Source organism: Schistocerca americana, chromosome 3 (assembly GCF_021461395.2).
Source record: "Schistocerca americana isolate TAMUIC-IGC-003095 chromosome 3, iqSchAmer2.1, whole genome shotgun sequence".
Lineage (NCBI taxonomy): Eukaryota > Metazoa > Arthropoda > Insecta > Orthoptera > Acrididae > Schistocerca > Schistocerca americana.
The window spans coordinates 916600176-916670554 of record NC_060121.1 but is presented as its reverse complement, the minus strand read 5'-3'; the positions used below and the strand labels follow the sequence as shown (position 1 = coordinate 916670554).

Here is a 70379-nt window from a genome sequence, read left to right as displayed (position 1 = left end):
TAACCATAATTTTCATGACATTAACACAGAAGACAATTCTGACCAGAAGGTGCTGATGTATAGACAGCCTTACATTTCATGAATGACAATGAGTGGTTCAACAAAGAAAAAAAGAAGTGGTTCAACAAAGAAGTGCTTCAACAAAGACGTGCTTCAAAGTTGAAGTAATATGTATTATCATGAAAAGTTTCTAGATTGGAAAATGTATTTTAATATTATTATACCAAAAAGTACTGTACAAAGCAAATAAACAAAAAATTAATTATCTCTATTGTTCAATCCATCTAAAACTTTCACGCCTTTGTGTTTGTGGAGTATATGAAAAGTCAAGTAAGACTTTTGCCTGTATCTCTTATGACAAAATGGACATGGAAACTGCGCTTCCTTCCCACACTGTAGCCTAAGGTGTGATAGCATGTTTCTTCTGTATTGGTAAATCTTCCCACAGTTTGGACAGCCATTTGCTGTTCCATCAGATGATATCTGATATTCAGAACACGCATGTTCTTGTTGATTATCTGGTGAATTCTGTTCCGGTAGAAAACCTGGGCAAACAAGAATAAGGAATGAAACTACACATCCTCCACAAAATACATTAATGAAAGCTCAGAATCAGAATGAATGGTACAAAATTCTCTTAGAATTAGTAGTGTATAGAGAGGTTAAGAAAAGATACTGAACAGCACATAATAGAAAATCATACTATCAGCACATGTAACCCCAAGTTCATATAAGTACTTCTTAATCCTTATACTGTTTGTCACTTAAGAATATGTCACTGACCATAGTGAGCACACCTAACTATCTCAATGCAACTGACAATGAATTAAGCCCTTTTTTGTTACCACTTTTGTTTCTGCTCCAGTAAATTTTCACATTTATTTTGCTTTACAGTATAGGGAATCACTTTCAGTTCAGAAACTGTGTTCATGATTTGAAGTATGGTTTATAATGCCATCTCAATTCTTGATTACAATTCAACCTCAATTAGATGTACTTTCTGTTCCATAGATTCATAGTGAGGAAAACCTCACATTTGGAGAACATGTCCTAGTTTCCTCTTCAAAGTACACTATCTCTTATCTCAGCTTCAATGCTACAAAGTCAATCAACATTTTTTTTGTTACACACTGTTTGTTGAGTAGACTGATAACAGAAAAATAGGTTTTCAACATATTAAGATTTCGTGATATGCGCAATGAGATTGGCTGAGACTTCTCTGTGCGATCATCTGGAGAATGAGAACAACCTAGTTCATCCTTCGTTACACACACACACACACACACACACACACACACACACACAAAGGAAATATACTATTTCACTACAGTCTTAAGCAAAACTTATTTTTTATTTAATTTTCAGTTCTTTTAAATACACAAGCATGTAAATTTCAAAAATCTTCATATATATAGTTCTTGAAATGTGCATAACTGCAAAACAACAGATTTAAAAACATTAAAGTTCCTAGATAATTATTCTTAAACAATGCTAATGCATACACTGCCAGGGAAATCTTCTGTGATGTAAGATTAATACATATTCAGAACCGTATATTTAAAACAAATAAATAATAAAAAGAAGTAGTACAATTGAATCAAGACTTTAAAGATATCGCATACAAAGAAGATGAGAGAGAATTAGCACTTGGGGTGAAATAAGTATATAGGTCATTCTCACTGCAGCAACATATGTGAATGAATATACACATTTTTTTCCTAACTAGGAAGAAATTATCAAATGAGCCCCACAAGGTTCAGCCTTAGGTCTAATACTGACTTGTATATGTAAACACATTTCCATCTAACATGCCAATACCAGTATTAGTGGTTTCCATAGACAATACAATTACTATATTCACTCCTATTACAAACAAAGCAACAAAATACATTTAAATATTACATTTTAAAGAATTATCAACTGACTGTTTTGCAAATGACCTACAACTTCAGTAATAATAAATGTGAGGATATTCAGTTCAGCGTATTAATTAGAAATTTTGTGTGTGGATAAGAATTTTGGGGTGTACATATTGGAAGTAAATTAACTTGATGGTAAAAATATCATAGTGCTTTTTTGTGGTGAAATAATCAAAATTCTTCAAGCCAGAAGCATTTGAGGGAGTCTGTCAAATTATTTTTGTAATTCACAAGTAAATTTGCTCCATTTTTAACCATAATTTTCTACATATCCATATAGCAGGTAAATTCTCTCAGTGACTACACAAGAGTATTTATCACACTTGTTTATAAAAAAGGCAGCAGAGCAATCAAACAAGTATCCCACACCATTCAGCTGTATCCATAGCAGAATTTTATAACACATTGAGAGTTCAAAGATGATAACAAACCTAAAACAAATGATCTTGCCTATTTCCCCTAGAATGAATTCTACAACACACCAATCATGCAAATCCAACTTGTGCACTTCATAGGTGGTATTCCCAATGTAATGGATACAGATATTAAGTTGGAGTGTAAAAAAGGTCCTGAGTTTGAGTCTCAGTCTGGCACACAGTTTTAATCTGCCAGGAAGTTTCAGAAGTTTCATACCAGTGCACAGTGAAAATTTTATCCTGGAGTCAGTGTTTTTGACTGTGTATCTCTCCAACATCTACCACAATAAACATGTTAGTACAGATAGCTAGTCACATTTACTCCTGGATAGAGAACTTATAGATAGGTAGAGCACAGCACATTATTCTAATTCAGTGAGTCTTCTACACATACATATAACTGCAGGAGAGTCACAGAGACTTGTAATAGGAACAGCACCATACATGCTATATGTTAATAACTGAATGGATAATGTTAGGTTCAGTCTCAAACTTTTTTCTCCAGACATCATAGTTACCTGCAAAAAAATGTTATCAAATAAAAATTGTAACAACGCCATGCCAGAATCTGAGTACCAGGCAAACAGCTTATGATGTTGCAACTTCACTCGGGCTTGTACACAACCCTTTATCAAGACTCGTCTGCAAAAGGGATTTGGTTGTGCACAGTTTCATTCGCACCCTATATTGAGTAAATAGCCAGCCTAAGTACAGCAGTGAATGAATTCAAGTATTTGTCTAAATCACGATCGTTCACAAATGATTTACACTGACAACAGTTTAGAATGAAAACTTTTTATTTTACTAACTCACATCCACAAAACACACTGATGGCCACGTGATACTATGTTGGCAGCTCTTAGCTGCACCGACCTTACTGCACCGACGGACCACGATCAAAAGACCATGGCCTTTGCCCCTGTCCTCTGTCCTGTGTCCGGTCAGGTGAAACTAAATTAGTCAAATATATTATTCTAAACATGTCCATCATGCTTTTACAATGTTACAATATTAAAATACATAAAACTAAATACCTTATATTGTTTTGTAGACACTCATTAGATTATTTACATATTTAAGGGCACTCCACTTTTTGACAGTTTCACCCCTCTTCTTTTGTTTAATCATGTATTTGCCTGAAAGGTGTGGCATACGAAATACTCATTTTGCTCTACATAGATCGAAAAATGAACAGTACCTTCACAATAAAAGACCATAACTTATTATGCAGATGTTCTCAAACATTCTTACAACTTAATTTTTATATAAAGCATGTTCTTTAATATCCAAAATATTATCCCTGCTACTATGCTTTAAATTTGAGTTTTGAACTATTTTGAAGAGCTCTTATGTTTATGGAGTACTCCTATTTCAGTGATCAGATACCCAGCAAATCCAATGATTAGCAAGACAAGAACACCTTACATTATTAACATATGTACCAAGTTATGCACTGAGACATAGGCAATTATGTAACTAAGTAATTCAACGTGAAACTGTTATATGCTGCCTCCTCTCTTTATCAAGAAGGTGGCTCCATAAATATATTGACTTGTGATTGCTACACCCCAACTGTTCTTCCACTGTAAACATTACCACATCCAGCAAATTAATTATACTATGACAGTATCCCTTGTAACCTCACAATGTACACAAGTCTACATGTCGTACACTTAACAAAATATAAAAATGAGGCACAAAATGGAATTCACAAAATACAAGCACAAGGTATTCATATCTCATTTATGGAAAAAAGGCTTCCATTAAATCATAAAACACTTGGTAATTGAAGTAAACCTATGAAAGAGAAAGCTTACAGTACATACTGGATTACCGCTCAAATATGTGTGATACGTATCAGATTCAGTGACTGGTAACATGAAGCAGTACAAGGAACACAACACAGACTGTCACAATTCTGCTGGAGAGTGTAACAAATACGAGATGGAAACAATTCTCACTTGCCAGACACTTAAAGAGAAACTGCTAACGTCACATGCAAATTAACTGAGAAAATTACGAGAGACAATTCTCAGCATAGAATCTAGAAATATTCTTCAAATCCTTAATCATCACTCTTGTAGAGACCACAGCATAACTGAAGAGACAAATGATTGCCAAGAATTTTATAAGCAGTCACTTTCCTGTGCTTTACCCATGAATGAAACAGAGGCTACTTAGTTCATCATGAACTTAATGTACAATACAATGAAAAGTAACCTTTAACATACTGTTACCAGGGACTTGGGAACTAAAGACATGGACTGTTGACTATTTTTGCAATCCTTGGGCAGAAACAAATCAAAAAGTTTGAATATTTGCTTATTTTTATTCCTGTCCTTTAGAAATTGTATATACATGCTGCTCAGCACAATAGCATTTTAGACAACTGTATAGGGGGTTAAAAACCAAACTCCTCCTGAACAGGCGATGAAGGCCCAACATTAATGACCAGCCATCATGTCATCCTCAGCCCACAGGTGTCACTGGATGCGGATATGAGGAGGCATGTGGTCAGTACACCGCTCTCCCGACCGTATGTCAGTTCGCAAGACCGGAGGCACTATTTCTCAATCAAGTAGCTCCTCAGTTTACCTCACACGGGCTGAGTGCATCCTGCTTGCCAACAGCGCTTGACAGACCAGATGGTCACCCATCCAAGTGCTAGCCCAGCCCGACAGCACTTAACTTCAGTGATCTGACAGGAACCAGTGTTACCACTGCCGCAAAACTGTTGGCTGTTAGGGGGTTAGACCAGATTTATTGCCAAGCTGTAATTCATAGATCATTTCTTCTTCATTAAAATTTATTTTGACTAATATCTTTCATTGGAGGAGCTAGTACTGGCTTTGTACTCCTATACACCTTCTCCTTTTGTTCTTCCTTCTTCCCTTCAGTGTTTTACATTTTCACCTTCTGCTGCAGCTGGGACTACTAAAGGGTGGTGCACAAAAACATGACCCCAAATACAAAAAAATTACTAATGATGCATTAATTATTGTCTGCTGTGATCAGATATAACAACAAACAGATAAACATGTAATAATTAGATAATAAAGAAATAGATAAACTAAAATATCAGTGGGAGGAGGGAGAGGGAGAGGGAGAGAGAGAGAGAGAGAGAGAGAGAGAGAGAGAGAGAGAGAGAGAGAGAGAGCTCTTATGAAAAATACACATTCTGACAGGAAAAATGAGTTGGAAACCTTCTTTGGAATCTACGATTTGATATCAGTAATTAGATTTCCAACACATGGATAAAGACAACAGTGCTCCAACTGATAATGTTTTCTTTGATGAAGCTCAAAGCTAGAAAAAAACTGTACACTAAGTAAAAATTGCTCTCTCTGATTATGATGCATAATTAAGATAAATATGGTGGTGCAGTATAGCGCAGATACTCTTCAGTGGAAATCATAATACTTAACAACTCTAGGATAAAATTTCTAAGAATAATTTACAAGAGATTATCTGAACCAAAATTTTAAATGTAATTTAATCAGTTCCATGATAAATCCATGTCATTATTTGAAAATAGATCTCTATATAAGATTATTAGCAAGAAAAAGTAACGGGCCTGTAGTAATTGCTCACTACAAAAATTACTCAGAATTACTATAAAAAAAAAAAAGCTATTAAAAAACCTAGGACCATGCACTTTATACCAGAAATCAGTTAGCCTGAGAAAAAACTAAAGTCTATATGGAATGTAGTGAAATGAGGGACAGGACTACTGACATCAAAACAGCATACCACTACCACTGATTTGATATCAGTAATTAAATTTCCAACACATGGATAAAGACAATAGTGCTCTAACTGATAATGTGACTATACATGATCATTCACAAGTAGCAGGTATATTTATTAATCACTTCTTAAATGTAGTACAAAATATAGGGATGAAATGTTCAAGATAAAGGTCAAAGCAGTATGTTAAAAAGAAAACTCACATAAAATTCAATCATGAGTGTGTCTCACCCACTTCTCCTACTGAAATTAAGGAAACTATATATTCTCTCATGATAACACCTTATCTGGATCTGATGGTGTTTCAGACAGAATACTAAACACTTGTTGTCTTTTCTGCAACATGTAGCACAGTAGTAATTAAGAGCATTTTTACAGAGAGACTGTAATATACCACTGCCAAAACCCTCCATAAGAAAGGTGATAAGGCAAATGACAATAAGTACCAATCTGCGCCTACTCACATCACTTTCCAAATCGTTGGAGAAGGTGATGTATTCTAGTTTCCACCTGAGCAAAAATAATATTATAATAAAATCACTGTTCGGATTGTTGCTCAAATGAGAATACTATTTACATGTCCAATCATCAAATTTTACAAGTATTAAATGACAAAATAGCACCTGTTGGTATTTTCTGTGACTACCAAATGCATTTGACTGTGTGAATTACAATATTCTCCTTGATAAATTCAGGTTTTATGTAACTGATGATACAGTTAAACGAAGGGCAAAGTCATATCCAACCAAAAGAATGCAAAAATGTTGTATTTCATAATTCAATCAATGTAAGAAAAGTGGAAACATCAAAAATTTTAGGTTTCAGTATTGATGAGAATTTAACCTGGATAAATATTATGGAACACCTAAAGCAACTTATTTGAGTCATATTTGCCCTCTGAATAATTCCAAATCTTTGAGATAAGTAAATCTCTTAAGTTACCATATTTTGTTAATTTTCATACACTAATGTCATTTGGAATAATGTTCTGGGATAACTTACCTTTAAGAAAGAAAGTATTCTTAGCTCAAAAATATGCTGTAGGAATAATGTGGTGCTCATCCACTACCATCTAGAAGACATTGGTTTAAGGAGTTTTGCATATTTAGTATCACTTCACAGTATATTTATTTCCTCATGAAGTTTGTCATAAATAATCCAATGCAGTACAAAAGTAACAATCATGTACGAGGTATGATCAAGAAGAACGTGAATTTTTTAATTTTGTGTGGTTTATACACCCGATTTTCAAACTTTTTATCTTGTTGGTACACATGTTCCTGATGTATGTCTGCATTTTCAGCTATTTTCAGCAATTAGTTTATTGTTGACGGTCAAAAAAGGTTATATGTCTTTTTGACTGCACGGTGAATCTTTCCTTCTGAAAAAGATGGATGAAAAAATTTGCGTTAAATTTTGCTTGAAAACTGGAATAAATGCAGGACCACATTTTAAATGTTAACTATGGCTTTTGAGGAAGCAACTATGAGCAAGACACGAATTTATGAGTTGTATAAATATTTCAAATTGTGTAGAGAAGATGCTGAAAACAACTACCCCCATGGAAGCCCTTGTACGTCAATTACTGATGACAATGTGGAAGAAGTAAAGAAAATGGTTCAGGAAAATTGCCGAATCACTATCAGAGAGGTTGCTGATGATGTTGGCATATCCTTTGGATCATGCCACGTAATTTTTTCAGATTTTTTTGGGCTTGAAATGTGTAGCAGCAAATTTTGTTCTGAAATTGATTAATTTCATGTAGACATTTTTCAGAAACTGCTGAATGATGTCAACAGCAATCAAGAAGTTCTAAAGAAGGTTATAAAAGGTGATAGAACACAAGTACATGGGTATGACATCGAAACCAAGGCCCAATCATTCCTATGGAAACTGCCTGAAGAGCCAAGACCGAAAAAAATTCAGTAAGTTCGATCACATGTGAAGGTTCTTCTCATTGTTCTCTCTGATTACAATTGGATAGTGCATCATGAGTTCCTGCCCTATGGTTGTAGAGAGCTAATATGGAATGCTGCCTGGTAGTTTTGCACCATTTGCGTGAAGCAATCTGGAGAAAATGACCAAAATTGTGGCAAAATCACTCATGGAAATTGCATCACGATAATGCTCCCACTCACACCTCAATGCTTGTTCGAGATTTTTTTGTCAAAAAGCAAAACCATTATGTTGCCTCAACACCATATTTGCCAGATATGGCCATCTGAGACTTCTTTCTATTTCCGAGGCTGAAGAGGACCATGAAAGGATGTAATTTTGCCACCATTGATGAGATAAAAACAGAATCACTGAAGAAGCTGAACACCATAATGAACAGTTGAGTTCCAGAAGAGCTTCCAAGTTTGGAAAAGGCACTAGCACAAGTGTATTATATCTGAGTGGGATTATTTTGAAGGGTGCAAAGTTGATGTTAATACTTCTTTAATAAAAACAAAAATTCACATTATTTTTTTGATAAGGGGGGCGGGGGGTTGATTTGCGGGAAGAGACCAGACAGCAAGGTCATTGCTCTCATCAGATTAGGGAAGGATGGGGAAGGACATCGGCCAAGCCCTTTCAAAGGAACCATCCCAGCATTTGCCAGGAGATTTAGGGAAATCACAGAAAACCTAAATCACGATGGCTGGACATGAGATTGAACCGTCATTCTCCCAAATGCGAGTTCAGTGCATGTGCTAACCACTGCACCACCTCGTTCAGTACTTTTTGATAAAGCCTCGTATTAACTACCATACCCGAAGAAAAACTGACAGTCATTACCCTACATTAAGGTTGTCTTTAGTGCAAAAAGGGGTGCACAATGCTGCCACCAAGCTTTTTGGCCACCAACCCAATGCAATAAGATATTTGGCCAATACAGTAAAGTCAAAACTGCAAAGATTTATCCTTGACAACTCCTTCTACTCTGTTCTTTAAGGTGTGAAAGGTCATGGGTAATTTGAGGAAAAAACCCACCCTGAATGTGAACTGTGACCTCCACATCATTAGGATTAATTGTACAAACGATCAGTGGAACATGCAACTAACCAACTAATGTTGAATAGCTACTACAGCAATCACTACTTTTTTGTGCCTATCTCTTATTCACTTTGAGTTTTTGGGCCAAATTATCACCTGTCCTTATATCATCATTTATACGTTCCTATAAGATTTATCATAATCATAAAGTAATGTGCACAGTGACTGTGGTGCTAAGTGGATAGCACTTAGTGTGTGGACGTGCATCTGCCTGAAGAAATATCATGCAACAGACACACAGACACTACCCATAAGACCTTTAATGTTGTTGGCCTGTTTATTCTCAGCTGTTGCTAACACCCTCGTGTTCAGAAAAAACAGATCACCTTGAATGACTAGAGGTAGGACATTCATATTCAGAGGACACATACAGTACCATGTTCTGCTGAAATGATTAATATTTCAGTCACCTCAGTTCGGCATGTGTCCTGTTGCCTGCTACGCAAACGGTGCACCATGGGCCCTGATAACTTGTTCCATTTGCGATGGCATCAACACATATAAGTCGCAAATGGCATTCTGTAATGTAGCCAGTCATGATGCATTCACCTGGTTCCAAAATTCATCTGTGGTGGTTAGCATTGGGTCACAGAACTGCAACTGTCATTTCATCACATACCACACACTTTTGACTGGTGAAAAGACTGGTGCTCTGGTGAGTGAGGGCCAAAGGCTGACATCCTGTGAAACCAAGAAGCCACATGCTCATGCAGCAACATGTGGTCATGTATTGGCTTGCTGAAAAATGGCATCTGGGGTGTTGTTCAGAAATGTTATGACTATGAGTGGCAGGATATCACTCTCCTACGTCACACAGGTCGCAGTGTCCTGGACACATACCAACTGTGATTTTCGTTTGTATGCAATAGCACCCCTCACCATAAGGCCATGAACTGGTGTTGTATGTCTTATGCGAATGTAGTCACTGTGATGCAGCTCCCCGTCTGTGGTTAACCAAAATGTGGCCATCATTTTCAAACAAACAGAACCTAGATTCGTCCAGAGACACTATCTGATGTCATTACTGTCCCCAAGACATCATTCCAAACATCACTGCTGTCTAACATGTTTCTGCACATTCATCAGATAGCTGGAGAAGTGGACGGTATGCGTGTAACGGATGCCATAATAAACGGTGACTGTCTGTCAGCCCTGATGGTGCATGACATGTTACACTGTTCCACTGTTGCGTCAAAGCCAAGGAGGAGACAGATCTGTCCTGCAATGCCATTCGGATGAGCTGTCGATCTTCTAGTGGGGTGGTCTGGATGGTGGGACCTGACCCACCTCCTCATCTTCTACAGCCATCCAGGAATCATTCAGCATACACACATTGCACTGCCGAAACACTTCGTCCCACAAGAGCAGCAATTTCCTGGATGGATGCATTACGTTCTCTCATGCCAATAAAGTGCCCTCTTTTGAACTCACTGATCTGACAGTACGGTCCATGCTTTTGTCTGTGAGGCATCCTGCACGTCACACTGATCCATTACCTTTGGTTTATAGCAACAACAAGAGCTGAAGGTACATTTTATCAGCAGGTGGGTTTGAGCAGCGATATCGATGTTGACCTTGATCTGTGATCCAACATGGTTCAAATGCAGAAAGTAATAATGTACCTATCCTGTCAATATGAACACTGTGTTCAAGTGTCAAGTGTAGGACCAGCCCCCCCCCCCTCCCCTCCCCCCACAGAGGCTACCGTAATTGGGGTGCCTTATCTGGATATGTTGTAAGAATGGCCCTTTCCATGATTCAAGGGTGAAACTGAAGCCCTTATTTTGCAACAAGATGGAGGCTCTCCCACTGGCATCTATTTGTATGAAAGTGGCTGAACGTTGGAGTGCCTAATGATTAGATTGCTCATACTTGTCATTTCAACAGAGCTCTTTCCCTCTGGCCTCCATGTTCACCTGACTTCACACCACATGATCTTTTCCTTTGTGGCTTTAAAAACGTTCCTGTCTATGTTCTGCCACTATATAACGTTTTTCCAGAGTTGGGACACAAAACTGAAGAGGTTACTGCTTCCATTACTCCAGACATGTTAACCAAAGTGTGGGAAGAATTTGATTTTGGGTTGGATATGTGCCCCATAGCTGAAGGTGCACATACTGAACATTTGTAAGAAAAACTACATTATCTTACTTTCAATTTTATTTATGGTCTATTGTAAAGAATTTGAATTAAACTGTTATAATATACTATTGAAAATGGACCAGTCTTTTATGGACACCCTATATTATTATGGAAGCTGAAACAGTATGGCATTACTAACACTGCTTACTGAATTGCTCAAATGATAGCTTAATTATGAAACAGAGCATAAATTCATATATCTAAGTCTGCAATGAAATTGTGAAAACATTTTCTCTTTGAGGCTTTAATTAGGCCTCAGTTCTTTCTAAAGCAAGTTACTAGTGTAATGTGTTGTGATTCACAAGCTTTTTGACCACTAACTGAACATAAATCCTAGAGCCCTAGTGTCATAATTACTTCAGTAGACCAGTAGGTATAGAAGTTTTCGCAATCTATTGCTTTATCCAGTTGCAGGAAAAAAATGTATATTGGCTGATGTTTTTTCCTTGTTAGTATTTTAAAATGTAAATGAATTGTGATGGACAGTGACCAACATTCGATTCCACCCCTTTGCTTTGACCAATATACGTCACAAATATGGTGGAAACGACCATTCACAACAACTCCCATACCACTCCTATGATGTCATCATGTAAACATGACAACAAACATGAAAATAGATCGAAAAACCAACAAACAGATATTCCTCCAAAAATATAATGAAACTAACGGACAAGTGGGGAAATTGGGGATTTTTGGGTGGGGACAAACTAAATATAAACACATGCCACTACACCAAACGAGTCGTTCAAGTTGTTCTGTTTTTTCCAAACATGAGTTTAATATATAAATGATTTTAAATAATATCTAAGTCAAACTCAATAAGCCAATTCACATTTTTTCAAAATTTTTAGGAAAAATAACTGTGTTTATCAACGAACAACAGAAGGGTGAACATTTTATCACCTCACCACCTCTGTCTGCATTTTGAGCTGCCTGCAGTCAGTCTATAACCATTCACTACAATTTGTTTGGTAAATGGTGCCTAGAGACTATCTGACAGAGTTATAACGAATGAGGATAAATGAATAAATTACAAAGAATATTCTTAATTTTTAGGTGTTTAAACTGAGAAGAATCTTAATTGGAAATCATGTCGCATATCTTCTTGAATGTCTAAGCCCTGCAACTTTATAATTACAGATAATACCTGATTTTGGAGATTAAATGTTACAAAGTTGACTTACTTTTCCTTTTTTCATTCATTAATGTCTTATGGCATCATATTCTGAGATAACTTGTCACAGAGGGGAAAAAGTGTTTGTTGCACTGAAGCATGTAATAAGGACAATAGTGGTGTCCACTGAAGAATTTCTGGCACCCAGCTGTTTAAACAGTTGGGCACACTGAAAACAGTATCAGAGTACATTTACTCCCTTTTGAGGTTTTTTATCAACTACTAACTACTGTTTGAAAAGAACAGTAACATTCATATTTGTTACATTAGGAGGACAAATGATTTACACTATCTATGACTCAACCTTAGTTTAGCACAGAAAGAAGTGAGGTATTCAGGCATAACAATCTAAACTGAAATCACATTTGCTTGACAACTGCTTCTATTGAACAAATGCTTCATGGAGTGCTACAAAGCTATGAAACATTATCCTTCTTAATCGCCCTACAGAAAAATAGTGAAGTTGCTGAAGAATCTGGTCTACCAGATGACATGATAAAGAATCTGTCAACGCCATCCACTATGCTGCCAAGGCTGTATGGTTTGCCTAAAATTCACAGAGAAGATGTTCCATTGTAACCTATAATTAATGCTGTAGATTTCCCAATCTACAGGCAAGAAAAATCTCAAACGAAGTTATTTAAGTGAGTTGTTGGTTGTTGTGATCATCGTATTAATAAATCTAAAATGTTCAAGTAAACAACAATACAGGTGAAATTATGGTCAGTTTGGATGGGGTCTTTCTGTTCACGAAAAACCCATGGAAGACACATTAAAGATATTAGCAAACTATTTCCCTACTGAGACTATAAAACTGTTTTACCATAATTTAACAACCACCTACTTTTTGTGTAGTGGTAAAATTCATGAAATAAGTAACAGAGTAGCCTTGGATCTCCATTGCTTCCTGCAATGGCATATTGAAGAACACACATTAAATTCAACTACTTTCACTATGGTTATGACCTATTTATGGTCTGCCTAAATAGAGTCAAAGCTCTTCACCTGTTTGTTGAGCATATGAATATATGCACCATAATATCAAATTCACCATCGAGATGGAGGGAGAAGGAAAACTAGCATTTTTGTATTCTTACTTGACTGAAAATCAGATGGGCAGCTAGGACACACTGTTTACTGGAAGTCATCACATCCTGAACTACATCTCAGGGCAAAGCTTTCATCATCCAACTCAAAAGAAAGCAGTTTTAAATATACTGATACACAGAGCTAAAACTATCTGCGACAAAGAGCATCTAAATTCTGAGATCAGATATACAAGAAACGTATCTCAGTGGAATGTATAGTGATCAAGATATCATCCATCTCTAAGAAACAGAAACATAGAGATACTCAATCAGTAGAATGTGCTAATCCCTTCCTTTCTTCAGAGCTTTTTTTTTTTTAAAAAAAAAAAAAAAGGGTGTGTGTGTGTGTGTGTGTGTGTGTGTGTGTGTGTGTGTGAGAGAGAGAGAGAGAGAGAGAGAGAGAGAGAGAGAGAGAGAGAGAGGCACCCCTGGGTAATCAGAGTATTCAGTCCATTTTCCAACCATCCAAGAAAATTAGACATGCTGTGGCCAGTAAAAGATGGTCTTAGTGTTGGTGTTCCTTGAATTAATAAAGTTCCTTATGAATGTGGCAGCAGTTAAATTGGTCAGTCAATACAAATGATTTCAGGACACTGCACAAGACAAAGAAGCCATATTAAATATCATGATTTCAACAAATCTGCTGTTGCTGAACACAGCTTCATGAACTAATATATTTATTATGTTTGATAAAATGGAAATATTACCCCCACTCATCTACCTACCGGGATTCCATTATCAAAGAAACCACTGAGATCAGAATGTGTAACAAATACTTTAACTGGAAAGTGGCTACACATTTAGTGATACATGATGCTGAAAGGTAACATAGGAATGAGCCACCATCCAATGAAACCAGTGTTGCTATCAATGTTCTTCAGTCATAGAAATCGACATAGCATATGGAAGTTCCGTGACTTTGAGACATATCCATAATTTGGTCCACTAAATAAGGTATCCAACAATTACTGGTATCTCCTTATGATAATGACAGAGTCTGTTGCAGATGAATGGTTGAGACTGAATACAAATTTGATGCAGCATGAAGTCCATGAAGCATTTATTCAAGGATGTCACACTGAAAAACTACGTTGTTGACTCTTCTTACTCTGTAAAAGAATTTTTTGGTGTGTAGTAGTATGATTTGTGTGTGTGTGTGTGTGTGTGTGCGTGTAAGAGACGGAGGGGGGGAGGCATTGAATATAGCTAAGCGTAAATCACTGTATGCTTAATAGAAAAAATTCTTAAGGAATTGTATAAATGGTCAGCACGTTGCCATATTTTCTGCTGACAAGAGGAACTGCATATCACAGTATGATGTCGCAATTATGATCCAGGGAACTTGTAAACAACTAACCAACTAAGCATTAGTTTGCATGTAGTAGTTTTTTTTCCCCCCCAGCAGTATTGCATTAACATTGTACTCAACATTTCTGGCAATTGGATCTTATTTCTGCTAGTTACTGATGGTTTTGTGATTCTTCCTCATGTGTGGAAAGCAGTGCTTGATGCAGAATCCCAACAACACATTGTCACAACTCAATTGTCATAGAAACTAAAATATCTATACTGTATTTAAATAAAAGTAAATATCTATGTGGGGCAAATAGTCATAAATTGCCCACCTCCCCCAACCTTACCAACACATCACTCTGTATTTCACATGCTATACATGCTACATTTTGAAATATTAACAAATTATTGCTCAACTAACAAATAATATAAAAACTGCAAAGAACTTCAGTGAATTTTCATACTCACAAGTACCTAAAAATCATCATCTGTCTGAAGTCCACTGCTGGATAAATAGCAGTAGACAACCATCCAGCAGTAACAAATCAAGTGGAAAGCTGTTGATATTTGAACACATACTTTAATGTAAATTTTAAACATCAGAAGCTTATCTTCCATTTGAAGAAATACATATGTACAATATAGAAATATAATTTTACGCAGAATACAGGAATTTGTTCTCTCTCTTTGAAATTTTCTCTCTCTTTTTAATTCTCACTGTGTTTATGTTTACTAGCATATTTTCTTTAAGTGAAATCTTCTTATTGTAATTTCATGGAACAAGGATAAGTTAAAAAAAAAAAGAGCCCACAGATAAAAATTCATGAAGTGTAATAACAAAATACATGACTCATATTTCACTTTAGTGTCATTTAGTTTCTTTTCTCCTCTAATGTATATTTTTAGAAATATCATAACATAACAACTACAGCAAAACATTTGTGTTACAATATACATGAAGAAAATAATGATACTGTTTATGTCAATCCATCTCAAACCTTATGAGAGGAACGGAACTCATGTTTAACATTCACCACGCAAAAATGATGATACTGTTTATGTCAATCCATCTCAAACCTTATGAGAGGAACGGAAGTCATATTTAACATTCACCACGCAAAAATAGTATTTGAATCCTGACAGCATTTTGCATGCAAGTGAAGCTAACCACTATTTGAATTGTGCCTAATCACAATATTTTGCTTGTCATTATCAGTGTGAATACAAACATGTAAACCACCTAAACACCACTGATTCAGTAAGTATTACTTTGATTTGATGGTGTAGGAGGGTCTGTAGAGCCTTTGTGTTTGTGCAGTATATGAAAATTCAAGTAAGACTTTTGCCTGTATCTCTTATTGCAAACTGGACATGGAAACTGGGCTCCTTTACCACACTGTAGTCTAAGGTGTGCTAGCATGCTTCTTCTGTACTGGTATATCTTCCCACAATTTGGACAGCTGTTTGCCGTGCCATCTCTGAACATTGGATAGTCAGTAAAATATGCAAGTTCTTGCTGATTACCTGGCAGATCCTGTCCTGGCAGAACACCTGGACAAACAAGAATAAAGAATGAAAAACTGAATAAATAATCACTGCGAGCAAAACAGATACAGACTTCTTCATATATAACTGGAAAATTATCTAATAGAGGGGGGGGGGGGGAAGGGGGGAGGGAGGCAATTAACATCAGCACATTTAATCTCATCTTTCAACATTACTTTACAAGCAGAAGATCTTTACGTGAAGACCAAAATGGTTAGAATTTTTCTTCTTTGAACACGGAGTCAGTCATGTTGATTTTTATAACTGCTATCATAAATCTGAAACAAATTTTTTGACTATGCCTATGCAACACAAACTGCAATGTTTATATTATCAAAATTACTGCTGTGAAATAAAATATTCTGACTTTATTTACATAATATTAGAAATTTATGAAGAATAATGTTGACATAAATTAATACATTAGCAACACAAACAAGACTGAAATACAGTAATTTTCAGTCTTTCAGAACTAAACGTTTTCTTTCTTTCTTCCCTTAATTATAAAATTTGCAACAAATTGTAAAAATGTGTATAGAATTGTAAAGGTAACCACTCAACAGATAGTTCTGGCACTGAGTGGTTAAGAGGAACACAAACAAGATGAAAATGTCGCTAAGGCTTTGGAGAATGTCCTGCTTAAGAGCTGACTGACTAACAAAAAACACTCAATCTCTCCTCCATTACACACACACACACACACACACACACACACACGATCCCAACCTAGCTGTCCCTGTCTGCCAAGATAAATGGCCTGGCCAAACTTTGGCAAGTTTGGCCAGCAAGCTATTCAGCACAATGTGGTCAACTCCAACTGCTGTTACACATCCCACACCATTAGTACCCCATCACCCACATACCAAATCAAATCTTCTAAAGTCTCATCTAGACCCTGTTCTACACCAGCCTCCCCACCCCTCCCTCCCTCCCTCCCTCCCTCCCAATGATCTCACTCTTTTTTCTGACCTCTTCACAACTTCATACTTGTCTGTGTTTCTTTAATGAAGTTTTTGTTTCCTACCATCTTGCCTCCTCAATTCCTCCTTTGTCTGTATCATTGCAGAAAATGTGCATCTGCACTTGAGAGATAGTTCTCTTCCTTTACATATTACTGTCTTTTACACATTAGCCCAGCCCACTTTGTTCGAGATTCTCACACATTCCAGTCAGAACACAGTCCCATGTGTGTAGGCTGCTTTCATGAAGTATGCAGGTGTGAAAGAAGAGCTACAATGTTTAGTTTTACACTTCTTACAACTTCCACCTTTTACAGAATTTTATATTATCGGTACTTTATTTCAAGAATTTCTATCCTTTTAATGATTGATTTATCTTGGTTTGGTATCCAGTATGTTATTTCATTAACATTAATAAATCATTATATAATCTTGGATGGATTGGTTAAAATTTATTCGCAGAATCTTCACTTCAAGCTGTTAACTGGGATTTCTTGGATTCAGTGATTATCCTACAGATGTATTTAACTGTAGACAAATATGTACAACCAGGAGACATACAAATGAAACTAGTACATTAAGTATAGCATTAAAACCACCATTCTATATATTTTTATAGATAAACATTGCTGATTAATAGAAAATGGTGATATATTACCCAAAAAACAAAAATCTAATCTAATCAAATCTACTACTTGTTTTTTTAATGATTTCTGAAGCATAAGCAATATGATTACTGTGCAAAAGTTTCCTGTTAGTATTTGAGAGGTCATTTAAATCTTGCCAATAAAATACAATTAATTTAATTGTAACAGCATGGAAATGATTCAAATTAACCTATAATAATTTACCAAGAACAAATATAAATGTCTAATGGATGGATTATTTTGGTAATAACTATCCATACTGCACAACATGTGACAAGTTAAAACTGTTCTTCAGATGAGGATTCAAACCCGGATCACTACATTTTGCAGGTCACCTGCCACCAATTACACCATCCACACAAGACATACACACCGAGAAAATCACAACCTGTCATGGTCTGGCACCTCTGAGAGAAAGGCTAGAACAGAAAATGCTCACATTCTATACAGCAGCAACATGGTCAATTTGACCTGGTCATTCATATGCATAGATATCTGGTTCACACAGACTGCCAGTATACAAATAGCTGATTTTATGAACGGCCTCGTCTCTAAAGAGACAGATATATCAGTGGAAGAACTGGAAAACAGAGTATAGGCCGATGTACAATGTGAGGCAAAAATTTTGCCTGGTCTGAATAATTTAGAGTCAAAGGACAAAGCACTGTGCATGCCCAACTTTAGAAGTGCCAGTGTTCACAACTCTAGCAGTCTGTGGAGCTTCAGCCTTGTGTTTATATCATCAAATTGAAGCAATATAACAGTTAGGATACAGTATATGTTGAGATCCATCGCCATTTAACTCATTGTATCATTTCTTCTAAAAATCATTATTCAAGCATGTAGAAACATTTGAAATACAAGAACTCCACATCGGTAGAATTATTACGGTGATGAGCATTTCACCTCTGTTTCAATGGCTGAGTGGCTAGGCTGACAGTTTACAAATATTAATGATGAGCATTCAAATCTAGCTGGAGTCAAGTGTCTTTTTTTTAAGTAGACCTGTGCAGTTAATATTCTAAACCTCAGTTCGCTACAAATTTTGTAGCTGTAGGCTTTTCTAGGTTACAAATTATTTTAAAAGATCCTACTTTATAATAGGCTAACCTTTAAACAAACAGACAAATGGTTAAAGTAAAAATATTGAAAATAGATGTATTTGTTTGTCAAACAAAGGAAAAAGCTATAATTGTGTGAATCATTTTGTAGTGCCTATCACGACTCAGCATCTCTGCTATATGATGAGCAGCAATTTTCCTTCTCTGGTAATGTAGTTGTTTGTAACTGCTTTGACTGCCACCTGGGGTCTCTGTAGTTTTCAGCTAAGAGAAATGAATTAGGTAACTGGCATATTTTTCTGAGTCCTTACACGTGGTTTACAAAAGCACAAGGATGATCTTTCCTGTATCTGTTATTTCCAGTTAAATATTCATTCTTCAACTACAGTAGGCCTATTCAAACGTTACGCTAAAACCAGAGATTGGTAGCTTCTTGGTAGTGTGTCAGCTTACTGTACTGGTAACTGTAGTATATGTCAGATCGAATCTCACACACCACTTTTTTTTTTTTTTTTTTTTTTTTTTTATCGTGTCACAAATGTCTGGACTTTATTTACTTTTCGTCATTAAATTATATTCTCATTTTTTACTTTTTTAATATTCTCTTCAGTAAATAACTAATTATGTTTTATGAATTTGATGTCTACAAATAATCTTCCTTGGAAAGCAATATTTACAGCATTTGACCTTCCATAACAATAAAAATAACATTTCTTGAAGAGTGATACTCATCTGACTTCCCATAAAAAATACAAGTAATATAGTAGCAGGTAGATTCGTATTTTGAAATTAATATTGTTGGTCTAATATCTATACAAGCATTTTACAGAAAAATGAAATAAAATAAAATGAAGAGTATGTTACATATAGTTTCAGTACTTTGTCCACATGCCATTGACATCAAGAACAGCTTGGATCCTTCCAAGCACAGAATTTACAAGTCTATGGAAAAAGCCCTCATCCATGGCAATTCTCTCTCATGAAGAATGAACCAAATCCCATAGGGCATTCAGAGTCCCCAGAGGAAGCTCTGGCCAGTTTTCCCACAGAGTCTTCTTAAGTTGAGGCCATACGTGCTCTATGGGATTGAGATCAGGTTTCTTTGGAGGCCATGGAAGGCATTGAATAATATTCCTTCTCCTTTGAAACCAGCTCTGAATCGTAATTCTAACGTGTTATAGATGATTATCATGCTGGTAAGTCAGGTGTCGTTGAGGGTACCAAAGTGATGCTCCAGGGATAATTACATTTTCAACGAAATGTTCACACCATGCTGAACTGAACATGCCTTGGATACATTCTAATTTTCCTTTACCAATGTGACATATCCAGTCCAACATTTCACACTTATGTATCCACTTTTAGCATGTGTGGCTACAAAGTGCACATCATATCGTTGCCCATCTGTGCGATAAAAAGAGCCAGACCTATGCTCATGGACTCAATTGTGCACTCCTTAGAGAAAATGACATTCCTTCAATAGACATCTTCCCAGGAACTCACAACTGCTATTCTATCCATAGCTTATCAGACTATGGTTCTTTGATAAGAGGATGATGGGACCTGATTCCATGGTCCCTTAATCTTCACAGAGCAGTTCCCGATGAGCCTGGGAAATGTGAAGCTCTTGTTTGTGCCCAGATGATTGACAAAGAAACATTCAGGGTCAGCCTGATCAACTCCTCATCTTCTCTCCATATAGAGACCCGTGATCTTCCAGGTATGGGATGTTTTGTTACCTCACATTATCTCTAAACTGTCTAATCCATCTCCTTACTGTGAAGCATGAACACCATAACAAAGTCCTGCCTAAGATGCACTAAAACCATTTTCAAAGAGAGCAGTTACTCGCTTGTGAACATTCATGTCGGCCATTTTGACATTTGCCTGTTTGTTTAAAGATTAGACTATTATAAAATGGAATATTTTGAAAGAATATGGAACCCAGAAGATCCTACAAATGCTAAATTCACAGCGAATTAAGGTTTAAAATATTACCTGCACACAGCTAAATAACAGAAAAAAAGACAGACAATTGACTCCAGTTTGATTAAAATGCTCATCCTTAATGTTCATAAACCATCAGCCTATTCACTCAGCCATTGAAACAGATGTGAAACACTCATCATCAAAGTTATTCTACCAATGTGGAGTTCTTATATTTCAGTCATTTCTATGTGCTCGAATAATGATTTTCAAAAGAAATGATATGATGAGTCATGCTTCTATTTGATGATTAAACTCCAAGCTGAAGCTCCACAGACTGCCAGAGTTGTGAACACTGGCACTTGCAAGCTTGGGCATGGTTCTGTTCTTGGACTCTAAATTATTCAGGCTGGGCAATCTTTTTGCCTCTCTCTGTATATCATAAATATTCCACATGGAGCTTTCACAAGGATATTACTGAATGAACACAAAGTTAACAGCAGGAGAAAGCTGAGACTAAACATTTTGTAGCTGAATACCTCTTTTGGAGAGATGAGAAGGATTCAGAGATGCTATTTTTGATTTCCATGCCTAACAAAAAGAACTCAGGCATAGTTGTAGTTTTCTTGGGTCATGACAATGTAGATTAATTAAGGGAAAGGGACATTGTGTTTTGTGCCTGGTTAAGAAATATGGGTGGAGTAGTAGTTGCAATTAAAGATGGACCATGATGAACAGAGGAGGAGCTATTGCAGAGGATAACAGTTAGAAGGAGGTAACTGCCCCTCCAATACACACTTTGAAAAGGTGAAGAGAGAGTGGGAAAGGTGATCAAGGCTGTGAGGTTGGGAATGTAGCAGAGGCAGATGGAATGGGAGTAGTGTAGGTTTACAGTAGGATATATATGGAAACATACAATATGATGTAGTGGTGGACACTTCCCACTTGCATACTTCAAATATGATTGCTATGTATGAGGAAGGAGGGGGTGGAGAGAAGGGGGCTATGTGTAGATAAGCTGATGGTCCTGTCTTCCTCAGTATGGGATATGCTGGAGACAGAACTGCAATAAGAAGTAAAGAGACATAACTCATAAGACATACAGCTGGGAGTAGGTACAGACTGGAAATAGTGATACAAAGGTGAAATCCTTGTTTGGGAGATATATCCCTAAGGATTTACCAAATTCAGTATCAGAACCCATACAGAGCATTGTTGTGTGTTGCATATGGAATAAACTAGATTTCTGAAATATTGCATATCACTGTTCATATGGATCTGGGAGATGTCATGTACCTAAGGAATAAGAAACTCTGGTATGTTTGAGATCACCCATATTTAATATTTGACACGAAATTCAAAATTTAATAGGGTGCATGGAAAATTCATTTAAACAAATGCTCAGTATGAGTAATTGTTGACTTCTTAAGTATCACAGGAAGATGTTCAGCCAGAAATACACAAGGACTTGCATGTAATAAAGACACATGTTATGATCTTAAATATTGTAACAGCTTTCATAAAACAGGGAGACAGTAGTGAGTCTATCAAAATTACTATCTACACAATATAGTAATATGTTTCACACCCCATCCCTCCACCCATCTTCACAAGGCCAATGGATAGTAGCTTCACAATTATACCCATAAATGGAAATAAATAATCATTTAGTCACTCCTATTGTATTGGCATGACATCGATTTCAGTTATATCTAAAATGAGAAAAGTATGTAAATGAACACAATTAATCAATACTGGTGACAGGAATGAAGAGAGAGCTGCATCTACACTGACATTATTTCTATGAATATCATGATAATTAACCAGAATACAGTTTACAACACCACAACGTATTAATATATATCAAAAAACTATACACAATGCAAATAAACAAACTAACAGAAATATTAAAAAAATCACGTTGTTTCTTTGGTTCAGTACACCTCAAATCTTAGGATCATGCTGAGGTTAAAATAAGTCCAGTGTTCTCTAAGTGAAGTGAGCATTGAGGTCTTACTAGAACTAGACAGCAGACAGAATTCAAGTGAGTCCAAACTATAGGCTTACAAATCCACAGTAGTACAGACGTTTCCACACTCATTCATTTTCAGTTCAGATGATACACCTGATTTAAAATATACTACTCTGACTTAAAGAAGAAGTGCTGATAAACCTTTTGTGGACACGGGTTACATGAAAAATAACAGATGACTTTTTCCTGTATTTCTTGTGACAAAATGGGCATGGAAACTGTGCTTCCTTCCCACACTGTAGTTTAAGGTGTGATAGCATGGTTCTTCTGTGTTGGTAAATTTTCCCACAGTTTGGACAGCTATTTGCCATTCCATCTGATGACATCTGATATTCAGAATACGAAAGTTCTTGTTGACTATCTGGTTGGTTCTGTCGAGGTATAAACCCTGGGCAAACAAGAATAAGGGATGAAACTATACATCCTCCACAGAATATGTTCATTCATGCTCAGGATAATCAATAATTATAAAGAATACTCTCAGACTACAGCAGTGTAAGGAAAGGTCAAACTACTAGATAGTGGATAGCACACACCACATATTCATATTTTTTTTTTTTTTTTTCCCCCTTTGAAATAACATTCCAAGAATTGATTCAGCCCAACTGGTGTGAAATACTTAGCACATTCCCAAATCTTCATTTAAATAATAGTGATAAATCATTGTTTAAAATATGATTAATTGCACTTATAGTTTCCGAGCTTTCTTAGGAAATATTGGCATATCTGAAAAACCATCGAAAATAATAGCACACACTGCTTCTTGCCAAGGTTTATGTTACATTTGTAAATGAGATCTACTGCAGCACTCGAAAAGTTCATGGCTGTGTACACACTGCTCTTAAGCAAGGTTTCTACTTTATTGTGAATGGTGTTTATATTTTACAGTAAGGGTTACAGTGAGACTTCAAGAACTGATTACAGCTATGCCATCTAATTTTCACTGTTTCCTCTCATTAACATACTACGTCTGCCATAATCTGTACTCTGTATTACCATTCTATGTGGGGCAGTCAATAAGTAATGCAATACATTTTTTTTTCTTTGCCAGTTTGGGTTGAAAAAATGTGGAATTTGTTGTGGGCCAAGGTGAAATATTCTGACTTCAGCCCCTATAGTTTCATAAAGTTCTGATAGGTGGTGGCACTATACATAGCCTTCAAAATGGCACCTGTAACAGAGGTGAGTTTCAAGTAGAGAGCTGTCACTGAGTTTCTTTTGGCTGAAAACCAGAGAATCACAGATATTCACAGGCACTTGCTCTATGTCTACGGAGGCTTGGGAGTGAACAAACGCATGGTGAGTTATTGGGTGAAGCTTCTGTTATCATCGCAACAAGGCTGCGCAAACCTGTCCAATCACCTGCAATGCTGAAATGAGAACACCCACTCATTTACTGTGATCGATGCATTACAACAATCACCTCGCTGGTCAACTTGACATCTCTGTTGCTAGTGCTGACACACTTGTCTACCTGGTGGGGTACTCTAATGTTTGTGCCCTCTGGGTTCCCCACTGCCTCACTGAAGACCACGATGAGCAACAAATGACCATCTGGACAAAATTCCTAGCACGTTGTGAGGTTGAGTGACAATTTTTTGTAAAACATTGTCAGAGACAATGAAACATAGGTTCATCATTTTACACTGGAAACAAAATGATAACCCACAGAGTGGTGCCACACCATCTATCCTCCAAAGAAAATGTTCAAAGCTGGCCACACCTTCAGTCGGTAAAGTCATGGCAACAGACTTTTGGGACTCTGAAGAGGTTATTCTGTTTGATGTCTTGTCTCATGGTGCAATGATAACTCTGAAGTTTATTTTGCTACCCTAAGGAAATTGAAGAAATGACTTCAGCATTTTCCTCCTAACAAAAATGCACACGAACTTCTCCTTCTTCATGACAATGCAAAGCCTCATCCAAGAGGAATTCAGAAAACTTTATTGAATTTTCCTCCTCATCCACCCTACAGCCCGTATCTCAAATTTTCTTACTTTCATCTGTTTCCCTCATTGAAGGATGCACTCTGGGCGGAGCAGTGTGTGGATAGTGGGAACATTATTGATGCATCGAGACACTGATCTGACATCAACCAGTAGAGTGGCATCGTGCAGGCGTACAGGTCCTCCCAGTAAAGTGGCATAAGGCCACCACACTAAATGGAGATTATGTTGAAAAAGAGGGTTTTGTAGCCAAAAGAAGAGAGAATAATATGATGTATTGGAATTCTGAATTAAACCAACTTGCTTTTTGAAAAAAATGTTTTGTATTACTTACTGTATGCCCCTCGTACATTTTGTTATTTTCCTTCACTGTAGTTCTTTGGTTTATGCAGAAAGCTGATAAGTGAAACACACATGACCAGTATCACATTTAAGCAACATTATATTTGAATTTAGTGGAACTTCTGTTTCATCAGTACTCCAATGAGAAGAATGAGTAGTATTTTCAAGCACGAGATTAAACTTGTTGGCCTATCTTTTCATTTGTTGATTTTTGACTCTCTCATGTACTAACAATAGTTAACAGTTTCAATGGGTATGGGAGATCAGGTCACTTCTGTGATCTTTTAATGAGCATTTATTAATTTCTTTCAGTCTCAACACTTACATAACTGCATTTCTAATCAATCAAGTGCAATGGCAACAGAACTGCCCCAGAGGACTTAAAAATTGTATACACCTCCTCTCCTAATCTTTGAATACTGTTGCATTTTTTAGATTTACTTTTCAGTGAAAAATTGTAATTACTTTGGAACATGCAATGGAGTTGATTCAGTTCTTCAGAGCTGATACAACTTTTTCTTAATTGCAACAGGATACATAAACTACCTGCTATGCACACCTGCAACATTATCAAACATTTCACAGACAGTACACAATATTATGTGTTTGGAGCTTCACTATGCTTCAAGATTATCTAGGAAAACTCTAATAAATAAAATTATCAGCAATAAAAAATGTATACAATTCTGGACAGAATACGTAATATGCAGATAGCCTGTACCATTCACCCCATCCACCAACGTAGAATTTCCTCTTCTTGCTCTCATGCACACAACTGACAGTGTACTGCCAGCAAAAAACCTAACACAATGGTTTTTCAGACCTGATCAAGTACAAAATTTCAATATGTTAGTCATTTACTTCATTTTATTTTTATAACACCTTATAGTCTGATGAAATTAACTGAACTGCTTTGGTGCTCAGTCCATTGAATAATATGTGCCATTTCTTTTCGAGTGTTTAGAGTTCTTTCTGTTCTGCATTTTGAGTTTGTGTTATTGTTCTCTGTTGTTATAAAATTAGTAGCATGTGGCCATTACCATAGGCTACTCAGTCTGGGGGTAACATGAAGTTTTGCTTTGATCTTTCATTGGGATGGTTATAGTTAGGAGACCCTTCTTTGGATCTGCAGATTATATCAGTTAGTTAACAGCAAAACATATTTGTGGCCTTCAGGTAGAGTTAGAAAATGGTTCAAAAGGCTCTGAGCACTATGGGACTTAACATCTGAGGTCATCAGTCCCCTAGAACTTAGAACTACTTAAATACACACACATCCAGGCCCGAGGCAGGATTCGAACCTGCGGCCGCTGCAGTCGCGCGATTCCAGACTGAAGCGCCTCGAACTGCTTGGCCACACCGGCCAGCAGAGTTAGAAATAGCGCACTTTTAATGACATTGAAGTGCAAAATGGATAAAGATAACCAGGGGGGAAAAAGAGAGGACAAGAATTTAGAAAACAAACCTGAAAATAGGAATTAGCAATTGTTACCTGCAACATGAAAGGTGCTGCCTCAAGGAAACTTCAGAGAAAAGTGTGGTGGAGCTGACACACAATAATGACTTTCAGGCTAGGACATAAAGAAAATCAAGTAGATATCAAAAACTGTCTTGCTTCTAGGTAGCAGTCATGGGAGGGGTGTACATTAGATGACACAAATAAAGTTAGGTATTGGATGCCAGTTTAGAAAGAACCCAGAGGTCATGTGCTCATACACCAAGTGATTATAATTAAACTTTCCCTATCAAACTATGGAAAATCCAGGATGGAATGTAACAACATTATGAGAAGGAAAGTTGCTACTCACCATACAGCCGAGATGTCGAGTCGCAGACAGGAACAACACAAAGACTCTCACAATTAAAGCTTTCGGCCATTAAGGCCTTTGTCAGCAGCCTGAGTCTGCAGTCACCTGTGTGAGTTGCATTTGCACACCCGTGTGTGTGTGTGTCTATATATATATATATATATATATATATATATATATATACACACACACACACACACACACACACACACACACACACACACACACACGGGTGTGCAAATGCAACTCACACAGGTGACTGCAGACTCAGGCAGCATGCAACTCACACAAAACTGCAGTCTCAGGCCTGCCTGAGACTGCAACCGTGTGTGAGAGTTTCATCTGTGTGTGTGTGTGTGTGTGTGTGTGTGTGTGTGTGTGTTGTTGACAAAGGCCTTAATGGCTGAAAGCTTTAATTGTGAGAGCCTTTGTGTTGTGCCTGTCTGTGACTCATCACTTCCACTGTATGCTGAGTAGCAACTTTCCTTACCATAATATTGTAAACTTTCCCTATTTAAAATTTTATGACACAGAAACTAATTACTGTACATGTACCAAACGGGCGGGGACTACTCAAGAGGACGTCGTTATCAGGAGAAAGAAAACTGCCGTTCTACAGATCGGAGCATGGAATGTCAGATCCCTTAATCGGGCAGGTAGGTTAGAAAATTTAAAAAGGGAAATGGATAGGTTAAAGTTAGATATAGTGGGAATTAGTGAAGTTCGATGGCAGGAGGAACAAGACTTTTGGTCAGGTGAATACAGGGTTATAAATACAAAATCAAATAGGGGTAATGCAGGAGTACGTTTAATATTGAATACAAAAATAGGAGTACGGGTAAGCTACTATAAACAGCATAGTGAACACATTATTGTGGCCAAGATAGACACGAAGCCCACGCCTACTACAGTAATACAAGTTTATATGCCAACTAGCTCTGTAGATGACGAAGAAATTGATGAAATGTATCATGAGATAAAATAAATTATTCAGGTAGTCAAGGGAGACGAAAATTTAATAGTCATGGGTGACTGGAATTCGAGAGAAGGAAAAGGGAGAGAAGGAAACATAGTAGGTGAATATGGATTGGGGATAAGAAATGAAGGAGGAAGCTGCCTGGTAGAATTTTGCGCAGAGCATAACTTAATCATAGCTAACACTTGTTTCAAGAATCATGAAAGAAGGTTGTATACATGGAAGAACCCTGGAGATAGTAGAAGATATCAGATAGATTATATAATGGTAAGACAGAGATTTAGGAACCAGGTTTTAAATTGTAAGACATTTCCAGGGGCAGATGTGGACTCTGACCAAAATCTATTGGTTATGAACTGTAGATTAAAACTGGAGAAACTGCACAAAGGTAGGAATTTAAGGAGATGGGACCTGGATAAACTGAAATAACCAGAGGTTGTACAGGGTTTCAGGGAGAGCATAAGGGAGCAATTGACAGGAACGGGGAAAAGAAATACAGTAGAAGAAGAATGGGTAGCTTTGAGGGATGGAGTAGTGAAGGCAGCAGAGGATCTAGTAGCTAAAAAGATGAGGGCTAGCAGAAACCCTTGGGTAACAGAAGAAATATTGAATTTAATTGATGAAAGGAGGAAATATAAAAATGCAGTAAATGAAGCAGGCGAAAAGGAATACAAACGTCTCAAAAATGAGATCGACAGGAAGTGCAAAATGGATAAGCAGGAATGGCTAGAGGACAAATGTAACAATGTAGAGGCTTATCTCACTAGGCGTAAGATAGATACTGCCTACAGGAAAATTAAAGAGACCTTTGGAGAAAGGAGAACCACTTGCATGAATATCAAGAGCTTTGATGGAAACCCAGTTCTAAGCAAAGAAGGGAAAGCAGGAAGGTGGAAGGAGTATAGAGAGGGTCTATACAAGGGCGATGTACTTGAGGACAATATTATGGAAATGGAAGAGGATGTAGATGAAGATGAACTGGGAGATATGATACTGCGTGAAGAGTTTGACAGAGCACTGAAAGACCTGAGTTGAAACAAGGCCCCCGGAGTAGACAACATTCCATTAGAACTACTGACGGCCTTGGGAGAGCCAGTCCTGACAAAACTCTACCATCTGGTGAGCAAGATGTACGAGACAGGCGAAATACCCTCAGAATTCAAGAAGAATATAATAATTCCAATCCCAAAGAAAGCAGGTGTTGGCAGATGTGAAAATTACCGAACTATCCGGTTAATAAATCATGGCTGCAAAATATTAACGCGAATTCTTTACAGACAAATGGAAAAACTGATAGAAGCTGACCTCGGGGAAGATCAGTTTGGATTCCATAGAAATGTTGGAACATGTGAGGCAATACTGACCATACAACTAATCTTAGAAGAAAGATTAAGGAAAGGCAAACCTATGTTTCTAGCATTTGTAGACTTAGAGAAAGCTTTTGACAAATTTCAAATTCTAAAGGTGTCAGGGGTAAAATACAGGGAGCAAAAGGCTATTTACAATTCGTACAGAAAGCAGATGGCAGTTATAAGAGTCGAGGGACATGAAAGGAAAGCAGTGGTTGGGAAGGGAGTGAGACAGAGTTTGTAGCCTATCCCTGATGTTATTCAATCTGTATATTTAGCAAGCAGTAAAGGAAACAAAAGAAAAGTTCGGAGTAGGTATTAAAATCCATGGAGAAGAAATAAAAACTCAGAGGTTCGCTGATGACATTGTATTCTGTCAGAGACAGCAAAGGACTTGGAAGAGCAGTTGAATGGAATGGACAGTGTCTTGAAAGGCGGATATAAGATGAACATCAACAAAAGCAAAACAAGGATTATGAAATGTAGTTGAATTAAATCAGGTGATGCTGAGGGAATTAGATCAGGAAATGAGACACTTAAAGTAGTAAAGGAGTTTTGCTATTTGGGGAGCAAAATAACTGATGATGGTCGAAGTAGAGAGGATATAAAATGGCAATGGCAAGGAAAGCGTTTCTGAAGAAGAGAAATTTGTTAACATCGAGTATAGATTTAAGTGTCAGGAAGTCGTTTCTGAAAGTATTTGTATGGAGTGTAGCCATGTATGGAAGTGAAACATGGACGATAAATAGTTCGGACAAGAAGAGAATAGAAGCTTTCGCAATGTAGTGCTACAGAAGAATGCTGAAGATTAGATGGGTAGATCACATAACTAATGAGGTGGTATTGAATAGAATTGGGGAGAAGAGGAGCTTGTGGCACAACTTGACTAGAAGAAGGGATCGGTTGGTAGGACATGTTCTGAGACATCGAGGGATCACCAATTTAGTATTGGAGGGCAGCATGGAGGGTAAAAATCGAAGAGGGAGACCAAGAGGTGAATACACTAAGCAGATGCAGAAGGATGTAGGCTGCAGTAGGTACTGGGAGATGAAGAGGCTTGCACAGGATAGACTAGCATGGAGAGCTGCATCAAACCAGTCTCAGGACTGAAGACCACAACAACAACAACAACAACAACAACCAAACATGGTAGCATTAAAGTCTAGGGTATGGGGTGCATGATTTCCATGTGTCACAGCGCCACCGTCCAGTTCCAACTATGGCCACCAGATGCCATGATCAGTCATCATGATTCATAGTCTCACACACCTGACCAATCACAGTTCACTTGTTGATGTGCCAACATGAGCTTGGACAAATGGAGCATGGCATTATTGGTGAAGCTCTCTTATCAAAACAACGGTAATGCTGCAGCTGCACATCGAGAATATCACCAGCTGAAAGGATTACAGAAGGGTCCTCTTCCTCCACCTGTTGTGCAGAGCGTGATGAAAAAGTTTGAATCAATTGGAGAACTGGATGTCACTCTGGGAAGATGCCGATGACCAGTTGCACCACACATGGTTGATGAAATTGCTGGGCCGGCCGCGGTGGTCTCGCGGTTCTAGGCACGCAGTCCAGAACCGTGCGACTGCTACGGTTGCAGGTTCGAATCCTGCCTCGGGCATGGATGTGTGTGATGTCCTTAGGTTAGTTAGGTTTAAGTAGTTCTAAGTTCTAGGGGACTGATGACCACAGCAGTTGAGTCCCATAGTGCTCAGAGGCATAAAATTGCTGTTGTTATGGCAGACAACACGGCGTGCACTTCCCAATCATCAGGCAGTGCGCGCGCTGTGTCACAACAGTTGACCATCCCATGGTCCACTGTACACAAGGTGCTTTGAGCCATCCGCTTATGGTATCCATACAAGATTCATATCATACAGCAGCTTGCACTACAGCATGCACAATGACATGTCGACTTTGCTCTCCACTTTCTCACGAGGATTGAAGTTGATGACAGCTGGCTCTTGATCATCCTATGGACAGATGAAGCTCATTTTCCTCTTACAGGTGGATTGAACACATAGAATTGCCAAGTATGGGGATTTTCACCTCCAGTCACTGTGCATGAAGTTCCTCTGTATGATGAATGTGCCACCATATGGTGTGGCTTCACAGCTAAGTTCATCAATGGCCCATTCTTTTTCTGAACAGGTTGGTGCTCCAGGACCAAAGACGTGCAGTGTAACTGGCCAGCACTGCTGCCATATGCTTTGCCAGCATATCATACCTACAAGAGGGAGATGCGTTGAACTCAACAGTTTTCATGTAAGATGAGGTTCCACCACACATCTCTCATGAAGTTCACCTGCTTCTCCAAAGCAGACTTGGAAACAATATCAGCTGACTGTTTCCAAATGCTTGGCTAGCACGATCACCTAACCCGACTCCCTGTGATTTCTGGTTGTGGGGTTACCTGAATGATAGGGTTTACCAGGGGAACATTCACACATATGCTGATCTGAAGCACAGTACATCAAGAGAGGTAGCCAGCATATCTACAGACATGCTTTGTTCTGTTGTGTAGAATGCAATTCTGTGCTTTCAGACTTTTCTGGACACTGATGGGCACTACATAGAGCCCCTTTTGTAGAAGTAGTGGTACCAGTATGTAATGGTATGATGTACTGTAGCACTGTACTGTGTTTCAATTGTACTGATTCTGCTTTATTTCTCTTCTTCACATCCTTGACATTAATGCTACCAAATTTGCTCCTCATACTGTAATTAGTTTGTGTGTTATAATGCATTAAATAGGAAAAGTTTAATTATAACCACCCAGTATTTAAGAGAAAGGATTCTGCACTCATACTAAGTGGAACAGGAAAAAGCCCAACAAGATTATGTGGATTGAACAGGTGCAACAACTGCATACAGCAATGTGGATTTTTGTGAAGATATTACAGTGCTGCAGCGGTGAGACATGCCAATAAAGATTTGAGCAGGGTTGCTGTTGATCACAGAAAGATCTCCTACCTGTGTTGGACCTGTTGCTGCAATTTGGAGACCTTAAATACCGCAGGATCCTTAAGCATGTTTTAAGCTTGAATGCAATGAATTTCCGACGCAAAAAACAACTTCTGAGATTAGTTAGAAAAAACTGTCTTGCTGCCAGGAAGCAGTCATGGAAGCAGTCAAGGACAAAAACTGTCCTAATAGTTTTCTTAGTATTACCTTCACTAGTTGTGTAGGAATGACCTTGGAGGGGATGATGAACTGCCATATAGTATTTGAATCCACTTACTTGGTTCCAGAGATATGAACTCACCACTGATAATCTGATCCAGCTGGAAGCACACTATCCTACGTAGGCATTACGTAGTATGCATCTTCTCACAGAAAGGCTATGTTACTACATGGAGGCATAATACCATCAGATAGTTTCATGAATCTGGCCTTTGGGTACGACTCCAATCTTTATACACTCCTGGAAATGGAAAAAAGAACACATTGACACCGGTGTGTCAGACCCACCATACTTGCTCCGGACGCTGCGAGAGGGCTGTACAAGCAATGATCACACGCACGGCACAGCGGACACACCAGGAACCGCGGTGTTGGCCGTCGAACGGCGCCAGCTGCGCAGCATTTGTGCACCGCCGCCGTCAGTGTCAGCCAGTTTGCCGTGGCATACGGAGCTCCATCACAGTCTTTAACACTGGTAGCATGCCGCGACAGCGTGGACGTGAACCGTATGTGCAGTTGACGGACTTTGAGCGAGGGCGTATAGTGGGCATGCGGGAGGCCGGGTGGACGTACCGCCGAATTGCTCAACACGTGGGGCGTGAAGTCTCCACAGTACATCGATGTTGTCGCCAGTGGTCGGCGGAAGGTGCACGTGCCCGTCGACCTGGGACCGGACCGCAGCGACGCACGGATGCACGCCAAGACCGTAGGATCCTACGCAGTGCCGTAGGGGACCACAACGCCACTTCCCACAAATCAGGGACACTGTTGCTCCTGGGGTATCGGCGAGGACCATTCGCAACCGTCTCCATGAAGCTGGGCTACGGTCCCGCACACCGTTAGGCCGTCTTCTGCTCACGCCCCAACATCGTGCAGCCCGCCTCCAGTGGCGTCGCGACAGGCGTGAATGGAGGGACGAATGGAGACGTGTCGTCTTCAGCGATGAGAGTCGCTTCTGCCTTGGTGCCAATGATGGTCGTATGCGTGTTTGGCGCCGTGCAGGTGAGCGCCACAATTAGGACTGCATACGACCGAGGCACACAGGGCCAACACCCGGCATCATGGTGTGGGGAGCGATCTCCTACACTGGCCGTACACCACTGGTGATCGTCGAGGGGACACTGAATAGTGCACGGTACATCCAAACCGTCATCGAACCCATCGTTCTACCATTCCTAGACCGACAAGGGAACTTGCTGTTCCAACAGGACAATGCACGTCCGCATGTATCCCGTGCCACCCAACGTGCTCTAGAAGGTGTAAGTCAACTACCCTGGCCAGCAAGATCTCCGGATCTGTCCCCCATTGAGCATGTTTGGGACTGGATGAAGCGTCGTCTCACGCGGTCTGCACGTCCAGCACGAACGCTGGTCCAACTGAGGCGCCAGGTGGAAATGGCATGGCAAGCCGTTCCACAGGACTACATCCAGCATCTCTACGATCGTCTCCATGGGAGAATAGCAGCCTGCATTGCTACGAAAGGTGGATATACACTGTACCAGTGCCGACATTGTGCATGCTCTGTTGCCTGTGTCTATGTGCCTGTGGTTCTGTCAGTGTGATCATGTGATGTATCTGACCCCAGGAATGTGTCAATAAAGTTTCCCCTTCCTGGGACAATGAATTCACGGTGTTCTTATTTCAATTTCCAGGAGTGTATAATTCTTCACAAACAAAGTCCTGTCCAATAGATTTTAATAGGAGAACAGTGTCCATAGGGAGGGGGGTTTGGATGTACTGAGTATTACAACCTTCATTATCAATGTACATGATTACGAATCCAGAGAGGTGGACCTAATCACTTATTTAAGGCACATTTTGCTCCTACTCCAACCCTGCAACAGTGATATAGTGGCTATCACGGGGCTGACTGAGTAGACAGTGAGCAATGGTTGCATGTTTTCACTGGGGAAAACTGCTCACATCCATTTGCTACATTCATCATTCATTTACATTCCACAAACCATGATCACGAAGAACAATGTACTGAAGATCAATGATTCAATGAAGTTTCTCGGCCTCACATTTGACAAAAAGCTCTCTTGGTTATAAAACCTGAGCAACATAAAAACAACAGCTCTGAAATGCCTAAGTCATAGGTCCTGTGGAGGTGACACAACACAACACATCTCTCGCAATTTCATGGTCTTCATATAATCCTAGATAGACTGATGTTATTAGCATGGTGCATACATCTAAAACTCACCAAAACAGTCCAACATAAATGCATCAAGTTGGCCACAGGCTTCATTGCCAACCTCTGTGCTGAGACAACACACTGTCTAATCCAAATTCAAGTGAATTTCAGCTCGTTGATTGCCCACTCATGTGATCACTAACTGCCCACAAGTGTAAAACCCATTTGGTATACAAGCAAGACCTAACTATTCCTGTTTTAACCTTTACACTTCAGTGGACTTATTTGCCTCTTTGGATGCTGAAAAAATGATTCCTGGGGCTATCCACAGAGGAGTATGACAGCAGATGGCCCCCCTCATTCGTGAAAAAAAAAAGTTTTCTTCACAAAGTGTCTCTTCATGCACTGACTTCACTGGTGAGGCACAGGGACATGTACCACTAGGAGAGAGAGGCTAAAAGTGAGACAGGTAACACTGGTTGAAGGATCAGTAGATTGTTTTCAAGTTTCTTTCACCCCCATCCAACCATTCTCTTTTAAGGCTTAATACAAGACATATTTAACTGATCTTTCACCACCTTCTCTTCCCGACCCTTCAACAGAAACACCTACGTATCAGAGGGCAGGCCACTGTGAAAGCAATCACTTTGTATGTCAGTTTAGCTATAAGTACTGCAAGGAATTCGGGTGAGTATAATTACAAACCTCCTATGTACAGTAGAGAGAGGGGAAGAGACAGAGGGGACGAGTGACTGGAGTAGAGAAGGGACGAGTGACTGGAGTAGAGAAGGGACGAGTGACTGGAGTAGAGAAGGGACGAGTGAAGGGACTATAGAGGTGAATAGACAGGGGAAAGAATGAAGGACTAGAGAGGGGACGAGTGGAGGGACTAGAGAGGGGAAGAGTGGAGGGAGCAGAGATGGGAAGAGTGAAGGGAGATGGGGGGAAAGTGCAGGCAGATGGAGGGGAAAGTGAATGGAGAATTGGGGGAGAGTGAGGGGGGACACAAGGAGAGTGAGGGGAGACAGAGGGGGGAGACAAGAAGGAGAGTGAGGGGAGACAGAGGGGGGGCGACAAGAAGGAGAGTGAGGGGAGACAGAGGGGGGCGACAAGAAGGAGAGTGAGGGGAGACAGAGGGGGGCGACAAGAAGGAGAGTGAGGGGAGACAGAGGGGGGCGACAAGAAGGAGAGTGAGGGGAGACAGAGGGGGGCAGACAAGAAGGAGAGTGAGGGGAGACAGAGGGGGGGAGACAAGAAGGAGAGTGAGGGGAGACAGAGGGGGGGAGACAAGAAGGAGAGTGAGGGGAGACAGAGGGGGGGAGACAAGAAGGAGAGTGAGGGGAGACAGAGGGGGGGAGACAAGAAGGAGAGTGAGGGGAGACAGAGGGGGGGAGACAAGAAGGAGAGTGAGGGGAGACAGAGGGGGGGAGACAAGAAGGAGAGTGAGGGGAGACAGAGGGGGGGAGACAAGAAGGAGAGTGAGGGGAGACAGAGGGGGGGAGACAAGAAGGAGAGTGAGGGGAGACAGAGGGGGGGAGACAAGAAGGAGAGTGAGGGGAGACAGAGGGGGGGAGACAAGAAGGAGAGTGAGGGGAGACAGAGGGGGGGAGACAAGAAGGAGAGTGAGGGGAGACAGAGGGGGGAGAGGGAAGAGTGAGGGGAGACAGAGGGGGGAGAGGAAAGAGTGAGGGGAGACAGAGGGGGGAGAGGAAAGAGTGAGGGGAGACAGAGGGGGGAGAGGAAAGAGTGAGGGGAGACAGAGGGGGGAGAGGAAAGAGTGAGGGGAGACAGAGGGGGGAGAGGAAAGAGTGAGGGGAGACAGAGGGGGGAGAGGAAAGAGTGAGGGGAGACAGAGGGGGGAGAGGAAAGAGTGAGGGGAGACAGAGGGGGGAGAGGAAGGAGTGAGGGGAGACAGAGGGGGGAGAGGAAAGAGTGAGGGGAGACAGAGGGGGGAGAGGGAAGAGTGAGGGGAGACAGAGGGGGGAGAGGGAAGAGTGAGGGGAGACAGAGCGGGGAGAGGGAAGAGTGAGGGGAGACAGAGCGGGGAGAGGGAAGAGTGAGGGGAGACAGAGCGGGGAGAGGGAAGAGTGAGGGGAGACAGAGGGGGGAGAGGGAAGAGTGAGGGGAGACAGAGGGGGGAGAGGGAAGAGTGAGGGGAGACAGAGGGGGGAGAGGGAAGAGTGAGGGGAGACAGAGGGGGGAGAGGGAAGAGTGACGGGAGACAGAGGGGGGAGAGGGAAGAGTGACGGGAGACAGAGGGGGGAGAGGGAAGAGTGACGGGAGACAGAGGGGGGAGAGGGAAGAGTGAGGGGAGACAGAGGGGGGAGAGGGAAGAGTGAGGGGAGACAGAGGAGGGGAGACAAGAGGAGGGGGGAAGAGTGAAGGGAGACAGAGGAGGGGAGACAAGAGGAGGGGGGAAGAGTGAAGGGAGACAGAGGAGGGGGGAAGAGTGAAGGGAGACAGAGGAGGGGGGAAGAGTGAAGGGAGACAGAGGAGGGGGGGAAGAGTGAAGGGAGACAGAGGAGGGGGGGAAGAGTGAAGGGAGACAGAGGAGGGGGGGAAGAGTGAAGGGAGGCAGAGGAGGGGGGAAGAGTGAAGGGAGACAGAGGAGGGGGGAAGAGTGAAGGGAGGCAGAGGATGGGGGAAGAGTGAAGGGAGGCAGAGGATGGGGGAAGAGTGAAGGGAGGCAGAGGATGGGGGAAGAGTGAAGGGTGACAGAGGGGGGAAGAGTGAAGGGAGACAGAGGGGGGAAGAGTGAAGGGAGACAGAGGGGGAAGGGTGAAGGGAAACAGAGGTTGGTTGGTTGGTTGGTTGGTTTGGGGTGTAAAGGGACCAAATTACAGGGTTATTAGTCCCTTTATCGTCATGGAAACAATGTTACAGTTAAAACTATTCTCAAAAGGTGTTGGGGAAAGAAAAACGTGCAGAAAACTAATGGGGGACCACACGGAAAGTATTAAAATAATGTAGCTGGTTGATCACAAGAATAAAACAAAAAGGATGAGACCGCCACAACGAAAGACACTAAAATCTCCAGCCTAAAAGAGAAAGCGAAATGAACACACACATGTACATGACTAACACCAAGGCAAATAAACAGCAAACAAAGAGTGTGGAAAAGTTAAAATGGAGGGGTGGTGGAGGTCTGGGAGAGAAAACCAGAGGCTCACCCTTAGATTGTGTGATGAAACCCACCTTTCAAAGAAAATGTAAAACATAGGCATTGAGGCATTCTCATCCAAGACTGGAGGCAGGGTGCTGGGAAGGTTACAAGTCTGCCACAGAGTGATTAGTTTAAAATTGGGCAGTCCAACAAGAAGTAAGTGAAAGTGATCTGTGAGCTATGGTGACATCGAACTTGGTCCTCGGAATGGAGGAGGTGACCATGTGTTAGCCAAGTATAGCCAATGTGGAGCCAACAAGTACAGCATAGTCCCTGTGAGTGGTTTGCATGAATGACTGCCGCACATTCGCTGTCTCCTTGATAACATGTAGTTCATTTGGTGTACTCAGGGCACACCATGATGTATCCCGGATCGTGAAAACTTTATAGCAGAAAACCGATCCAGGATCAGTCAGCATCAAGCTGATCTCCAGAGCTGGTTTACTGGTAGTCTGTGGGGGGAAAGAGGGAGCAGGTGGGCGGGCAGGCAAGCAGCGGGGAACAGAGGAGTTGGGTGGGGGCGGGGCGAGCGAGGAGGCAACGGAAGAGAGGGCGGGCGGGCGGGCGAGGGGGCGAACGGTAGAGACGGCGGGTGGGCGAGGGGGCAAAAAAAAGAGAGGGCGGGCGGGCGGGCGAGGGGGCGAACGGTAGAGACGGCGGGTGGGCGAGGGGGCAAAAAAAGAGAGGGCGGGCGGTCGGGGCGAGGGGTGAACGGGGGAGGGGGCAGGGGCCGGGTGAGGGGGGAACGGGGGGAGGGGGCAGGGGCCGGGTGAGGGGGGGAACGGGGGGAGGGAGCAGGGGACGGGCGAGGGGGGGAACGGGGGTAGGGGGCAGCGGACGGGCGAGGGGGGAACTGGGGGAGGGGGCAGGGGGGCGGGCGAGGGGGGACGGGGGCAGGGGGCAGGGGACGGGCGAGGGGGGAACTGGGGGAGGGGGCAGGGGACGGGCGAGGGGGGAACTGGGGGAGGGGGCAGGGGACTGGCGAGGGGGGAACTGGGGGAGGGGGCAGGGGACGGGCGAGGGGGGAACTGGGGGAGGGGGCAGGGGACGGGCAAGGGGGGAACTGGGGGAGGGGGCAGGGGACGGACGAGGGGGGTAACAGGGGGAATGGGAAAAGAGAGAGGGGGCGGGCGAGGGGGTAACGGGGGAACGGGGGAAGAGGGCAGGGGGCAGGCGAGGGGGGTAACGGGGGAACGGGGAAAGAGGGCAGGGGGCGGGCGAGGGGGTAACGGGGGGAACGGGGGAAGAGGGAAGGGGGGGAGAGTGGGTAACGGGGGTAGAGGGCAGGGGCGGGCGAGGGGGGTAACGGGGGAAGAGGGCAGGGGGCAGTTGAGGGGGGTAACGGGGGGAACGGGGGAAGAGGGCAGGGGGCGGTTGAGGGGGTAACGGGGCGAGAGGGCAGCGGGGGAGAGTGGGTAACGGGGGGAGAGGGCAGGGGGGGGGAGAGGGGGGTAACGGGCGAGCGAGGGCGGGAGAGGGCGAGCGAGGGCGGGAGAGGGCGAGCGAGGGCGGGAGAGGGCGAGCGAGGGCGAGCGAGGGCGGGAGAGGGCGAGCGAGGGCGGGAGAGGGCGAGCGAGGGCGGGAGAGGGCGAGCGAGGGCGGGAGAGGGCGAGCGAGGGCGGGAGAGGGCGAGCGAGGGCGGGAGAGGGCGAGCGAGGGCGGGAGAGGGCGAGCGAGGGCGGGAGAGGGCGAGCGAGGGCGGGAGAGGGCGAGCGAGGGCGGGAGAGGGCGAGCGAGGGCGGGAGAGGGCGGGAGAGGGCGAGCGAGGGCGAGAGAGGGCGAGCGAGGGCGGGAGAGGGCGAGCGAGGGCGGGAGAGGGCGAGCGAGGGCGGGAGAGGGCGAGCGAGGGCGAGCGAGGGCGGGAGAGGGCGGGAGAGGGCGGGGAGAGGGCGGGAGAGGGCGGGAGAGGGCGAGCGAGGGCGAGAGAGGGCGAGCGAGGGCGAGAGAGGGCGAGCGAGGGCGGGAGAGGGCGAGCGAGGGCGAGCGAGGGCGAGCGAGGGCGAGCGAGGGCGAGCGAGGGCGAGCGAGGGCGGGAGAGGGCGAGCGAGGGCGGGAGAGGGCGAGCGAGGGCGGGAGAGGGCGGGAGAGGGCGAGCGAGGGCGGGAGAGGGCGAGCGAGGGCGGGAGAGGGCGAGCGAGGGCGGGAGAGGGCGAGCGAGGGGCGGGAGAGGGCGAGCGAGGGCGGGAGAGGGCGAGCGAGGGCGGGAGAGGGCGAGCGAGGGCGGGAGAGGGCGAGCGAGGGCGGGAGAGGGCGAGCGAGGGCGGGAGAGGGCGAGCGAGGGCGGGAGAGGGCGAGCGAGGGCGGGAGAGGGCGAGCGAGGGCGGGAGAGGGCGGGAGAGGGCGAGCGAGGGCGGGAGAGGGCGGGAGAGGGCGAGCGAGGGCGAGAGAGGGCGAGCGAGGGCGAGAGAGGGCGAGCGAGGGGCGGGAGAGGGCGAGCGAGGGCGAGCGAGGGCGGGAGAGGGCGAGCGAGGGCGAGCGAGGGCGGGAGAGGGCGGGAGAGGGCGAGCGAGGGCGGGAGAGGGCGAGCGAGGGCGGGAGAGGGCGAGCGAGGGCGGGAGAGGGCGAGCGAGGGCGGGAGAGGGCGAGCGAGGGCGGGAAGAGGGCGGGAGAGGGCGAGCGAGGGCGGGAGAGGGCGAGCGAGGGCGGGGAGAGGGCGAGCGAGGGCTGGAAAGAGAGGGCGGGAGAGGGCGAGCGAGGGCTGGAAAGAGAGGGCGAGCGAGGGCTGGAAAGAGAGAGCGAGCGAGGGCTGGAAAGAGAGAGCGAGCGAGGGCTGGAAAGAGAGAGCGAGCGAGGGCTGGAAAGAGAGAGCGAGCGAGGGCTGGAAAGAGAGAGCGAGCGAGGGGCTGGAAAGAGAGAGCGAGCGAGGGCTGGAAAGAGAGAGCGAGCGAGGGCTGGAAAGAGAGAGCGAGCGAGGGCTGGAAAGAGAGAGCGAGCGAGGGAGGGCTGGAAAGAGAGAGAGCGAGCGAGGGAGGGCTGGAAAGAGAGAGAGAGAGCGAGCGAGGGCTGGAAAGAGAGAGAGAGAGCGAGCGAGGGCTGGAAAGAGAGAGAGCGAGCGAGGGCTGGAAAGAGAGAGAGCGAGCCGAGGGCTGGAAAGAGAGAGAGCGAGCGAGGGCTGGAAAGAGAGAGAGCGAGCGAGGGCTGGAAAGAGAGAGAGCGAGCGAGGGCTGGAAAGAGAGAGAGCGAGCGAGAGCTGGAAAGAGAGAGAGAGAGCGAGGGGTGGAAAGAGAGAGAGAGAGCGAGGGCTGGAAAGAGAGAGAGAGAGAGAGAGAGCGAGGGCTGGAAAGAGAGAGAGAGAGAGAGAGAGCGAGGGCTGGAAAGAGAGAGAGAGAGCGAGGGCTGGAAAGAGAGAGAGAGAGAGAGAGAGAGAGCGAGGGCTGGAAAGAGAGAGAGAGAGCGAGGGCTGGAAAGAGAGAGAGCGAGCGAGGGCTGGAAAGAGAGAGAGCGAGCGAGGGCTGGAAAGAGAGAGAGCGAGCGAGGGCTGGAAAGAGAGAGAGCGAGCGAGGGCTGGAAAGAGAGAGAGCGAGCGAGAGCTGGAAAGAGAGAGAGAGAGCGAGGGGTGGAAAGAGAGAGAGAGAGCGAGGGCTGGAAAGAGAGAGAGAGAGAGAGAGAGAGAGCGAGGGCTGGAAAGAGAGAGAGAGAGAGAGAGAGAGCGAGGGCTGGAAAGAGAGAGAGAGAGCGAGGGCTGGAAAGAGAGAGAGAGAGCGAGGGCTGGAAAGAGAGAGAGAGAGAGAGAGAGCGAGGGCTGGAAAGAGAGAGAGAGAGCGAGGGCTGGAAAGAGAGAGAGAGAGAGAGCGAGGGCTGGAAAGAGAGAGAGAGAGCGAGGGCTGGAAAGAGAGAGAGAGAGCGAGGGCTGGAAAGAGAGAGAGAGAGCGAGGGCTGGAAAGAGAGAGAGAGAGCGAGGGCTGGAAAGAGAGAGAGAGAGCGAGGGCTGGAAAGAGAGAGAGGGAGCGAGGGCTGGAAAGAGAGAGAGAGAGAGCGAGGGCTGGAAAGAGAGAGAGAGAGCGAGGGCTGGAAAGAGAGAGAGAGCGAGGGCTGGAAAGAGAGAGAGAGAGAGAGCGAGGGCTGGAAAGAGAGAGAGAGAGAGAGCGAGGGCTGGAAAGAGAGAGAGAGAGCGAGGGCTGGAAAGAGAGAGAGAGAGCGAGGGCTGGAAAGAGAGAGAGAGAGAGAGAGAGAGAGAGAGAGAGAGCGAGGGCTGGAAAGAGAGAGAGAGAGAGAGAGAGAGAGAGCGAGGGCTGGAAAGAGAGAGAGAGAGAGAGAGTGAGCGAGGGCTGGAAAGAGAGAGAGAGAGCGAGGGCTGGAAAGACAGAGAGAGAGAGAGAGAGAGAGAGCGAGGGCTGGAAAGAGAGAGAGAGAGCGAGGGCTGGAAAGAGAGAGAGCGAGCGAGGGCTGGAAAGAGAGAGAGCGAGCGAGGGCTGGAAAGAGAGAGAGCGAGCGAGGGCTGGAAAGAGAGAGAGCGAGCGAGAGCTGGAAAGAGAGAGAGAGAGCGAGGGGTGGAAAGAGAGAGAGAGAGCGAGGGCTGGAAAGAGAGAGAGAGAGAGAGAGAGCGAGGGCTGGAAAGAGAGAGAGAGAGAGAGAGAGCGAGGGCTGGAAAGAGAGAGAGAGAGAGAGAGAGAGCGAGGGCTGGAAAGAGAGAGAGAGAGCGAGGGCTGGAAAGAGAGAGAGAGAGAGAGAGAGCGAGGGCTGGAAAGAGAGAGAGAGAGCGAGGGCTGGAAAGAGAGAGAGAGAGAGAGCGAGGGCTGGAAAGAGAGAGAGAGAGCGAGGGCTGGAAAGAGAGAGAGAGAGCGAGGGCTGGAAAGAGAGAGAGAGAGCGAGGGCTGGAAAGAGAGAGAGGGAGCGAGGGCTGGAAAGAGAGAGAGAGAGAGCGAGGGCTGGAAAGAGAGAGAGAGAGCGAGGGCTGGAAAGAGAGAGAGAGCGAGGGCTGGAAAGAGAGAGAGAGAGAGAGCGAGGGCTGGAAAGAGAGAGAGAGAGAGAGCGAGGGCTGGAAAGAGAGAGAGAGAGCGAGGGCTGGAAAGAGAGAGAGAGCGAGGGCTGGAAAGAGAGAGAGAGAGAGAGAGAGAGAGAGAGAGAGAGAGAGAGCGAGGGCTGGAAAGAGAGAGAGAGAGAGAGCGAGGGCTGGAAAGAGAGAGAGAGAGAGAGCGAGGGCTGGAAAGAGAGAGAGAGAGAGAGAGAGAGAGAGAGAGAGAGAGAGAGAGAGAGAGAGAGAGAGCGAGGGCTGGAAAGAGAGAGAGAGAGAGAGAGAGAGAGAGAGAGAGAGAGCGAGGGCTGGAAAGAGAGAGAGAGAGAGAGAGAGAGAGAGAGATGGTTCAAATGGCTCTGAGCACTATGGGACTTAACATCTATGGTCATCAGTCCCCTAGAACTTAGAACTACTTAAACCTAACTAACCTAAGGACAGCACACAACACCCAGCCATCACGAGGCGGAGAAAATCCCTGACCCCGCCGGGAATCGAACCCGGGAACCCGGGCGTGGGAAGCGAGAACGCTACCGCACGACCACGAGATGCGGGCTGAGAGAGAGAGAGAGAGAGAGAGAGAGAGCGAGGGCTGGAAAGAGAGAGAGAGCGAGGGCTGGAAAGAGAGAGAGAGAGAGAGAGAGAGAGAGCGAGGGCTGGAAAGAGAGAGAGAGAGAGAGAGAGAGAGAGAGAGAGCGAGGGCTGGAAAGAGAGAGAGAGAGAGAGAGAGAGAGAGCGAGGGCTGGAAAGAGAGAGAGAGAGAGAGCGAGGGCTGGAAAGAGAGAGAGAGAGAGAGGGAGGGCTGGAAAGAGAGAGAGAGAGAGAGAGAGCGAGGGCTGGAAAGAGAGAGAGAGAGAGAGAGCGAGGGCTGGAAAGAGAGAGAGAGAGAGAGAGCGAGGGCTGGAAAGAGAGAGAGAGAGAGAGAGCGAGGGCTGGAAAGAGAGAGAGAGAGAGAGCGAGGGCTGGAAAGAGAGAGAGAGAGAGCGAGGGCTGGAAAGAGAGAGAGAGAGAGAGAGCGAGGGCTGGAAAGAGAGAGAGAGAGAGCGAGGGCTGGAAAGAGAGAGAGAGAGCGAGGGCTGGAAAGAGAGAGAGAGAGCGAGGGCTGGAAAGAGAGAGAGCGAGCGAGGGCTGGAAAAAGCGGGGGAGGGAGGGCTGGAAAAAGCAGGGGAGGGAGGGCTGGAAAAAGCGGGGGAGGGAGGGCTGGAAAAAGCGGGGGAGGGAGGGCTGGAAAAAGCGGGGGAGGGAGGGCTGGAAAAAGCGGGGGAGGGAGGGCTGGAAAAGCGGGGGAGGGAGGGCTGGAAAAAGCGGGGGAGGGAGGGCTGGAAAAAGCGGGGGAGGGAGGGCTGGAAAAAGCGGGGGAGGGAGGGCTGGAAAAAGCGGGGGAGGGAGGGCTGGAAAAAGCGGGGGAGGGAGGGCTGGAAAAAGCGGGGGAGGGAGGGCTGGAAAAAGCGGGGGAGGGAGGGCTGTAAAAAGCGGGGGATGGAGGGCTGTAAAAAGCGGGGGAGGGAGGGCTGTAAAAAGCGGGGGAGGGAGGGCTGTAAAAAGCGGGGGAGGGAGGGAGGAAAGAAAGGGGGAGGGAGGGAGGAAAGAAAGAGCGAGGAGGATGGAAAGAAAGGGGGAGGGAGGGAGGAAAGAAAGAGCGAGGGAGGATGGAAAGAAAGGGGGGAGGGAGGGAGGAAAGAAAGAGCGAGGGAGGGAGGAAAGAAAGAGCGAGGGAGGGAGGAAAGATAGAGGAGTGAGGGAGGAAGGAAAGAAAGAGGAGTGAGGGAGGGAGGAAAGAAAGAGGAGGGAGGGAGGGAGGAATGAAAGAGGATGGAGGGAGGGAGGAAAGAAAGAGGAGGGAGGGAGGGAGGAAAGAAAGAGGAGGGAGGGAGGGAGGAAAGAAAGAGGAGGGAGGGAGGGGAGGAAAGAAAGAGGAGGGAGGGAGGGAGGAAAAAAAGAGGAGGGAGGAAAAAAAGAGGAGGGTGGAAAAAAAGAGGAGGGAGGGAGGAGGGAGGAAAGAAAGAGGAGGGAGGGAGGAAAGAAAGAGGAGGGAGGGAGGGAGGGAGGGAGGGAGGGAGGGAGGGAGGGAGGGAGGAAAGAAAGAGCGAGGGAGGGAGGAAAGAAAGAGGAGGGAGGGAGGGAGGAAAGAAAGAGTGAGGGATAGAGGAAAGAAACAGAAGGGAGGGAGGGAGGGAGGAAAGAGTGAGTGAGTGAGTGAGGAATATGGACAGAGAATGAGTGAGTGAGGAATATGGACAGAGAATGAGTGAGTGAGGAATAAGGACAGTGAGTGAGTGAGGAATAAGGACAGTGAGTGAGTGAGGAATAAGGACAGAGAATTGGTGAGAGTGAGTAATAAGAACAGGGAGTGAGTGAGAGTGAGTAATAAGAACAGGGAGTGAGTGAGAGTGAGTAATAAGAACAGGGAGTGAGTGAGAGTGAGTAATAAGAACAGGGAGTGAGTGAGAGTGAGTAATAAGAACAGGGAGTGAGTGAGAGTGAGTAATAAGAACAGGGAGTGAGTCAGAGTGAGTAATAAGAACAGGCCGTGAGTGAGGTAGTGTGGAATAAGAACAGGGTGTAAGTGACAGTGTGAGGATGGGTAGGGAGGTAGTGAGTAAGTGAGGGAGTGAGGATGGGGAGGGAGGTGTTGAGCAAGTGAGGAACACGGACGAGGAGGGAGAGAGGGAGGGAGCAAGTGAGGAATGCAGACCAAAAGGGAGGGAGCAAGTGAGGAATGCAGACCAGAAGGGAGGGAGCAAGTGAGGAACGCAGACCAGAAGGGAGGGAGCAAGTGAGGAACGCAGACCAGAAGGGAGGGAGCAAGTGAGGAACGCAGACCAGAAGGGAGGGAGCAAGTGAGGAACGCAGACGAGAAGGGAGGGAGCACGTGAGGAACTCAGGAGAGAAGATAGAGAGCAAGTGGGGAATGAGGACGAGGAGGGAGGGAGGGAGGAAGTGAGCAATGTGGACAAAGAGGGAGAGAGAGGGAGGGAGGGCGGGAGGGAGCAAGTGAGGAATGCAGATGGGGAGGGAGGGAGGGAGCAAGTGAGGAATGCAGATGGGGAGGGAGGGAGGGAGCAAGTGAGGAATGCAGATGGGGAGGGAGGGAGGGAGCAAGTGAGGAATGCTGACTAGGAGGGGGGAGGGAGGGAGCGAGGGAGCAAGTGAGGAATGAGGACGAGGAGGGAGGGAGGGAGGAGGGAGGGAGGGAGGGAGGGAGGGAGGGAGGGAGGGAGGGAGGGAGGGAGTGCGGAGGGAGTGAGTGAGGGAGGGAGGAGTGAGGGAGGGAGGGAGTGCGGAGGGAGGGAGTGAGTGAGTGAGTGAGTGAGTGAGTGAGGAGTGAGGAGTGAGGGAGTGAGTGAGTGAGTGAGTGAGTGAGTGAGTGAGTGAGTGAGGGAGGGAGGGAGGGAGGGAGGGAGGGAGGGAGGGAGGGAGGGAAAGAGGGAGGGAGGGAGGGAGGGAGGGAGGGATTGAGTGAGTGAGGTAGGAGGGAGGGAGGGAGGGAGGGAGGGAGGGAGGGAGGGAGGGAATGAGGGAGTGAGGAGGGAGGGAGTGGGGAGGAAGGGAGGGAGTGAGGGAACAAGTGAAGAACAAGGACGAGGAGGGAGGGAGGGAGCAAGTGAGGAACAAGGACGAGGAGGGAGGGAGGGAGCAAGTGAGGAACAAGGACGAGGAGGGAGGGAGGGAGCAAGTGAGAAACAAGGACAGGGAAGGAGGGAGGGAGGGTGCAAGTGAGGAACAAGGACGAGGAGGGAGGGAGGGAAGGAAGGAGCAAGTGAGGAACAAGGACGGTGAAGGAGGGAGGGAGCAAAGGAACAAGTGTGGTACACGGACGAGGGAGGGCGGGAAGTGAGGAACAAGGATGGGGACGGAGGGAGAGAGTAAGTGGGGATTGGGGAGGGAGGGATGAAACAAATGAGGAAGAAGGATAGGGAGGGAGGGAATAACTGAGGAAGAAGGATAGGGTAGTAGGGAATAAGTGAGGAACAAGGATGAGGAGAGACGGACGGAATAAGCGAGGAAGAAGGATGGGGAGAGACAGATGGCATAAGTGAGGAAGAAGGATGGGGAGAGACAGATGGAATAAGTGAGGAAGAAGGATGGGGAGAGACAGATGGAATAAGTGAGGAAGAAGGATGGGGAGAGACAGATGGAATAAGTGAGGAAGAAGGATGGGGAGAGACAGATGGAATAAGTGAGGAAGAAGGATGGGGAGAGACAGATGGAATAAGTGAGGAAGAAGGATGGGGAGAGACAGATGGCATCAGTGAGGAAGAAGGATGGGGAGAGACAGATGGAATAAGTGAGGAAGAAGGATGGGGAGAGACAGATGGAATAAGTGAGGAAGAAGGATGGGGAGAGACAGATGGAATAAGTGAGGAAGAAGGATAGTGAGGGAGGGAACAAGTGAGGAAGAAGGATAGTGAGGGAGGGAACAAGTGAGGAAGAAGGATAGTGAGGGAGGGAACAAGTGAGGAAGACGGATAGTGAGGGAGGGAACAAGTGAGGAAGAAGGATAGTGAGGGAGGGAATAAGTGAGGAAGAAGGATAGTGAGGGAGGGAATAAGTGAGGAAGAAGGATAGTGAGGGAGGGAATAAGTGAGGAAGAAGGATAGTGAGGGAGGGAACAAGTGAGGAAGAAGGATAGTGAGGGAGGGAATAAGTGAGGAAGGAGGATAGTGATGGAGGGAATAAGTGAGGAAGAAGGATAGTGAGGGAGGGAATAACTGAGGAAGAAGGACAGTGAGGAAGGGAATAACTGAGGAAGAAGGACAGTGAGGGAGGGAATAACTGAGGAAGAAGGATAGTGAGGGAGGGAATAACTGAGGAAGAAGGATAGCGAGGGAGGGAATAAGTGAGAAAGAAGGATATTGGGGGAGGGAATAAGTGAGAAAGAAGGATATTGGGGGAGGGAATAAGTGAGGAACAAGGACAGGAAGGGGGGAGGGAATAAGTGAGGAACAAGGACAGGAAGGGGGGAGGGAATAAGTGAGGAACAAGGACAGGAAGGGGGGAGGGAATAAGTGAGGAACAAGGACAGGAAGGGGGGAGGGAATAAGTGAGGAACAAGGACAGGAAGGGGGGAGGGAATAAGTGAGGAACAAGGACGGGAAGGGAGGAGGGTAATGAGAGTATGAGGGAGGGTGTGAGAGAAGAACAAGGTCAAGGACATAGGAGGGTGGGTGTGAGGGAAGAATAAGGTATAGGAGGTAGGATGAAGGGTGTGAGGAAAGAATAAGGTATAGGAGGGAGGTGGAAGGACGAGGAAGGAAGTCAACATGAATGTGGAGGGAGGGGCTTGACAAAGACACAACAGAATGGAGGCTGATGAGGATTGGTTGGTTGATTTGGAAGATAAAGGAAACAAACTATAAGGTTATCAGTTTCTTTCTCCAGATGGAAAGAAGGCTCAAGTTAAAACAAATCCCAAGGAGTTGGGGAAAGGGACAGGTTGGTAAACTAATGGGGAATCACAAAGAAAGAGAAAACAAAAGAAGCTAACCAAAACAAGAAAACATACACTAAAAGGAAAAGTAGTGGAAGATATTAAAATAATATAGCAGATGGTCGAGGCTGCCCGATCAGAAGAATAAGAAAGGATGAGCTAGACACTATGCAAACCACTAAAATCTCCAGCCTAAAAGAGAAGACGAGATGAACACACATAGGCAAACAAACAGCAAAGAAAGAGTGCAGAAAATTTAAAATGTGGGGACGGTGGAGTCCTGGGTGAGAAGGCCAGAGGCTCACTCTTAGACAGCATGATATAATCCCCCTATAAGTCCGCCACAAAGCAGCTAAAATTGGGTAGTCCAACAAGATGAGGATAACAGTCATGCGGTAGCCACGACACCAATCTGGGTCCTCACAGTGGAGGAGGTGACCATGTATTGGCCAAGTGTAGCCAATCCGGAGCCAGCAAGTGACAATGGAGTCCCTGTGAGTGGTTTGCGTGGATGACTGTCACACATTCGTTGTCTCCTTGACAACACTTAGTTTATTTGGTGTACTGCGGGTGCACCATTCAGTATCCTATGCTCATGAAAACATACAGTGGAAGACCTGATGAGGAAACAGCAGGAGGGGCGATGACAAGGTTGCATTGGGAGTAGAGAACGACGAGACTGAAGTGAGAGTAGAGAACGACGAGACTGAAGTGAGAGTAGAGAACGACGAGACTGAAGTGAGAGTAGAGAACGACGAGACTGAAGTGAGAGTAGAGAACGACGAGACTGAAGTGAGAGTAGAGAACGACGAGACTGAAGTGAGAGTAGAGAACGACGAGACTGAAGTGAGAGTAGAGAACGACGAGACTGAAGTGAGAGTAGAGAACGACGAGACTGAAGTGAGAGTAGAGAACGACGAGACTGAAGTGAGAGTAGAGAACGACGAGACTGAAGTGAGAGTAGAGAACGACGAGACTGAAGTGAGAGTAGAGAACGACGAGACTGAAGTGAGAGTAGAGAATGACGAGACTGAAGTGAGAGTAGAGAACAACAAGGATATGGAGGGGTTCAAAGAGGAAGTGGATGTAAGTGGCTAATGAGGATACGAACGAAGGGGGCAACAGGGACACATAGGGAGGGAAAGGGGACAATGAGGACGCGGAGGGAGGGTGGTAACGACGACGCGGAGGGGGGGGGGCAACGACGACGCGGAGGGGGGGGGCAACGACGACGCGGAGGGGGGGGGCAACGACGACGCGGAGGGGGGGGGCAACGACGACGCGGAGGGAGGGGGGCAACGACGACGCGGAGGGAGGGGGGCAACGACGACGCGGAGGGAGGGGGGCAACGACGACGCGGAGGGAGGGGGGCAACGACGACGCGGAGGGAGGGGGGCAACGACGACGCGGAGGGAGGGGGGCAAAGACGACGCGGAGGGAGGGGGCAACGACGACGCGGAGGGAGGGGGGCAACGACGACGCGGAGGGAGGGGGCAACGACGACGCGGAGGGAGGGGGCAACGACGACGCGGAGGGAGGGGGCAACGACGACGCGGAGGGAGGGGCCAACGACGGAGACGGTAGCGGCAAGGACGGAGACGGTAGCGGCAAGGACGGAGACGGTAGCGGCAAGGACGGAGACGGTAGCGGCAAGGACGGAGACGGTAGCGGCAAGGACGGAGACGGTAGCGGCAAGGACGGAGACGGTAGCGGCAAGGACGGAGACGGTAGCGGCAAGGACGGAGACGGTAGCGGCAAGGACAATGGAGCAGGCAACAAGAAGAGAGGTGGTAGCATCAAGGACAGTGGAGAGAGTAATGAGGATACTGATGGCACAAACAAGGACAGTGGAGAGGTCAATGAGGACAAGGGTGAGAGCAACAAGGACATGGGAGGAAGAAACAACGTCAGGAGGGGGAATGAGGCGAAAAAGGGTCGACCTGGGCGTGCAAACGATGTCGAAAAGGGTCTAGTACCCTGGAGGAGAAATGTGGTGGAATATTTGGGGATGAGGAGATATGGTCTACAAGGGACATGAGGGAAAACGAGATCAAACAGGGCCTAAGATGAGGAACGGGAAACAAGGTTAAATAAGGCCAAAAGTGGGTGAAAATAAGGAAGAGGAAACAAGGTCAAAAAGGGAGGAAGATGAGGGACGAGAGAAGAGGTCAAAAAAGAGGAAGATGAGGGACGAGAGAAGAGGTCAAAAAAAGAGGAAGATGAGGGACGAGAGAAGAGGTCAAAAAAAGAGGAAGATGAGGGACGAGAGAAGAGGTCAAAAAAAGAGGAAAATGATGGAGGGGGAAACGAGGTCAAAAAAGGAGGAAGACGTGGCAGGGGAAAGGGGCTCTAATAGTGAGGAAGATGGAGGGCAAAAGAGGTCAAAAAGGGAGGAAGATTATGGAGAGGAAAAGAGGACAAAACGGGAGAAAATTGGAGGGAAAACGAGGTCATTTAAATGATGAAGATGAGGGAGGAGAAAAGGAGTCTAACTGGGTTAAGGAATTGGGAGAGAAAATGGCGTCAAAAAGGGTCGACTCAGGAGCGGAAATGAGGCGAAAAAGGGTCGACCTGGGCGTGCAAACGATGTCGAAAAGGGTCTAGTACCTTGGAGGAGAAATGTGGTGGAAAAGGGACGAGGGCATAGAAGGGAATCAAGATCTGAAAACAACGACAATTCCGAGGGGAAACTAGGTTAGAAAGGAAAGAGGACATGGAAAGGAAAACATGGTCGAAAAGGGACAAAGACAAGGGAGGGGAAAAAGTGGGCAGGATATTGAGAATGGATGGGAATGGATGAGTGCGAATGTCAAGTGGGGGACAGTGGTTAGAGGACAAGAAGGGAACAGGTGAGGAGAAGGGAAGAAGATCATGAAGTGAAGACGCTTTGGAAGGAGGAAAGAAGATCATGAAATGAAGACGCTTTGGAAGAAGGAAAGAATATCATGAAGTGAAGACGCTTTGGAAGGAGGAAAGAAGATCATGAAGTGAAGACGCTTTGGAAGGAGGAAAGAAGATCATGAAGTGAAGACGCTTTGGAAGGAGGAAAGAAGATCATGAAGTGAAGACGCTTTGGAAGGAGGAAAGAAGATCATGAAGTGAAGACGCTTTGGAAGGAGGAAAGAAGATCATGAAGTAAAGAGGCTTTGGGAGGAGGGAAGAAGGCCACAGAGTGAAGAGGCTGTGGGAGGAGGGAAGAAGGTCAAGAAGTGAAGTAGAAATGGGAGAAAGGAAGGAGGTTAAGAAGTGAAAGGGCAATAGGAGAAGGAAAGAATGTCAAGAAGGAACGAGGATAAGGAGATGTGGACAGGGCAGAGAAAGGATGTGAGAAAGGGACGAGGACAGGGGGGTACAGAGGCAGGAAGAGGCGAGAAATGGATAAGAACACGGGTGGGGGAAGGAGGAGAGAAAGGGACGAGGCAAGATATGGGCAAGGAGGAGAGAAAGGGATGAGGCAAGATGCGGGCAAGGAGGAGAGAAAGGGATGAGGCAAGATGCGGGCAAGGAGATAAGGGGACGAGGCAAGAAGTGGGCAAGGAGGAGAGAAGGTGACGAGGAGAGAGTTGGGGCAAGGAGGCGGGAGGCGGGGAAGGGAGGGGCGAGTGGCGGGGCAGGGAGGGGCGAGTGGCGGGGCAGGGAGGGGCGAGTGGCTGGGCAGGGCGGGGAGAGTGACGGGGATGGGGCGAGAGGCGGGGCAAGGGGGTGACAAGGGGGCAAGGGGGCGACAAGGGGGGCAAGGAGGCGACAAGGGGGGCAATGAGGCGACAAGGGGGGCAAGGAGGCGACAAGGGGGGCAAGGAGGCGACAAGGGGGGCAAGGAGGCGACAAGGGGGGCAAGGAGGCGACAAGGGGGGCAAGGAGGCGACAAGGGGGGCAAGGAGGCGACAAGGGGGGCAAGGAGGCGACAAGGGGGGCAAGGAGGCGACAAGGGGGGCAAGGAGGCGACAAGGGGGGCAAGGAGGCGACAAGGGGGGCAAGGAGGCGACAAGGGGGGCAAGGAGGCGACAAGGGGGGCAAGGAGGCGACAAGGGGGGCAAGGAGGCGACAAGGGGGGCAAGGAGGCGACAAGGGGGGCAAGGAGGCGACAAGGGGGGCAAGGAGGCGACAAGGGGGGCAAGGAGGCGACAAGGGGGGCAAGGAGGCGACAAGGGGGGCAAGGAGGCGACAAGGGGGGCAAGGAGGCGACAAGGGGGCAAGGAGGCGACAAGGGGGCATGGCGAGAGGCGGGGCACAGAGGTGAGAGGGAGGTTAGGTGAGAGGCGAGGTGAGAAGGAGGTTAGGTGAGAGGCGAGGTGAGAAGGAGGTTAGGTGAGAGGCGAGGTGAGAAGGAGGTTAGGCGAGAGGCGAGGTGAGAAGGAGGTTAGGCGAGAGGCGAGGTGAGAAGGAGGTTAGGCGAGGTGAGAAGAAGGTTAGGAGAGAGGCGAGGTGAGAAGGAAGTTAGGCAAGAGGCGAGGTAAGAAGCCGACAAGGGGACTAGGCGAGAAGAGAGACAAGGGGGTGATAAGGGGCAAAAGAAGTAAACGAGAAAGGAAAGAGGACGGGGTGGAGAAAGGAAGTGAGAAAGGAAAGAGGACAGGGGTGGAGAAAGGAAGTGAGAAAGGAAAGAGGACAGAGGTGGAGAAAGGAAGTGAGAAAGGAAAGAGGACAGGGGTCGAGAAAGGAAGTGAGAAAGGAAAGAGGACAGGGGTCGAGAAAGGAAGTGAGAAAGGAGAGAGGACAGGGGTCGAGAAAGGAAGTGTGAAAGGAAAGAGGACAGGGGTCGAGAAAGGAAGTGTGAAAGGAAAGAGGACAGGGGTGGAGAAAGGAAGTGAGAAAGGAAAGACGACAGGGGTGGAGAAAGGAAAGACGACAGGGGTGGAGAAAGGAAGTGAGAAAGGAAAGAGGACAGGGGTGGAGAAAGGAAGTGAGAAAGGAAAGGGGACAGGGGCGGAAAAATGAAGTGAGAATGGAAAGGGGACAGGGGCGGAAGAAGGATGCGAGAAAGGAAAGGGGACAGGGGCGGAAAAATGAAGTGAGAATGGAAAGGGGACAGGGGCGGAAGAAGGATGCGAGAAAGGAAAGGGGACAGGGGCGGAAGTAGGAAGCGAGAAAGGAAAGGGGACAGGGGCGGAAGTAGGAAGCGAGAAAGGAAAGGGGACAGGGGCGGAAGAAGGAAACGAGAAAGGAAAGTGGACAGGAGCAGTAGAAGGAAGTGAGAAAGGAAAGGGGACCGGAGTAGAAGAAGGAAACGATAAAGTAAAGGGGTAGGGGTTGAAGAAGGAAATGAGAAAGGAAAGGGGACAGGGGAAAATAAAGTGATGAGAAAGGAAAGAGGGTAAGGGGAAAATAAAGTGATGAGAAAGGAAAGAGGGTAAGGGGAAAATAAAGTGATGAGAAAGGAAAGAGGGTAAGGGGAAAATAAAATGATGAGAAAGGAAAGAGGGTAAGGGGAAAATAAAATGATGAGAAAGGAAAGAGGGCAGGGGAAAAGAAGGAGGCGAGGAAGGAAAGAGGGCAAGGGAGAAGGAGGAGGCCAGAAAGGAATGAGGGCAGGGGGAGAAGGAGGAGGCCAGAAAGGAATGAGGGCAGGGGGAGAAGAAGGAGGCCAGAAAGGAATGAGGGCAGGGGGAGAAGAAGGAGCCCAGGAAGGAATGAGGGCAGGGGGAGAACGAGGAGGCCAGAAAGGAATGAGAGCAGAGGGAGAAGAAGGAGGCCAGAAAGGAATGAGGGCAGGGGGAGAAGAAGGGGGCCAGAAAGGAATGAGGGCAGGGGGAGAAGAAGGGGGCCAGAAAGGAATGAGGGCAGGGGGAGAAGAAGGGGGCCAGAAAGGAATGAGGGCAGGGGGAGAAGAAGGAGGCCAGAAAGGAATGAGGGCAGGGGGAGAAGAAGGAGGCCAGAAAGGAATGAGGGCAGGGGGAGAAGAAGGAGGCCAGAAAGGAATGAGGGCAGGGGGAGAAGAAGGAGGCCAGAAAGGAATGAGTGCAGGGGGAGAAGAAGGAGGCCAGAAAGGAATGAGGGCAGGGGGAGAAGAAGGAGGCCAGAAAGGAATGAGGGCAGGGGGAGAAGGAGGAGGCGAGAAAGGAATGAGGGCAGGGGGAGAAGGAGGAGGCGAGAAAGGAAAGAGGGTAAGGGAAAAATAAAGTGATGAGAAAGGAAAGGGGGCAAGGGGAAAATAAAGTGATGAGAAAGGAAAGAGGGCAAGGGGAAAATAAAGTGATGAGAAAGGAAAGAGGGCAAGGGGAAAATAAAGTGATGAGAAAGGAAAGAGGGCAGGGGAAAAGAAGGAGGCGAGGAAGGAAAGAGGGCAAGGGAGAAGAAGGAGGCCAGAAAGGAATGAGGGCAGCGGGTGAAGGAGGAGGTGAGAAAGGAAAGAGGGCAAGGGAAAAATAAATTGATGAGAAAGGAAAGAGAGCAAGGGGAAAATAAAGTGATGAGAAAGGAAAGAGAGCAAGGGGAAAATAAAGTGATGAGAAAGGAAAGAGAGCAAGGGGAAAATAAAGTGATGAGAAAGGAAAGAGGGCAGGGGAAAAGAAGGAGGCGAGGAAGGAAAGAGGGCAGGGGAAAAGAAGGAGGCGAGGAAGGAAAGAGGGCAGGGGAAAAGAAAGAGGCGAGGAAGGAAAGAGGGCAAGGTAGAAGGAGGAGGCCAGAAAGGAATGAGGGCAGGGGGAGAAGGAGGAGGCCAGAAAGGAATGAGGGCAGGGGGAGAAGAAGGAGGCGAGAAAGGAATGAGGGCAGGGGGAGAAGAAGGAGGCGAGAAAGGAATGAGGGCAGGGGGAGAAGAAGGAGGCCAGAAAGGAATGAGGGCAGGGGGAGAAGAAGGAGGCCAGAAAGGAATGAGGGCAGGGGGAGAAGGAGGAGGCCAGAAAGGAATGAGGGCAGGGGGAGAAGGAGGAGGCCAGAAAGGAATGAGGGCAGGGGGAGAAGGAGGAGGCCAGAAAGGAATGAGGGCAGTGGGAGAAGGAGGAGGCGAGAAAGGAATGAGGGCAGGGGGAGAAGGAGGAGGCGAGAAAAGAATGACGGCAGGGGGAGAAGAAGGAGGCCAGAAAGGAATGAGGGCAGGGGGAGAAGAAGGAGGCCAGAAAGGAATGAGGGCAGGGGGAGAAGAAGGAGGCCAGAAAGGAATGAGGGCAGGGGGAGAAGAAGGAGGCCAGAAAGGAATGAGGGCAGGGGGAGAAGAAGGAGGCCAGAAAGGAATGAGGGCAGGGGGAGAAGGAGGCCAGAAAGGAATGAGGGCAGGGGGGAGAAGAAGGAGGCCAGAAAGGAATGAGGGCAGGGGGAGAAGAAGGAGGCCAGAAAGGAATGAGGGCAGGGGGAGAAGGAGGAGGGCAGGGGGAGAAGGAGGAGGCCAGAAAGGAATGAGGGCAGGGGGAGAAGGAGGAGGCCAGAAAGGAATGAGGGCAGGGGGAGAAGGAGGAGGCGAGAAAGGAATGAGGGCAGGGGGAGAAGGAGGAGGCGAGAAAGGAATGAGGGCAGGGGGAGAAGGAGGAGGCGAGAAAGGAATGAGGGCAGGGGGAGAAGGAGGAGGCGAGAAAGGAATGAGGGCAGGGGGAGAAGGAGGAGGCGAGAAAGGAATGAGGGCAGGGGGAGAAGGAGGATTCGAGAAAGGAATGAGGGCAGTGGGAGAAGGAGGAGTCGAGAAAGGAATGAGGGCAGTGGGAGAAGGAGGAGTCGAGAAAGGAATGAGGGCAGGGGGAGAAGAAGGAGGCGAGAAAGGAATAACAGTAGGGGGAGAAGAAGGAGGTGATAAATGAATGAGAGCAGGGGGAAAAGAAGAAAACAAGAAACGAAAGAGGGCAGGCACAGAAGATGTGAGTGAGGGGAAAGTGGATAAGGGCAGAAAATGGAAGTCAGAAAGGGACGAAGACAGGGGTCTGGGAAGAGGGTCAGAAAGGGGTACGAGGGGACAAAGACAGGAGTGGTGGAAGTAGGCTAGAAAGGGAAGAGGACAAGGTGGAGGGTTGAGGCCAGAAAGGGATGAGGGGAGGAGTGAGGCCAGAAAGGGATGAGGGGAGGAGTGAGGCCAGAAAGGGATGAGGGGAGGAGTGAGGCCAGAAAGGGATGAGGGGAGGAGTGAGGCCAGAAAGGGATGAGGGGAGGAGTGAGGCCAGAAAGGGATGAGGGGAGGAGTGAGGCCAGAAAGGGATGAGGGGAGGAGTGAGGCCAGAAAGGGATGAGGGGAGGAGTGAGGCCAGAAGGGATGAGGGGAGGAGTGGGGCCAGAAAGGGATGAGGGGAGGAGTGAGGCCAGAAAGGGATGAGGGGAGGAGTGAGGCCAGAAAGGGATGAGGGGAGGAGTGAGGCCAGAAAGGGATGAGGGGAGGAGTGAGGCCAGAAAGAGATGAGGGGAGGAGTGAGGCCAGAAAGGGATGCGGGGAGGAGTGAGGCCAGAAAGGGATGCGGGGAGGAGTGAGGCCAGAAAGGGATGAGGGGAGGAGTGACGCCAGAAAGGGATGAGGACAGGAATGAGGCCAGAATGGGATGAGGGCGGGGTGGGGAAAGGAGGACAAAAACGGATGAGGACGAGGTTGAGAAAGGAGGACACAAACGGATGAGGAGTAGGTGGGGAAAGGAGGACAGAAACGGATGTGGACGACGTGGGGAAAGGAGGACAGAAATGGATGAGGATGACGTGGGGAAAGGAGGACAGAAACGGATGAGGACGACGTGGGGAAAGGAGGACAGGAAGGGATGATGATTAGGTGGGGAAAGGAGGACACGAAGGGATGATGATTAGGTGGGGAAAGGAGGACACGAAGGGATGATGATTAGGTGGGGAAAGGAGAACAGGAAGGGATGATGATTAGGTGGGGAAAGGAGAACAGGAAGGGATGATGATTAGGTGGGGAAAGGAGGACAGGAAGGGATGATGATTAGGTGGGGAAAGGAGGCCAGAAAGGGATGAGGACGAGGTGGGGAAAGGAGGCCAGAAAGGGATGGGGACGAGGTGGGGAAAGGAGGACAGAAAGGGTTGGGGACGAGGTGGGGAAAGGAGGCCAGAAAGGGATGGGGACGAGGTGGGGAAAGGAGGCCAGAAAGGGATGGGGACGAGGTGGGGAAAGGAGGCCAGAAAGGGATGGGGACGAGGTGGGGAAAGGAGGCCAGAAAGGGATGGGGACGAGGTGGGGAAAGGAGGCCAGAAAGGGATGGGGACGAGGTGGGGAAAGGAGGCCAGAAGGGTTTGTGGGAGGATACAGACTATGAGGGGGGGGAAGTCTATCCAGAAGGTAAATAATTATTTGGAGGAGGGGAAATAACTATATTGAGGGAGGGGAAAAGACTATGCGACAGAGGAATTAAATGTATGTGTGGGGAAAGATTACGTGGGAGAGAGACAACTACTCGAGAATGGGAAGGATTGCGTGGGGGGGGGGGGGGGGGGAAAGGACAATGTGAGAAGGGGAGGTACTACGTGGGAATGGGAAGGATTGCGTGAGAGGGGAAAGAACAATGAGAGAAGGGGAGGTACTACGTGGGAATGGGAAGGACTCCGTGTGAAGGGGAGGACTATGTTGGAGGGGAGGACTATACAGGAGGAGGATTCTATGCAAGAGGCAAGACTATATGGGAGGGGGGAGGGCATTGCAGGAGGGCTGAGCACTACACAGGAGGGGGGAGGAGGTTGTCGGAGGAGATCATGTGGATTGAAGATCATGGAGGGGGCCAAAGACACAGTGAGGAAACACATAGGGGATGAAGGATGTGAGGGAAGAATGAGGCAGAAGGAGTGAAGGACGTGGGAGACGGAATGAGGCAGAAGGGAAGAAAGACATGGGAGCAGAAAAACTTGGGACTGCTGCAGCACGGCAGGGGATGAACGCGGCAGGGGGGTGGACGCGGCAGGGGGGTGGACGCGGCAGGGGGGGTGGACGCGGCAGGGGGGGTGGACGCGGCAGGGGGGGTGGACGCGGCAGGGGGGGTTGACGCGGCAGGGGGGGTGGACGCGGCAGGGGGGGTGGACGTGGCAGGGGGGTGGACGCGGCAGGGGGGTGGACGTGGCAGGGAGGGTGGACGCGGCAGGGGGTGTACGCGGCAGGGAGGGTGGATGCGGCATTGGGGTGGACGCTGCAGGCGGTGGATGGGGCATGGGGGTGGACGCGGCAGGTGGGTGGACGCGGCAGGTGGGTGGACACGGCAGGTGGGTGGACGCGGCAGGGGGAGGTCACAGCAGGTGGAGGATGTCGCATGGGGAATGATGCAGAAGGGGGAAAGAGATGCTGGACAGGGCGGGCACTGGAGGGGAATGGAGACTGGACGGGAAGGCTGCTGGTTGGGGGATGATGTGGAAGCTTGGAAGGACCCTGGATAGAAGAATGAGGCAGGACGGGCAAGGACAGGATGCAGGACGTGCGAGGGCGCAGGATGTACGAGGGCGCAGCACGGGGAAGGGCGCAGCACGGGGAATGGCGCAGGACGGGGAAGGCTGCAGGAGGGGGATGAACGCAGGAGGGAGATGAACGCAGGTGGGGGAAGAACGCAGGTGGGGGAAGAACGCAGGTGGGGGAAGAACGCAGGTGGGGGAAGAACGCAGGATGGGTAAGAATGCAGGAGGGGAAAGGACTCAAGAAGGTGAAACGATGTAGGAGGAGAAAGGACACAGGAGGGTGAAGATCATACAGAGAGAGAGAGAGAGAGAGAGAGAGAGAGAGAGAGAGAGAGAGAGAGAGAGAGAAGGTGGAAATGGGAAGGTAGATGTGGAGGAGGAAACATCATCCAGAAGGAAGAATGAGGGAGTGAAAGGGAATGGGATATGGAAGTGGGATGTGAGGGGTTTGGTACAGTGTGGGGTTTGAACAGAAAGAGGGATCCGTTATGGAGAGAATGGACAGGTAGATGGAGAAGGAAGCAGGCAGGCAGAAAGAGGAGAGGGAGAAGGAGGGCTCAGCGAGCAGAAATAGCAGAGGGGGTTGGAGGGACGAGTGGGCAGACAGGACAGAGTGACAAAGAGCCTAGTGGACAGACGAGAGTGGGCAGACCCATGACAGGAAGATGTGGGGTAAGGTACACGACAATGGCGGGGTTGGGGCCACAACAGTTGGGGGTAGGTGCCACAAATAGTTGGGGCAAGGAGCCAAGACAAATGGGTGTGGGAGGATCAGCAAAAGGGGAGGGAGGAGCTATGGGTGGGGAAATATAGCAAAGGGGGGATGAGCTATGGGTGGGGGAGGACCAGTGAAGGGGGAAGGAGGAGCAATGGCATGGTTCGAAGGGTCTAATACAGAGGAGGAAAGGGACCACAATTAGGGGGTAGAAGATGTGGCAGAGGGTGCAGACACATGGGTGGAGTGCCACGATGATGAGGAGTGGCCACGATGGGAAGAGGTGCTGCAATGGCAGGGAGGGGCAATGACAGCAGGTAGGCGCCACAATTGCAGGGAGGGGCTGCGATGGCAGGGAGGGACCACAAAGGGAAGAGGGTAGCAACAGGAGGAACAGACCAGAATGGGAGGACAGCAACAATGAGAAGGGACCACAGTAGAGGAACGGGCATCTACAGGGGAGGGGCATCAAAAGTGGAGAGGCATCTGCAGGGGAGGGGCAATACAGGAGGTCATGTTGCTGTGAATGGGGGAGCCATGATAGCATGAGGGGGCACAATGGGGGGAGGGGAACGTGATGGGTGAGGGCTCTGAGATGGGTGAGGGAACTGTGACAGGGTTAGGAGACCGTGACAGGGAGAGGTGAGCATGACAGGGTCAAAGGGCTGACACAAGAGAGGGGATCGAGGCAGGAAATGGGACCATGATGGGGCCAAGATGGGAGAGGGGACCAAGGCAGGAGAAGGGACAAGGGAGCGAGTGGACTGATGCGCAAGAGGGGCCCAAGATGGTCGAGGGACCCGAGATGGTCGAGGGACCCGAGATGGTAAAGGGACCCGAGATGGTAGAGAGGACTCAGATGGTAGAGAGGCCAAAGACAGAGACTGAGGGGGGAGAGGGGATCGAGATGGGGGATGGGATAGCAATAGTGGAGAGAATAGCAACAGGGAGAGAAGACCATGAAAAAGGGAGGGCATTGCAATGGAACGAGGAGACTGCGATGGGGGGGGGGGGGAACTACAACAGGGAGAGGGGGTGTGACCAAGACCAGTGGGAGGCGGCTACGAGGGGGGGAGGTTAACAGGAGTAGTGGGAGTTTACCACGAGGTGGGAGGTGAATGCGGCTAGTGGGAGGTGACCACAGGAGGGGGGGGGGGGGGGCGAAAGGTGATCACAACACATAGCAGGGACCCAGATGGGTGGAATGGGATATGGGATATGAGGAGCTTCAAAAAGGTCTGAATGAGGGTAGAGGCCAAAAGGAGGAAGGATCCAAAATGAGGAAGGATCCAAAATGAGGAAGGATCCAAAATGAGGGCAGGGGCTGCATTGGGGGAAGGGCCACAGTGAGGGACGGGGTTGCAGCAGTGGAAATGTGAGAGTTCCAATGCCATGATGACGGACAGTGGAAGGTAGGTACGAGAGGGGACAAAGAATGGGAATGGGTGGTAAGGTGCCATTACAAGGGAAAGGGGATGTGATGGGGGAGAAAGGGGACACAACAGCGTGATGTGGCTATAAAGAGGGGAGGGACCACGACTTTGGGAGGGAAAGGACAACAACGGGGGTAGAAGGGGGTGCAACGAGGGGACAAACCACAATGGGGGGGGGGAAGAGGCTGCTTTGGGGGCACAAGGATCCATGATGGGGGAAAGGGCTGCATCGGGTTTGGCAGGGCCTGCAATGGGTGGTACAGGAGGATGGGACGAAGAGGCAGCAATGGGAGTGAGTAGACATGACGGTGGGAATACGGGAGGAAAGGGGAACAACAGGAAAGGAAGTCACTGTGATGGGGTAAAGGACCCTAGATGGAAAAAAAGGGCCATGATGGAGGCAATTGGGGCAAGGAGCTGTAACGGGAAGGGAAACAATACCGATGTGGGGAAAGGGTATACAATGTGAGGATACGGACCATAATAGAGGAGAAAGTGACTGTGATGGTGGACAAGGGGCTGTGAGGAGGAGACAAGAAGTTGAGGGGTTGCGACGGGGGAAAGGGGCAGGGGGGCGGGATGTAGGGGCCGAGAGGGAGGAGGGGCCGAGGGGTGACAGGAGAAATGGGGCTGAGAGGGGGAAGGAGGGCCGAGGAGGGAGAAAGGGGCCGAGGAGGGAGAAAGGGGCCGAGGAGGGAGAAAGGGGCCGAGGAGGGGGGAAATGGGCCCGAGACGCGACCGGGGGGGGAAAAAGGGCCGAGACGCGACGGGGAGGGAAAGGGGCCGAGACGCGACGGGGGGGGGGGGGGAATGGGCCGAGACGCGACGGGGTGGGGGGAAAGGTGCCGAGACGCGACGGGGGGGAAAGGGGCCGATCCGCGACGGGGGGGGAGGAAGGGGCCGAGACGCGACGGGGGGGGGGAAGGGGCCGAGACGCGACGGGGGGGAAGGGGCCGAGACGGGGGGAAAGGAGCCGAGACGGGGGGGAAAGGGGCCGAGACGGGGGGGAAAGGGGCCGAGACGGGGGGGAAAGGGGCCGAGACGGGGGGGAAAGGGGCCGAGACGGGGGGGAAAGGGGCCGAGACGGGGGGGAAAGGGGCCGAGACGGGGGGGGAAAGGGGCCGAGACGGGGGGGAAAGGGGCCGAGACGGGGGGGGAAAGGGGCCGAGACGGGGGGGAAAGGGGCCGAGACGGGGGGGAAAGGGGCCGAGACGGGGGGGGGAAAGGGGCCGAGACGGGGGGGAAAGGGGCCGAGACGGGGGGGAAAGGGGCCGAGACGGGGGGGAAAGGGGCCGAGACGGGGGGGAAAGGGGCCGAGACGGGGGGGAAAGGGGCCGAGACGGGGGGGAAAGGGGCCGAGACGGGGGGGGAAAGGGGCCGAGACGGGGGGGAAAGGGGCCGAGACGGGGGGGAAAGGGGCCGAGACGGGGGGGAAAGGGGCCGAGACGGGGGGGAAAGGGGCCGAGACGGGGGGGAAAGGGGCCGAGACGGGGGGGAAAGGGGCTGAGACGGGGGGGAAAGGGGCCGAGACGGGTGGAAAGGGGCCGAGACGGGGGGAAAGGGGCCGAGACGGGGGGGAGGGGCCGAAGAGGGGGGGAGGGGCCGAAGAGGGGGGAGGGGCCGAAGAGGGGTGAGAGGCCGAAGAGGGGGGAGGGGCCGAAGAGGGGGGAGGGGCCGAAGAGGGGGGAGGGGCCGAATAGGGGGGAGGGGCCGAAGAGGGGGGAGGGGCCGAAGAGGGGGGAGGGGCCGAAGAGGGGGGAGGGGCCGAAGAGGGGGGAGGGGCCGAAGAGGGGGGAGGGGATGAAGAGGGGGGAGGGGATGAAGAGGGGGAGGGGCCGAAGAGGGGGGGTGGGATGAAGAGGGGGAGGGGCCGAAGAGGGGGGAGGGGCCGAAGAGGGGAGGGGCCGAAGAGTGTGGGTGTGGGAAGTCACAGGGGAACGGCAGAGGGTGGGTGTGGGAAGTCATATGGGAACGGCAGAGGGTGGGTGTGGGAAGTCACAGGGGAACGTCAGAGGGTGGGTGTGGGAAGTCACAGGGGAACGTCAGAGGGTGGGTGTGGGAAGTCACAGGGGAATGTCAGAGGGTGGGTGTGGGAAGTCACAGGGGAATGGTAAAGGGTGGGTGTGGGAAGTCACAGGGGAATGGTAAAGGGTGGGTGTGGGAAGTCACAGGGGAATGGTAAAGGGTGGGTGTGGGAAGTCACAGGGGAATGGTAAAGGGTGGGTGTGGGAAGTCACAGGGGAACGGCAGAGGGTGGGTGTGGGTGGTTATAGGATTGAATGGCGAAAGGACATAGTAGGTCACAGGGGGAACAGCAGAAGGATATGGGAGGTAATGGGGGAACGTCAGACGAGACGTGCGAGGTAACAGGGGAACATCAGAGGAAACATGGGAGGTCACAGTGGAACGTCAGAGGGGACGGGAGAGATCACAGGGGAACGTCAGAGGGGACGGGAGAGATCAGCGGGAATGGCAGAGGGGGTGTTGGAGGTTAGAGGGGAACAGCAAACAGGGTGTGGGAGGTTAGAGGGGAACAGCAAAGGGGGTGTGGGAGGTTAGAGGGGAACAGCAAAGGGGGTGTGGGAGGTTAGAGGGGAACAGCAAAGGGGGTGTGGGAGGTCATATGGGGCGGCAGAGGGGGACCTGTGAGGGCAGAGGGGGACGTGTGGGGACAGATTGGGACGGCAGGGGGACGTGAGGGGTCAGAGGGGGACGGCAGGGGGACGTGTGGGGTCAGAGAGGGATGGCAGGGGGACGTGTGGGGTCAGAGGGGGACGGCAGGGGGACGTGTGGGGTCAGAGGGGGACGGCAGGGGGACGTGTGGGGTCAGAGGGGGACGGCAGGGGGACGTGTGGGGTCAGAGGGGGGCGGCAGGGGGACGTGTGGGGTCAGAGGGGGACGGCAGGGGGACGTGTGGGGTCAGAGGGGGACGGCAGGGGGACATGTGAGGTCAGAGAGGGACAGCAGAGGGGGACGGCAGGGGGACTTGTGGGGTCAGAGGGGGACGGCAGGGGGACTTGGGGGGTCAGAGGGGGACGGCAGGGGGACGTGTGGGGTCAGAGGGGGACGGCAGGGGGACGTGTGGGGTCAGAGGGGGACGGCAGGGGGACGTGTGGGGTCAGAGGGGGACGGCAGGGGGACGTGTGGGATCAGAGGGGGACGGCAGGGGGACGTGTGGGATCAGAGGGGGACGGCAGGGGAACGTGTGGGGTCAGAGGGGGACGGCAGGGGAACGTGTGGGGTCAGAGGGGGACGGCAGGGGAACGTGTGGGGTCAGAGGGGGACGGCAGGGGGACATGTGAGGTCAGAGAGGGACAGCAGAGGGGGACGTGTGAGATCATGTGGTAAAGGCAGAGGGGGATGTGGGAGGTCAGAGGGGAATTGCAGAGGGGAACGGCAGGTGGGACTTCGGTGGGCAGAGGTGAAAGGGAAAGTACAAGTCAGACATGACGAAGGGGAAAGGCAGGGGGAACTTTGGGGGACGGAGGGGAAAGGCAGGGGGGACTTTGGGGGACAGAGGGGAAAGGCAGAGGAGACGGAAGGGAAAGGCAGAGGAGACGGAAGGGAAAGGCAGAGGGGAAGTGGGGAAGGGGCAGAAGGGAAAGGCAGAGGGGAAGTGGGGAAGGGGCAGAAGGGAAAGGCAGAGGGGAAGTGGGGAAGGGGCAGAAGGGAAAGGCAGGGGGGACGTGGGTAAGGGGCAGAAGGGAAAGGAAGGGGGGACGTAGGTAAGGGGCAGAAGGGAAAGGCAGGGGGGACGTGGGTAAGGGGCAGAAGGGAAAGGCAGGTGGGGACGTGGGTAAGGGGCAGAAGGGAAAGGCAGGGGGGAAGTGGGTAAGGGGCAGAAGGGAAAGGCAGGGGGGACGTGGGTAAGGGGCAGAAGGGAAAGGCAGGGGGGACGTGGGTAAGGGGCAGAAGGGAAAGGCAGGGGGGACGTGGGTAAGGGGCAGAAGGGAAAGGCAAGGGGGACGTGGGTAAGGGTCAGAAGGGAAAGGCAAGGGGGACGTGGGTAAGGGTCAGAAGGGAAAGGCAAGGGGGACGTGGGTAAGGGTCAGAAGGGAAAGGCAAGGGGGACGTGGGTAAGGGGCAGAAGGGAAAGGCAAGGGGGACGTGGGTAAGGGGCAGAAGGGAAAGGCAGGTGGGGTGTGGGTAAGGGGCAGAAGGGAAAGGCGTGGGGGACGTGGGTAAGGGGCAGAAGGGAAAGGCGTGGGGGACGTGGGTAAGGGGCAGAAGGGAAAGGCAGGGGGGACGTGGGTAAGGGGCAGAAGGGAAAGGCAAGGGGGACGTGGGTAAGGGGCAGAAGGGAAAGGCAAGGGGGACGTGGGTAAGGGGCAGAAGGGAAAGGCAGGTGGGACGTGGGTAAGGGGCAGAAGGGAAAGGCAGGTGGGGTGTGGGTAAGGGGCAGAAAGGAAAGGCGTGGGGGACGTGGGTAAGGGGCAGAAGGGAAAGGCGTGGGGGACGTGGGTAAGGGGCAGAAGGGAAAGGCGTGGGGGACGTGGGTAAGGGGCAGAAGGGAAAGGCAAGGGGGACGTGGGTAAGGGGCAGAAGGGAAAGGCAGGGGGGACGTGGGTAAGGGGCAGAAGGGAAAGGCAGGGGGGACGTGGGTAAGGGGCAGAAGGGAAAGGCAGGTGGGACGTGGGTAAGGGGCAGAAGGGAAAGGCGTGGGGGACGTCGGTAAGGGGCAGAAGGGAAAGGCGTGGGGGACGTCGGTAAGGGGCAGAAGGGAAAGGCGTGGGGGACGTGGGTAAGGGGCAGAAGGGAAAGGCGTGGGGGACGTGGGTAAGGGGCAGAAGGGAAAGGCGTGGGGGACGTGGGTAAGGGGCAGAAGGGAAAGGCGTGGGGGACTTGGGTAAGGGGCAGAAGGGAAAGGCGTGGGGGACGTGGGTAAGGGGCAGAAGGGAAAGGCGTGGGGGACGTGGGTAAGGGGCAGAAGGGAAAGGCGTGGGGGATGTCGGTAAGGGGCAGAAGGGAAAGGCGTGGGGGACGTGGGTAAGGGGCAGAAGGGAAAGGCGTGGGGGACGTGGGTAAGGGGCAGAAGGGAAAGGCGTGGGGGACGTGGGTAAGGGGCAGAGAAAGAAAGGCAGAGGGTCTTGGGGGGCAGAGAAAGAAAGGCAGAGGGTCTTGGGGGGCAGAGAAAGAAAGGCAGAGGGTCTTGGGGGCAGAGAAAGAAAGGCAGAGGGTCTTGGGGGGCAGAGAAAGAAAGGCAGAGGGTCTTGGGGGGCAGAGAAAGAAAGGCAGAGGGTCTTGGGGGGCAGAGAAAGAAAGGCAGAGGGTCTTGGGGGGCAGAGGGGAAAGGCAGAGGGTCTTGGGGGCAGAGGGGAAAGGCAGAGGGTCTTGGGGGCAGAGGGGAAAGGCAGAGGGTCTTGGGAGTGGGTCTTGGGAGTGGGTCTTGGGGGGCAGAGGGGAAAGGCAGTGGGTCTTGGGGGGCAGAGGGGAAAGGCAGTGGGTCTTGGGGGGGGGGGCAGAGGGGAAAGGCAGTGGGTCTTGGGGGGCAGAGGGGAAAGGCAGTGGGTTTTGGGGGGGCAGAGGGGGAAGGCAGTGGGTCTTGGGGGGGCAGAGGGGAAAGGCAGTGGGGCTTGAGGGGGGCAGAGGGGAAAGGCAGTGGGTCTTGGGGGGGGCAGAGGGGAAAGGCAGTGGGGCTTGAGGGGGGCAGAGGGGAAAGGCAGTGGGGCTTGAGGGGGGCAGAGGGAAAAGGCAGTAGGTCATGAGGGGAGCAGAGGGAAAAGGCAGTAGGTCATGAGGGGAGCAGAGGGAAAAGGCAGTAGGTCATGAGGGGAGCAGAGGGAAAAGGCAGTAGGTCATGAGGGGAGCAGAGGGAAAAGGCAGTAGGTCATGAGGGGAGCAGAGGGAAAAGGCAGTAGGTCATGAGGGGAGTAGAGGGAAAAGGCAGTAGGTCATGAGGGGAGTAGAGGGAAAAGGCAGTAGGTCATGAGGGGAGTAGAGGGAAAAGGCAGTAGGTCATGAGGGGAGTAGAGGGAAAAGGCAGTAGGTCATGAGGGGAGTAGAGGGAAAAGGCAGTAGGTCTTGGAGGGGGCAGAGGGAAAAGGCAGTAGGTCTTGGAGGGGGCAGAGGGAAAAGGCAGTAGGTCTTGGAGGGGGCAGAGGGAAAAGGCAGTAGGTCTTGGAGGGGGCAGAGGGAAAAGGCAGTAGGTCTTGGAGGGGGCAGAGGGAAAAGGCAGTAGGTCTTGGAGGGGGCAGAGGGAAAAGGCAGTAGGTCTTGGAGGGGGCAGAGGGAAAAGGCAGTAGGTCTTGGAGGGGGCAGAGGGAAAAGGCAGTAGGTCTTGGAGGGGGCAGAGGGAAAAGGCAGTAGGTCTTGGAGGGGGCAGAGGGAAAAGGCAGTAGGTCTTGGAGGGGGCAGAGGGAAAAGGCAGTAGGTCTTGGAGGGGGCAGAGGGAAAAGGCAGTAGGTCTTGGAGGGGACAGAGGGAAAAGGCAGTAGGTCTTGGAGGGGACAGAGGGAAAAGGCAGTAGGTCTTGGAGGGGGCAGAGGGAAAAGGCAGTAGGTCTTGGAGGGGGCAGAGGGAAAAGGCAGTAGGTCTTGGAGGGGGCAGAGGGAAAAGGCAGTAGGACTTGGAGGGGGCAGATGGGAAAGGCAGTGGATCTTGGGGGCAGAGGGGAAAGGCAGTGGATTGAGTTGGGCAGGGGGAAAGGCAATGGGTTGAGTTGGGCAGAAGGGAAAGGCAGTGGTACGCGGGGGCAGACGGGGAGAGTTGAAAGGCAGGGGGGGAGTGGGGGCAAAGGGGAAATTGGAATGGCAGGGTGGACATGGAAGGAGTGAGGGGAAAGGAGAAGGGTGGGAAGGACGAGGGGGAGTGAGGGGAAAGGGGAAGGGCGGGAGTGATGAGGGGGAGTGAGGGGAAAGGGGAAGGGCGGGAGTGATGAGGGGGAGTGAGGGGAAAGGGGAAGGGCGAGAGGGACGAGGGGGAGTGAGGGGAAAGGGGAAGGGCGAGAGGGACGAGGGGGAGTGAGGGGAAAGGGGAAGGGCGAGAGGGACGAGGGGGAGTGAGGGGAAAGGGGAAGGGCGGGAGGGACGAGGGGGAGTGAGGGGGAGGAGATGTGGGAGGGCAGAATGGAAAGGGCAAGGGCAGGGGGGATGTGGGAGGGCAGAATGGAAAGGGGAAGGGCAGGGGGATGTGGGAGGGCAGAATGGAAAGGGGAAGGGCAGGGGGATGTGGGAGAGCAGAGGGGAAAGGGGAAGGGCAGGGGGAATGTGGGAGGACAGATGTGAAAGGGGGAAGGGAGAGGGGTATGGGAAAGGGCAGGGGGGGATGTGGGAGGGCAGAGGGTAGAGGGAAAGGGCAGGGGGGATGTGGGAGGGCAGGGGGGATGTGGGAGGGCAGAGGGTAGAGGGAAAAGGCAGGGGGGATGTGGGAGGGCAGGGGGGATGTGGGAGGGCAGAGGGTAGAGGGAAAGGGCAGGGGGGATGTGGGAGGGCAGAGGGTACAGGGAAATGGCAGGGGGGATGTGGGAGGGCAGAGGGAAAATGGAAAGGGCAGGGGGGATGTGGGAGGGCAGAGGGAAAAGGGAAAGGGCTGGGGGGGATGTGGGAGGGCAGAGGGAAAAGGGAAAGGGCTGGGGGGATGTGAGAGGGCAGAGGGGAAAGGGAAAGGGCAGGGGGTTGTGGGAGGGCAGAGGGGAAAGGGCAGTGGGGTTGTGGGAGGGTAGAGGGGAAAGGGCAGGGGGGGTTGTGGGAGGGCAGGGGGGGTTGTGGGAGGGCAGAGGGGAAAGGGCAGGGGGGTTGTGGGAGGGCAGAGGGGAAAGGGCAGGGGGGATGTGGGAGGGCAGAGGGGAAAGGGAAAGGGCAGAGGGGAAAGGGAAAGGGCAGAGGGGAAAGGGAAAGGGCAGAGGGGATGTGGGCAGGGAAAGGGCAGAGGGCAGAGGGGATGTGGGCAGGGAAAGGTAAAGGGCAGAGGGGATGTGGGCGGGGAAAGGGAAAGGGCAGGGGGGATGTGGGAGGGCATAGGGGAAATGAGAAGGGCAGATGGCATGTGTGAGGGCATAGAGGAAAATGGAAGGGCAAGCGCCATGTGCGAGGGCATAGGGGAAAAGGGAAGGGCAGGGGGCATGTGAGAGGGCATAGGGGAAAGGGGAAGGGCAGGGGGCATGTGAGAGGGCATAGGGGAAAGGGGAAGGGCAGGGGGCATGTGAGAGGGCATAGGGGAAAGGGGAAGGGCAGGGGGCATGTGCGAGGGCATAGGGGGAAAATGGAAGGGCATGGGCATGTGTGAGGGCATAGGGGAAAAGGGAAGGGCAGGGGCATATGTTAGGGCATATGGGAAATGGGAAGGGCAGAGAGCATGTGCGAGTGCATAGGGGAAAAGGGAAGGGCAGGGGGGATGTGGGTGGGCAGGGGGGATGTGGGTGGGCAGGGGGGAAGTGGGAGGGCGGGGGGAAATGGGAAGGGTAGGGGGAATTAGAATAGCAGGTGGGATGTGGGGGTCAGAGGGGAATGGCAGGGGGATGTGGGGGCCAGAGGGGAATGGCAGGGGGGATGTGGGGGCCAGAGGGGAATGGCAGGGGGATGTGGGGGCCAGAGGGGAATGGCAGGGGGATGTGGGGGCCAGAGGGGAATGGCAGGGGCGATGTGGGGGGCAGAGGGTAAGGGCAGGGGGACATGAAAGGGCAGGATGATATGGGAGGGCAGGGGGACATGTAAGGGCAGGGGGATATGGGAGGGCAGGGGGACATGTAAGGGCAACGGGATATGGGAGGGTAGGGGGGAATGTGGAAGGGCAGGGTGGACATGGAGGGGCAGAGGGGAAAGTAGAAGGGCAGGGGAAGGTGGGGGGCAGAGGAGAAAGTAGAAGGGCAGAGGAAGGTGGGGGGCAGAGGAAGGTGGGGGGCAGAGGGGAAAGTACAATGGCAGGGGGAGGTGGGGGCAGAGGGGAAAGTACAATGGCAGGGGGAGGTGGGGGCAGAGGGGAAAGTACAATGGCAGGGGGAGGTGGGGGCAGAGGGGAAAGTACAATGGCAGGGGGAGGTGGGGGGCAGAGGGGAAAGGAGAAAGGCAGGGAGAGGTGGGTGGGCAGAGAGGGGTGTGGGAGGGAAGAGGGGAAATGCTGGAGGGCAGAGTGGGCGGGTAGGGTTGATTAGGAGAAGGAACCAAACTGCGAGGTCATCAGTCTCATCGGATTAGGGAAGGATGGGGAAGGAAGTTGGTCTTGTCCTTTCAAAGGAACCATTCCGTCGTTCGCCTGAAGTGATTTAGGGAAATCACTGAAAACCTGAATCAGGATAGCTGGACACAGGATTGAACTGTTGTCATCCCAGTCCAAGTCCAGTGTGCTAACCACTGCGCCACCTCGCTCAGTAGTGCAGAATGGGATGTGGGAAGGCAGAGTGGGATGTGGGAGGGCAGAGGGGGATGTGGGAGGAAAGAAGGGCCCTCGGAGAGAAGGAGACATGAGAGGGAGTGGTGTAGGAAAGTGGGATAGGGGAGCAGCAGTGAAATGCAAAGAGACATAGGGAGAGGAAAAAAATGGGGAAAAGAGAAGCTAATGAAACGAGGGAAATGGGGAAAAGAGAAGTTAAAGAAACGAGGGAAATGGGGAAAATGGTGAAGGAATAGGGGCAAGGGAGAAATGCAGTAAGGAGGAAGGAATTGATAGCAAGGGAGAAGTAGTTAAGGAATTTGAAAAGGCAAGGAAAAGTGAA

At 48.9% G+C, this 70379-nt stretch overlaps 5 protein-coding genes across 5 annotated transcripts; all 5 read left to right on the top strand.

Moving 5' to 3' along the window:
* The first annotated feature begins 35654 nt into the window (after positions 1–35654).
* Positions 35655–49209, top strand: LOC124606525 (octapeptide-repeat protein T2-like). Its single transcript, XM_047138509.1, is given in 6 exon segments — positions 35655–35728; positions 42801–42925; positions 43156–43215; positions 43665–43783; positions 46858–47228; positions 49131–49209. Coding segments are annotated over 6 exon segments (828 nt in total).
* Positions 49210–49342: 133 nt separating this feature from the next.
* Positions 49343–50321, top strand: LOC124606524 (protein qua-1-like). Its single transcript, XM_047138508.1, has 2 exons — positions 49343–49369; positions 49710–50321. Exons 1-2 carry the CDS (start codon positions 49343–49345, stop codon positions 50319–50321), a joined length of 639 nt encoding a protein of 212 aa, XP_046994464.1.
* Positions 50322–51960: 1639 nt separating this feature from the next.
* On the top strand, positions 51961–53221 carry LOC124606523 (TATA-binding protein-associated factor 2N-like). The gene is made up of 2 exons (XM_047138507.1): positions 51961–52519; positions 52761–53221. The coding sequence occupies exons 1-2, from the start codon at positions 51961–51963 to the stop codon at positions 53219–53221; spliced, it is 1020 nt and encodes a 339-aa protein (XP_046994463.1).
* Positions 53222–53724: 503 nt separating this feature from the next.
* Positions 53725–54402, top strand: LOC124606521 (circumsporozoite protein-like). The gene has a single exon (XM_047138505.1). The coding sequence runs from the start codon at positions 53725–53727 to the stop codon at positions 54400–54402; it is 678 nt and encodes a 225-aa protein (XP_046994461.1).
* Positions 54403–54915: 513 nt separating this feature from the next.
* Positions 54916–56013, top strand: LOC124606520 (glycine-rich cell wall structural protein 1.8-like). Its single transcript, XM_047138504.1, has one exon. It carries the CDS (start codon positions 54916–54918, stop codon positions 56011–56013), a length of 1098 nt encoding a protein of 365 aa, XP_046994460.1.
* The last annotated feature ends 14366 nt before the right edge of the window (positions 56014–70379 follow it).

Excerpts from the sequence above, each read along its gene's own strand:
- LOC124606523 (XM_047138507.1), top strand. The coding sequence starts at position 51,961 with ATGGGGCGAGAGGCGGGGCAAGGGGGTGACAAGGGGGCAAGGGGGCGA. Across the intron at positions 52,520-52,760 it reads GCGAGAGGCGGGGCACAGAG|GCGAGAAGAGAGACAAGGGG; the intron begins GTGAGAGGGAGG and ends CAAGGGGACTAG.
- LOC124606520 (XM_047138504.1), top strand. The coding sequence starts at position 54,916 with ATGAGGGCAGGGGGAGAAGGAGGAGGCCAGAAAGGAATGAGGGCAGGG.
- LOC124606521 (XM_047138505.1), top strand. The coding sequence starts at position 53,725 with ATGAGAAAGGAAAGAGGGCAGGGGAAAAGAAGGAGGCGAGGAAGGAAA.
- LOC124606524 (XM_047138508.1), top strand. The coding sequence starts at position 49,343 with ATGGAGGGGTTCAAAGAGGAAGTGGAT. Across the intron at positions 49,370-49,709 it reads GGTTCAAAGAGGAAGTGGAT|ACGACGCGGAGGGAGGGGGC; the intron begins GTAAGTGGCTAA and ends AGGGGGGCAAAG.